The sequence below is a fragment of the Triticum urartu genome, chromosome 5A (genome assembly GCF_056163025.1).
Source record: "Triticum urartu cultivar PI428250 chromosome 5A, HENAU_Tu73, whole genome shotgun sequence".
NCBI lineage: Eukaryota > Viridiplantae > Streptophyta > Magnoliopsida > Poales > Poaceae > Triticum > Triticum urartu.
This window is the reverse complement of record NC_141877.1, coordinates 683,347,474-683,419,562: the sequence shown is the minus strand read 5'-3', so window position 1 is coordinate 683,419,562 and position 72,089 is coordinate 683,347,474. Positions and strand designations below refer to the sequence as shown.

The 72,089-nt window shown below is 43.8% G+C and overlaps 3 protein-coding genes across 3 annotated transcripts; all 3 read left to right on the top strand.

The window, feature by feature from the left end:
* The first annotated feature begins 24,078 nt into the window (after positions 1–24,078).
* LOC125506560 (cytochrome P450 98A1-like) lies at positions 24,079–28,739 on the top strand. Its single transcript, XM_048671350.2, has 3 exons — positions 24,079–24,639; positions 26,464–26,858; positions 27,918–28,739. Exons 1-3 carry the CDS (start codon positions 24,150–24,152, stop codon positions 28,560–28,562), a joined length of 1,530 nt encoding a protein of 509 aa, XP_048527307.2. The 5' UTR covers positions 24,079–24,149; the 3' UTR covers positions 28,563–28,739.
* A 17,665-nt stretch (positions 28,740–46,404) lies between these two features.
* Positions 46,405–47,903, top strand: LOC125506559 (heavy metal-associated isoprenylated plant protein 39). The gene is made up of 3 exons (XM_048671349.2): positions 46,405–46,564; positions 46,727–46,805; positions 47,457–47,903. The coding sequence occupies exons 1-3, from the start codon at positions 46,556–46,558 to the stop codon at positions 47,693–47,695; spliced, it is 327 nt and encodes a 108-aa protein (XP_048527306.1). The 5' UTR covers positions 46,405–46,555; the 3' UTR covers positions 47,696–47,903.
* A 2,607-nt stretch (positions 47,904–50,510) lies between these two features.
* On the top strand, positions 50,511–54,209 carry LOC125511668 (beta-amylase). Its single transcript, XM_048677092.2, has 7 exons — positions 50,511–50,655; positions 50,870–51,268; positions 51,545–51,709; positions 52,504–52,767; positions 52,985–53,194; positions 53,276–53,515; positions 53,624–54,209. Exons 1-7 carry the CDS (start codon positions 50,602–50,604, stop codon positions 53,867–53,869), a joined length of 1,578 nt encoding a protein of 525 aa, XP_048533049.2. The 5' UTR covers positions 50,511–50,601; the 3' UTR covers positions 53,870–54,209.
* Positions 54,210–72,089: the final 17,880 nt, after the last annotated feature.

The following is a 72,089-nucleotide window of genomic DNA, read 5'->3' as shown; positions in this document are numbered from 1 at the left end:
TGAGACTTTAGGTTCTGGAACTTTTTCTCTGCCATGTTTATTATTCCCTTTATATTCGACGAGAAGCCAGACGGTACCTTAATACTGAGCAGGCATTCAAAAAAGATTTCATGGCGTAGCTGGCATGACCCTGATGTATGCCGTCTTTTCCGTGCATACGTTGCTGGTCCTCCCGTGCCTCGGGTGTATCTTTTGTCTTCCCATACATGCCCAAGAAGCCAAGCAGGGTCACGCAAAGATTCTTCGTCACGTGCATCATGTCGGTTGCGGAGCGGACCTCTAGGTCTTTCCAATAGGGCAGGTCCCAAAATATAGATTTCTTCTTCCACATGGGTGCGCGTCCGTCAGCGTCATTCGGAACAGGTTGTTCGCCAGGACCCTTTCCAAAGACTACCTTCAAATCCTTGACCATATCATCTACATCAGCACCAGTACGGTGGCGAGGCTTCGTCCGGTGATCTGCCTCACCTTTGAAATGCTTGCCTTTCTTTCTTACGGCATGCCTGCTCAGAAGAAATCGACGATGTCCCAGGTACACATTCTTCTTACAATTAGCCAAATATATACTGTTGGTATCGTCCAAACAGTGCGTGCATGCGTGGTATCCCTTGTTTGTCTGTCCTGAAAGGTTACTGAGACTAGGCCAATCATTGATGGTCACGAACAGCAACGCCTTTAGGTCAAATTCTTCCCCCATGTGCTCATCCCACGCACGTACACCTATTCCATTCCACAACTGTAAGAGTTCTTCAACTAATGGCCTTAGGTACACATCAATATCGTTGCCGGGTTGCTTAGGGCCTTGGATGAGCACTGGCATCATAATGAACTTCCGCTTCATGCACAACCAAGGAGGAAGGTTATACAAACATAGAGTCATAGGCCAGGTGCTATGGTTGCTGCTCTGCTCCCAGATACGTCTCCATCGTATCTACTTTTCCAAACACTTTTGCCCTTGTTTTGGACTCTAACTTGTATGATTTGAATGGAACTAACCCGGACTAACGCTGTTTTCAGCAGAATTGCCATGATGTTGTTTTATGTGTAGAAAACAAAAGTTCTCAGAATGACCTGAAACTCCATGGAATATCTTACAATAAATAATAAAAAATCCTCGCCAAATATGAAGACCAGGGGGCCCACACCCTTGCCACAAGGGTGGAGGGCGCCCCCCCTCCTAGGGCGCGCCCCCTACCTCGTGGGCCCCTGGATACCTCCCGACTCCAACTCCAACTCTATATATCTGCTTTTGGGGAGAAAAAAATAGGAGAGAAGAAATCATCGCGTTTTACAAATATGGAGCCGCCGCCAAGCCCTAAAACCTCTTGGGAGGGCTGATCTGGAGTCCGTTCGGGGCTCCGAAGAGGGGAATCCGTCGCCATCGTCATCGTCAACCATCCTCCATCACCAATTTCATGATGCTCACCGCCGTGCGTGAGTAATTCCATCGTAGGCTTGCTGGACGGTGATGGGTTGGATGAGATTTATCATGTAATCGAGTTAGTTTTGTTAGGGTTTGATCCCTAGTATCCACTATGTTCTGAGATTGATGTTGCTATGACTTTGCTATGCTTAATGCTTGTCACTAGGGCCCGAGTGCCATGATTTCAAATCTGAACCTATTATGTTTTCATCAATATATGAGAGTTGTTGATCCTATCTTGCAAGTCTATAGTCACCTATTATGTGTTATGATCCGTTAACCCCGAAGTGACAATAATCGAGATACTTATCGATGATGACCGTAGTTTGAGGATTTCATGTATTCACTATGTGCTAATGCTTTGTTCCGGTTCTCTATTAAAAGGAGGCCTTAATATCCCTTAGTTTCCATTAGGACCCCGCTGCCACGGGAGGGTAGGACAAAAGATGTCATGCAAGTTCTTTTCCATAAGCACGTATGACTATATTCGGAATACATGCCTACATTACATTGATGAATTGGAGCTAGTTCTGTGTCACCCTATGTTATGACTGTTACATGATGAACCCCATCTGGCATAATTATCCATCACTGATCCGATGCCTATGAGCTTTCCATATACTGGTTTACGCTTATTTACTTTCCCGTTGCTATTGTTACAATTACTACATAATACCAAAAAAATTACTTTGCTTTCATTACTCTTTTGTTACCGTTACCACCACTATCGTATTACTTTTCTACTAAACACTCTGCTGCAGATACTAAGTTTCCAGGTGTGGTTGAATTGACAACTCAGCTGCTAATACTTGAGAATATTCTTTGGCTCCCCTTGTGTCGAATCAATAAATTTGGGTTGAATACTCTACCCTCGAAAGCTGTTGTGATGCCCTATACTTGTGGGTTATCAAGACTAATTTCTGGCGCCGTTGCCGGGGAACATAGATCTATTCTTTGAGTCACTTGGGATTTATATCTGCTGGACACGATGAAGAATTTGAAAGACGCCAAGACAACAATTTATCCCTCAACTACGAGGGGAGGTAAGGAACTGCCATCTAGCTCTGCACTTGATTCACCTTCTGTGATGAGTAAGCTTGCGACACCTAAACCTGCTTCTGCTATTCGTTCTGATATGTCGCATGTTATTGATGATGCTACTTCTGCTATACATGATACTTATGATGAAACTACTTCTATGCTTGATACTACTGTGCCACTTGGTGATTTTCTCGAGGAACGACTTGCTAGAGCTAGAGAGATTGAAAATATTGAATCTGATTATGATGATGAAAGTGATGATGAGAGAATCACTTGTTATTCCTGAGGGTTATTTATTTGATCAAGAAGCTTCTTTAGCTATTTTAGCTTGCAAAGATAGATATGAACTCAAAAGGTTATTAGCTAAATGGAACAAGCAATCTCTAAATGCTAGGATGAAACCTGACCCTTTTCATGGCTATGAATCTTGATAAGGATTATGAATTCTCTGTTGATCTTGATATAATTACTTTAGTTGAATCTGATCCTTTTCATGGCTATGAATCTGAAACTGTTGTAGCACATCTTACTAAATTAAATGATATAGCTACCCTGTTGCACTAATGATGAGAGATCTCGCTACTTTTATATCCTTAAAATATTTCCGTTCTCATTAAAGGGTGATGCTAAGATATGGTTTAATTCTCTTGATCCTGGTTGTGTGCGTAGTCCCTAGGATATGATTTACTACTTCTCTGCTAAATATTTCCCTGCTCATAAGAAACAAGCTGCTTTCAAGGAAATATACAACTTTGTGCAAATTAAAGAAGTGAGTCTCCCACAAGCTTGGGGGAGGCTTCTCAAGTTACTTAATGCTTTGCCCGATCATCCTCTTAAGAAAAATGAAATACTTGATATCTTTTATAATGGACTAACCGATGCTTCCAGAGATTACCTGGATAGTTGTGCTGGTTCTCTTTCCAGGAAAAGAACACCGAATGAAGCTGAAATCTTATTGAATAATATGTTGACAAATGAAAATAATTGGGCACCTCCCGAGCCAGCTCCTGCTCCAATTAATGATCCTATTCCTAAACCAACTCCGAAGAAGAGAGGTGTTCTATTTCTCAGTCCCGAAGATATGCAAGAGGCAAAGAAATCTATGAAAGAAAAAGGTATTAAAGCTGAAGATGTTAAGAATTTACCTCCTATTGAAGAAATAGATGGTCTTAATTTACCGCCTATTGAAGAAACATATGATCTTAATCCTTTATTTATTGAAGAACCTCCAGACCCCGATAACCCGACACAGATAGTAAAGGTAAATTCTCTCTATAGATATGGTAAAGATGAAATCCCTCCTGCTAAAATTGCTAGTCAATGCTTGGATGAGTTTGATAATTTTATGTTTAAGCAAGAAAACTTCAATGCTTATTTTGGTAGACAATTAAAACAAGATGCTGATATGATTAAATATTTAGGTGATTATATGGCTAATTAGAGGTGAACTTAAACTTGTTAGCAAACATGCTTCTATGGTTACCACTCAAGTAGAACAAGTACTTAAAGCTCAAAAGGAATTGCTCAATGAGATGAATAGTAAGAAAAATGATTATGTTGTTAAAGTGGCTACTAGAACTGGTAGAATGACTCAGGAACCTTTGTATCCTAAAGGCCACCCCAAGAGAATTGAGCAAGATTCTCAGAGAAATAATATTGATGCACCTAGTTCTTCTAAAAGGAAGAAAAAGAAAAATGATAGAACTATGCAAACTTCAAGTGAACCTATTGCTGAACCACCTGATAATCCAAATGATATCTCTATGTCTGATGCTGAAACACAATCTGGCAATGAACATGAACCTAATGAAAATGTTAATGATGATGTTCATAATAATGCTCAACCTAGTAATGATAATGCTATAGAAATTGAACCTGCTATTGATCTTGATAACCCACAATCAAAGAATCAACGTTATGATAAGAAAGACTTTTTTGCTAGGAAACATGGTAAAGAAAGAGAACCTTGGGTTCAGAAACCCATGCCTTTTCCTCCCAAACCATCCAGGAAAAAGGATGATGAGGATTTTGAGCCCTTTGCTGAAATGATTAGACCTATCTTTTTGCGTATGTGATTGACTGATATGCTTAAAATGAATCCTTATGCTAAGTACATGAAAGATATTGTTACAAATAAAAGAAAGATACCAGAAGCTGAAATTTCCACCATGCTTGCTAATTATACTTTTAAGGGTGGAATACCAAAGAAACTTGGAGATCAAGGAGTACCTACTATACCATGCTCCATTAAAAGAAACTATGTTAAAACTGATTTATGTGATCTTGGAGCCGGTGTTAGTGTTATGCCTCTCTCTTTATATCGTAGACTTGATTTGAATAAGTTGACACCTACTGAAATATCTTTGCAAATGGCTGATAAATCAACTGCTATACTTGTCGGTATTTGTGAGGATGTGCCTATTGTAGTTGCAAACATTACTATTTTAACGGACTTTGTTATTCTTGATATTCCCGAGGACGATAGTATGTCTATTATTCTTGGAAGACCTTTTCTTAATACTGCAGGGGCTGTTATTAATTGCAACAAAGGCAATGTCACTTTTCATGTTAATGGTAATGAGCATACGGTACATTTTTTGAGGAAACAACCTCAAGTTCATAGTATCAATTCTATCGGAAAAATTTCATCGATTATATTTGGAGGGTTTGAATTTCCTCTTCCTACTGTCAAGAAGAAATATGATATACTTATTATTGGGGATGTGCATATCGCCGTTGAGGTAACCTAGTGTTATTCGAAATTTCTCCGGTTTCATGTTAATCGGAATGAGTTTGTTAACAAGACTTGATCAACCTTGTTAGTGGATTCCTTTTGATGAGCATGAGATGGATGAAACTAGAAGCACAACCTTCTGTACCCTCTCTATTCTTTCTGTTATTTAGTTGAAATAAAGTAAAAAATAAATAATTTTCTGTGTGTTATCTGATTATCCATGCAATATAAAAATACCTCGAAAATAAAAGTTCTCCAAATACCCTGAAAATTAAATATGATTTTTTCTAGAATATTTGAGGATTTATGGAACAAAGAACACACCAGGGGGGCCAACCACCTTGTCACGAGGGTGGAGGGCGCGCCCACCCCCCTAGGGCACGCCCCCTGCCTCGTGGGCCCACGGTAGCCCTCCTCCACTTATTCCTGCACCCATCCTCTTCTTCTTCCTTCCACAAACACGAAAAACCAACTCAAGCACGAGTTCCGGTCCTCTTTGCTGCCATTTTCGATCTCCTTGCTCAAAGCACCTCTCACAAAACTGCTTGGGGAGATTGTTCCTTGGTATGTGACTCCTCCATTGGTCCAATTAGTTTTTGTTCTAGTGCTTTATTCATTGCAAATTTTTGCTGCTTAAGTGACCCTGTTCTTGAGCTTGCATGTCAAATTTATATGGTCAAAAGTAGTTTTGATGCATGATATAGGCCCTTGGCACTTGTAGGAGTGGTTGCTATCAATATTATTGAGTTTGGTTTACTTTTATTTTGAAGTTACTAAAAAATTTCAGAATTTTTCAGAGGAAGAAATATGCTTAGGAAAATGTTCCAAGGTGGTTCTTCAAAGAAGTAAGGACCCAGGCTTGCAATGCGTGATACTGATGAAGAGCCACCAAGAGACGCTCCAGTGCGTCCTTGTGAGTGGCCTTCTGAAAATTTTATGGATCGAGTGGGAATTAAAGAAGAATTTAACGCATATTTGCGTAATGCCGGTCTTGAGGACTTTGAGGCAGACAAATGCCCCCAGTATCATGATCTCACAAGCTCTTTTGTGAGGAGGTTTGAGTATTCATCTTCGCGTAATTCTCCTTCAGTCATGTTTGATCTTTATGACAAATCTTATACCATGGACTTAGAGGATTTCACTTTTTCTTGCAAACTTCCACAATGGGGTAGTGTTAGGGATCCCCCTAAATCTGAATTTAGAAACTTTCTTGCTAGTATAACTGTAGGGGAATCTAGAGATATAACGCAAGCTACCATAGGGAGCATTCACTTTCCTGCTATACATTATTTTGCTCTCTTCATAGGTAGGTGCATAAATGCTAAGGATGAAGCATGTCACATGTGTGTCCCTAACCTTAGCATTCTCAGGAATGTTGTGTCAGGAGACCAATCTTATCATATGGGAGCCATTGTAGCTCGTAGGTTGCATCATAATAGATATAATGGAGATTTCTTTGGATGAATTTATGCAACCCGCTTAGCTAAATTTCTTGAGATAGACGTTCGTGAAGGAGACATGGAGTTGCCTCCTGCTTATTTAGATTTTGATTCTATGGTTTCTCACCATTTTGTCGAAAGGAACGAATCGCCTCTCCAGTACCGACTAATCTTTGACAGACGTCGTGTTGTCCGTATTACTCTCCCTGCTCCTATTTTCTTTGATTATCAGGCAAGAGGAGGATATACTATTACCACAGAGGAGGCAGATGAGTACGAGAGGAGAGCAGAGGCCGCTCGTCGCCACACTGCAGCTCAGGAGGCGATAGCCGCTGCATCGCCGTACGACCCCAACTAGTATTATGGATATCAGCCAGGCCAGCCATGGCCATAGACCAACTTAGGCCAAAAGCCTAAGCTTGGGGGAGTACGTATTTCTCACCGACATTACATTTGTGTTCACACACACTCATTGCTAGATGTTGGTGCTCATACTTTTTCATTGTATCATCCATGCTAGTTTATTTCCTTTTATGCTTTCTTATTGTGTGTTTAATAAACCTTAAGAAAATACCAAAAAATTAGTTGTAGCTTTTAATCAATTTACTTTCCATGCTTGTAGTAGTAATTAAAAAGAAAACCCAAAAATATTTCCTGTTCTTCTTTTGCTTGTTGGGAGCTTTCCTGTGTAAATAGTTTTATTTCTTTTATTTTCTTTGGGGGTCAGTAGGAGGAGACCATGATTAAATTGTTGAAGTGGCTCTTATATGCTTTATTGTTGATTTAACCAAGACCCATATTGTTTTGTCTTCTCCTGTTTATTGAATGCTCGCAGATTCCAGCTTAGTCCAATGCACGTGCACTCTTATTATTATTCACATCGTTCGGTCATGCGAGTGAAAGGCAATTATGATGATATATGATGGACTGACTGAGATGAGAAAACCTGGTATGAACTCGACCTCTTTTGTTTTTGTAAATATGATGAGTTCATCGTTCTTGATTCAGCTTGTTATGAATAAACATGTTCACAATGAAAATTAGAGATCATAGTTGCTTGTGCCATGCTTGATTAGCTATGAGTTATAATGGTTTACCTTGCGTGCCAACATGCTATTGAGATGGTTATGGTGTGGTATGATGGGGTGGTATCCTCCTTTGAATGATTTAAGTGACTTGACTTGGCACATGTTCACGCATGTAGTTGAAACAAATCAACATAGCCTTCACGATATTTATGTTCATGGTGGATTATATCCTACTCATGCTTGCATCCAATGTTTATTAATTTTAATGCATGTACATGGTTGTTGTCGCTCTCTAGTTGGTCGCTTCCCAGTCTTTTGCTAGTCTTCACCTGTATTAAGCAGGAATACTGCTTGTGCATCCAAACTCCTTAAACCCCAAAGTTATTCCACATGAGTCCACTATATGCGGTATCTACCTGCCATTCCAAGTAAATTTGTATGTGCCAAACTCTAAACCTTCAGATGATCATCCTATTTTGTATGCTCGAATAGCTCATGTATCAACTAGGGTTGTCTATATCTTCCATGCTAGGCAGGTTATTCTCAAGAGGAGTGGACTCCGCTCCTCACTCATGAGAAAATGGCTGGTCACCGGGATGCCCAGTCCCATGCTTTATGCAAACTAAATCAAAAATAATTGCAAAACAAAACTCCCCCTGGGACCTGATGTATGTTGGAGGCACTTGTTGTTTCGAGCAAGCCATGGATTGATGTTTGTTGGTGGAGGGGGAGTATAAACTTTACCATTCTGTTTGGGAACTGCCTATAATGTGTGTAGCATGGAAGATATCGCCATCTCTTGGTTGTTATGTTGACAATGAAAGTATACCGCTCAAAATATTATTCACCTCTATTTCAAAACCGAGCTCTGGCACCTCTACAAATCCCTGATTCCCTTTGCGAAGGGCCTATCTATTTACTTTTATATTGAGTCATCACCCTCTTATTAAAAGCACTCGCTGGAGAGCGCAACTGTCATTTGCATTCATCACTGTTAATTTATATTGGGTGTGACTATGATTGGATCTCTTTTACCATGAATTACAATGTCTAGTCAGTCCTTGATCTTTAAAGGTGCTCTGCATTTATGTTTTGCGGTCTCAGAAAGGGCTAGCGAGATACCGTCTTGTTATATCATATTATGATTGTTTTGAGAAAGTGTTGTCATCCGAGATTTATTATTATGGCTTGCTAGTTGATTATGCTGTTGATATGGGTAATCATGAGACCTGAGAATTATTGCAAATGTGGTTAGTTATAATCTTTGCTGAAAACTTGAATGCTAGCTTGACATATTTATAACAACAAGAGCAAACAGAGTTTGTAAAAGTTTTTCTTTATTTCTTTCAGTTTGTCAACTGAATTTCTTGAGGACAAGCAAGGGTTTAAGCTTGGGGGAGTTGATATGTCTCCGTCGTATCTACTTTTCCAAACACTTTTGCCATTGTTTTGGACTCTAACTTGTATGATTTCAATGGAACTAACCCGGACTAACGCTGTTTTCAGCAGAATTGCCATGATGTTGTTTTATGTGCAGAAAACAATGAAGGAAATATGCCCTAGAGGCAATAATAAAGTTATTATTTATTTCCTTATATCATGATAAATGTTTATTATTCATGCTAGAATTGTATTAACCGGAAACATAATACATGTGTGAATACATAGACAAACAGAGTGTCACTAGTATGCCTCTACTTGACTAGCTCGTTAATCAAAGATGGTTATGTTTCCTAACCATGAACAAAGAGTTGTTATTTGATTAACGAGGTCACATCATTAGTTGAATGATCTGATTGACATGACCCATTCTATTAGCTTAGCACCCGATCGTTTAGTATGTTGCTATTGCTTTCTTCATGACTTATGCATGTTCCTATGACTATGAGATTATGCAACTCCCGTTTGCCGGAGGAACACTTTGGGTGCTACCAAACGTCACAACGTAATTGGGTGATTATAAAGGAGCATTACAGGTGTCTCCAAAGGTAGATGTTGGGTTGGCGTATTTCGAGATTAGGATTTGTCACTCCGATTGTCGGAGAGGTATCTCTGGGCCCTCTCGGTAATGCACATCACTTAAGCCTTGCAAGCATTGCAACTAATGAGTTAGTTGCGGGATGATGTATTACAGAACGAGTAAAGAGACTTGCCGGTAACGAGATTGAACTAGGTATTGGATACCGACGATCGAATCTCGGGCAAGTAACATACCGATGACAAAGGGAACAACGTATGTTGTTATGCGGTCTGACCGATAAAGATCTTCGTAGAATATGTAGGAGCCAATATGGGCATCCAGGTCCCGCTATTGGTTATTGACCGGAGACGTGTCTCGGTCATGTCTACATTGTTCTCGAACCGTAGGGTCCGCACGCTTAAGGTTTCGATGACAGTTATATTATGAGTTTTGATGTGCCGAAGGAGTTCGGAGTCCCGGATGAGATCGGGGACATGACGAGGAGTCTCGAAATGGTCGAGACATAAAGATCGATATATTGGACGACTATATTCGGACATCGGAAAGGTTCCGAGTGATTCGGGTATTTTTCGGAGTACCGGGTAGTTACGGGAGAAGTATTGGGCCTTGATGAGCTTTAGTGGGAAGAGGAGAAAGGGCCTGCTGCGCCCCCCCCCCCTCCCCTCTAGTCCGAATTGGACTAGGGAAAAGGGGGCCGGCCACCTTTCCTACTCCTCCACTTCCTTCTCCCTTCCTCCCCTCTTGGTGGACTCCTACTAGGACTTGGAGTCCTAGTAGGACTCCACATCCTGGCCGCACCTAGCCTTGGCCGGCCTCCTCCTCCTCCATCCTTTATATACAGGGGCAGGGGGCACCCCAAAGACACACAAGTTGATCCTTGAGATCGTTCCTTAGCCGTGTGCGGTGCCCCCTGCCACCATATTCCACCTCGATCATATTGTAGCGGTGCTTAGGCGAAGCCCTGCGACGGTAGAACATCAAGATCGTCACCACGCCGTCGTGCTGACGGAACTCTTCCCCGACGCTTTGTTGGATCAGAGCCCGGGGATCGTCATCGAGCTGTACGTGTGCTAAGAACTCGGAGGTGCCGGAGTAACGGTGCTTGGATCGGTCGGATCGGGAAGACGTACGACTACTTCCTCTACGTTGTGTCAACACTTCCGCAGTCGGTCTGTGTGGGTACATAGACAACACTCTCCCCTCTCGTTGCTGTGCATCACCATGATCTTGCGTGTGCGTAGGAAATTTTTTGAAATTACTACGTTCCCCAACAGTGGTATCAGAGCCTAGGTTTTATGGTTTGATGTTATATGCACGAGTAGAACACAAGTGAGTTGTGGGCGATATAATTCATACTGCCTACCAGCATGTCATACTTTGGTTCGACGGTATTGTTGGATGAAGCGACCCGGACCGACATTACGCATACGCTTACGCGAGACCGGTTTCCCCAACGTGCTTTGCACAAAGGTGACTTGCGGGTGACTGTTTCTCCAACTTTAGTTGAACCGAGTGTGACTACGCCCGGTCCTTGCGAAGGTTAAAACAGAGTCTATTTGACAAACTATCGTTGTGGTTTTGATGCGTAGGTGAGATTGGTTCTTGCTTAAGCCCGTAGCAGCCACGTAAAACTTGCAACAACAAAGTAGAGGACGTCTAACTTGTTTTTGCAGGGCATGTTGTGATGTGATATGGTCAAGACGTGATGAGATATAAGTTGTTGTATGAGATGATCATGTTTTATGGAAGTTATCGGCAACTGGCAAACGCCTTATGGTCGTCTCTCTATTGCATGAGATGCAAGCATCCAATAATTGCTTTACTTTATCGCTATGCGATAACAATAGTTGCAAGAGCAATTGTTGGCGAGACGACCACGTGACGACACATTGATATAGATCAAGATGATGGAGATCATGGTGTCATGCCGGTGACGATATAGATCATGACAGTACTTTGGAGATGGAGATCAAAGAAGCAAGATGATGATGGCCATATCATGTCACATATTTTGATTGCATATGATGTTCATCTTTTATACATCTTATTTTGCTTAGTTTGATGGTAGCATTTTAAGATGATCTCTCACTAATTATCAAGAAGTGTTCTCCCTGAGTATGCACCGTTGCGAAAGTTCTTCGTGCTGAGACACCACGTGATGATCGGGTGTGATAGGCTCTACGTTCAAATACAACGGGTGCAAAACAGTTGCACACGCAGAATACTCAGATTATACTTGACGAGCCAAGCATATACAGATATGGCCTCAGAACACGGAGACCGAAAGGTCGAGCGTGAATCATATAGTAGATATGATCAACATAGTGATGTTCACCAATGAAACTGCTCCATCTCACGTGATGATCGGACATGGTTTAGTTAATTTGGATCACGTGATCACTTAGAGGATTAGAGAGATGTCTATCTAAGTGGGAGTTCTTAAGTAATATGATTAATTGAACTTAAATTTATCATGAACTTAGTCCTGGTAGTATTTTGCAAATTATGTTGTAGATCAATAGCTCACATTGTTGCTTCCCTGTGTTTATTTTGATATGTTCCTAGAGAAAATTGTGTTGAAAGATGTTGGTAGCAATGATGCGGATTGGATCCGTGATCTGAGGTTTATCCTCATTGCTGCACAGAAGAATTATGTCCTTGATGCACCGCTAGGTGACGGACCTATTGCAGGAGCAGATGCAGACGTTATGAACGTTTGGCTAGCTCAATATGATGACTACTTGATAGTTTAGTGCACCATGCTTAATGGCTTAGAATCGGGACTTCAAAGACATTTTTGAACGTCATGGAGCATATGAGATGTTCCAGGAGTTGAAGTTAATATTTCAAGCAAATACCCGAGTTGAGAGATATGAAGTCTCCAACAAGTTCTATAGCTAAAGGATGGAGGAGAATCGCTCAACTAGTGAGCATGTGCTCAGATTGTCTGAGTACTACAATCGCTTGAATCAAGTGGGAGTTAATCTTCCAGATAAGATAGTGATTGACAGAATTCTCTAGTCACCATCACCAAGTTAGTAGAACTTCATGATGAACTATAATATGCAAGGGATAACGGAAACAACTCCCAAGCTCTTCGTGATGCTGAAATCAACGAAGGTAGAAATCAAGAAAAAACATCAAGTGTTGATGGTTGACAAGACCACTAGTTTCAAGAAAAGGGCAAAGGGAAGAAGGGGAACTTCAAGAAGAATGGCAAGCAAGTTGCTGCTCAAGTGAAGAAGCCCAAGTCTGGTCCTAAGCCTGAGACTAAGTGCTTCTACTGCAAAGGGACTGGTCACTGGAAGCGGAACCACCCCAAGTGATTGGCGGATAAGAAGGATGCCAAAGTGAACATAAGTATATTTGATATACATGTTATTGATGTGTACTTTACTAGTGTTTATAGCAAACCCTGAGTATTTGATACTAGTTCAGTTGCTAAGATTAGTAACTTGAAACGGGAGTTGCAGAATAAACAGAGACTAGTTAAGGGTGAAGTGACGATGTGTGTTGGAAGTGGTTCCAAGATTGATATGATCATCATCGCACACTCCCTATAATTTCGGGATTAGTCTTGAACCTAAATAAGTGTTATTTGGTGTTTGCGTTGAGCATGAATATGATTTGATCATGTTTATTGTAATACAGTTATTCATTTAAGTAAAAGAATAAATTGTTGTTTTGTTTACATGAATAAAACCTTATATGGTTACACACCCAATGAAAATAGTTCATTGGATCTCGATCTTAGTGATACACATATTCATAATATTGAAACCAAAAGATGTGAAGTTAATAATGATAGTGCAACTTATTTGTGGCACTGCCGTTTAGGTCATATTGGTGTAAAGCGCATGAAGAAACTCCATGCTGATGGGATTTTGGAATCACTTGATTATGAATCACTTGATGCTTGCGAACCATGCCTTATGGGCAAGATGACTAAAACGCCGTTCTCCGGAACAATGAAGCAAGCAACAGATTTGTTGGAAATCATACATACTGATGTATGTGGTCCGATGAATATTAAGGCTTACAGCAGGTATCATTATTTTCTGACCTTCACAAGATGATTTGAGTAGATATGGGGATATCTACTTGATGAAACATAAGTCTGAAACATTTGAACAGTTCAAAGAATTTCAGAGCGAAGTGGAAAATCATCGTGACAAGAAAATAAAAGTTTCTACGATATGATCGCAGAGGTAAAATATTTGAGTTACGAGTTTGGTCTTCAGTTAAAACAATGTGAAATAGTTTCACTACTCACGCCACCTGAAACACCACAGCACAATGGTGTGTCCGAACGTCATAACCGTACTTTATTGGATATAGTGCAATCTATGATGTATCTTACCGATCTACCACTATTGTTTTGGGGTTATGCATTAGAGACAGCTGCATTCACATTAAATAGGGCACCATCTAAATCCGTTGAGACGACGCCTTATGAACTGTGGTTTGGCAAGAAACCAAAGTTGTCGTTTCTTAAAAGTTTGAGGTTGCAATGCTTATGTGAAAAAGTTTCAACCTGACAAGCTCAAAACCCAAATCGGAGAAGTGCGTCTTCATAGGATACCCAAAGGAAACAATTGGGTACACCTTCTATCACAGATCCAAAGGCAAGACATTCGTTGCTGAGAATGGATACTTTCTAGAGAAGGAGATTCTCTCGAAAGAAGTGAGTGGAAGGAAAGTAGAAAACTTGATAAGGTAATTGTACCTTCTCCCTTATTGGAAAGTAGTTCATCACAAAAATCTGTTCTTGTGACTACTACACCAATTAGTGAGGAAGCTAATGATGATGATCATGTAACTTCAGATCAAGTTACTACCGAATCTCGTAGGTAAACCAGAGTGAGATCCGCACCAGCGTGGTACGGTAATCCTGTTCTGGAAGTCATGTTACTAGACCATGACGAACTTGCGAACTATGAGGAAGCGATGATGAGCCCAGATTCCGCGAAAAGGTTTGAGGCCATGAAATCTGAGATATGATCCATGTATGAGAACAAAGTTTGGACTTTGGTTGACTTGCCCGAAGATCGGCAAGCAATTGAGAATAAATGGATCTTCAAGAGGAAGACGGACGCTGATAGTAGTGTTACTATCTACAAAGCTAGAATTGTCGCAAAAAGGTTTTCGACAAGTTCAAGGTGTTGATTACGATGAGAGTTTCTCACTCGTATCTATGCTTAAGTCTGTCCGAATCATGTTAGCAATTGCCGCATTTTATGAAATCTGGCAAATGGATAAACAAAACTGCATTCCTTAATAGATTTATTAAAGAAGAGTTGTATATGATACAACCAGAAGGTTTTGTCAATCCTAAAGGTGCTAACAAAATATGCAAGCTCCAGCGATCCATCTATGGACTGGTGCAAGAATCTCGAAGTTGGAATATACGTTTTGATAAGTTGATCAAAGCATATAGTTTTATACAGACTTGCAGTGAAGCCTGTATTTACAAGAAAGTGAGTGGGAGCAATACAGCATTTCTGGTAAGTATAAGTGAATGACATATTGTTGATCGGAAATAATGTAGAATTATTCTGTAAAGCATGAAGGAGTGTTTGAAAGGAGTTTTTCAAAGAAAGACTTCGGTAAAGCTGCTTACATATTGAGCTTCAAGATCTATAGAGATAGATCAAGACGCTTGATAAGTTTTTTCAATGAGTACATACCTTGACAAGATTTTGAAGTAGTTCAAAATGGAGCAGTCAAAGAAAGAGTTCTTGCCTGTATTAGAAGGTGTGAAGTTGAGTAAGACTCAAAGCCCGACCACGGCAGAAGATAGAAAGAGAATGGAAGTCATTCCCTATGCCTTGGCCATAGGTTCTATAAAGTATGTCATGCTGTGCACCAGATCTATTGTATACCCTATGTTAAGCAAGGGAGTACAATAGTGATCTAGGAGTAGATCAATGGACAGCGGTCAAAATTATCCTTACTGGAATAAGGATATGTTTCTCGATTATGGAGGTGACAAAAAGGTTCACCGTAAAGGGTTATGTCGATGCAAGTTTTGACACTGATCTGGATGACTCTAAGTCTCGATCTAGATACATATTGAAAGTGGGAGCAATTAGCTAGAGTAGCTCCGTGCAGAGCATTGTAGACATAGAAAATTGCAAAATACATAACAGATCTGAATGTGAAAGACTGTTGACTAAGATTCTCTCACAAGAAAAAAATGATCACACCTTAGTACTCTTTGGGTGTTAATCACATAGCGATGTGAACTAGATTACCGAATCTAGTAAACCCTTTGGGTGTTGGTCACATGGCGATGTGAACTATGGGTGTTAATCACATGATGATGTGAACTATCGATGTTAATCACATGGTGATGTGATCTAGATTATTGACTCTAGTGCAAGTGGGAGACTGAAGGAAATATGCCCTAGAGGCAATAATAAAGTTATTATTTATTTCCTTATATCATGATAAATGTTTATTATTCATGCTAGAATTGTATTAACCAGAAACATAATACATGTGTGAATACATAGACAAACAGAGTGTCACTAGTATGCCTCTACTTGACTAGCTCGTTAATCAAAGATGGTTATGTTTCCTAACCATGAACAAAGAGTTGTTATTTGATTAACGAGGTCACATCATTAGTTGAATGATCTGATTGACATGACCCATTCTATTAGCTTAGCACCCGATCGTTTAGTATGTTGCTATTGCTTTCTTCATGACTTATACATGTTCCTATGACTATGAGATTATGCAACTCCCGTTTGCCGGAGGAACACTTTGGGTGCTACCAAACGTCACAACGTAACTGGCTGATTATAAAGGAGCATTACAGGTGTCTCCAAAGGTAGATGTTGGGTTGGCGTATTTCGAGATTAGGATTTGTCACTCCGATTGTCGGAGAGGTATCTCTGGGCCCTCTCGGTAATGCACATCACTTAAGCCTTGCAAGCATTGCAACTAATGAGTTAGTTGCGGGATGATGTATTACAGAACGAGTAAAGAGACTTGCCGGTAATGAGATTGAACTAGGTATTGGATACCGACGATCGAATCTCGGGCAAGTAACATACCGATGACAAAGGGAACAACGTATGTTGTTATGCGGTCTGACCGATAAAGATCTTCGTAGAATATGTAGGAGCCAATATGGGCATCCAGGTCCCGCTATTGGTTATTGACCGGAGACGTGTCTCGGTCATGTCTACATTGTTCTCGAACCGTAGGGTCCGCACGCTTAAGGTTTCGATGACAGTTATATTATGAGTTTTGATGTACCGAAGGAGTTCGGAGTCCCGGATGAGATCGGGGACATGACGAGGAGTCTCGAAATGGTCGAGACGTAAAGATCGATATATTGGCCGACTATATTCGGACATCGGAAAGGTTCCGAGTGATTCGAGTATTTTTCGGAGTACCGGGTAGTTACGGGAGAAGTATTGGGCCTTGATGGGCTTTAGTTGGAAGAGGAGAAAGGGCCTGCTGCGCCCCCCCCCCCTCCCCTTTAGTCCGAATTGGACTAGGGAAAAGGGGGCCGGCCACCTTTCCTACTCCTCCACTTCCTTCTCCCTTCCTCCCCTCTTGGTGGACTCCTACTAGGACTTGGAGTCCTAGTAGGACTCCACATCCTGGCCGCACCTAGCCTTGGCCGGCCTCCTCCTCCTCCATCCTTTATATACAGGGGCAGGGGGCACCCCAAAGACACACAAGTTGATCCTTGAGATCGTTCCTTAGCCGTGTGCGGTGCCCCCTGCCACCATATTCCACCTCGATCATATTGTAGCGGTGCTTAGGCGAAGCCCTGCGACGGTAGAACATCAAGATCGTCACCACGCCGTCTTGCTGACGGAACTCTTCCCTGACGCTTTGCTGGATCGGAGCCCGGGGATCGTCATCGAGCTGTACGTGTGCTAAGAACTCGGAGCTGCCGGAGTAACGGTGCTTGGATCGGTCGGATCGGGAAGACGTACGACTACTTCCTCTACGTTGTGTCAACGCTTCCGCAGTCGGTCTGTGTGGGTACGTAGACAACACTCTCCCCTCTCGTTGTTGTGCATCACCATGATCTTGTGTGTGCGTAGGAAATTTTTTGAAATTACTACCTTCCCCAACAAACAAAAGTTCTCGGAATGACCTGAAACTCCATGGAATATCTTATAATAAATAAATAAAATCCTCGCCAAAGATGAAGACCAGGGGGCCCACACCCTTGCCATGAGGGTGGAGGACGCCCCCTACATCGTGGGCCCCCTGGAGACCTCCCGACTCCAACTCCAACTCTATATATCTGCTTTTGGGGATAAAAAAATAGGAGAGAAGAAATCATCGCGTTTTACGATATGGAGCCGCCGCCAAGCCCTAAAACCTCTCGGGAGGGTTGATCTGGAGTCCGTTCGGGGCTCCGGAGAGGGGAATCCGTCGCCATCGTCATCATCAACCATCCTCCATCACCAATTTCATGATGCTCACCGCCGTGCGTGAATAATTCCATCGTAGGCTTGCTGGACAGTGATGGGTTGGATGAGATTTATCATGTAATCGAGTTAGTTTTGTTAGGGTTTGATCCCTAGTATCCACTATGTTCTAAGATTGATCTTGCTATGACTTTGCTATGCTTAATGCTTGTCACTAGGGCCCGAGTGCCATCATTTCAGATCTGAACCTATTATGTTTTCATTAGTATATGAGAGTTCTTGATCCTATCTTGCAAATCTATAGTCACCTATTATGTGTTATGATCCGTTAACCCCGAAGTGACAATAATCGGGATACTTACCAGTGATGACCGTAGTTTGAGGAGTTCATGTATTCACTATGTGCTAATGCTTTATTCCGATTCTCCCCGCTGCCACGGTGTAACATCCCAAATTTCCAATTTGGAATGTTATACATTAGATCATCATTGCATAGCATATTTTATTGCTTTTAGGCCTGATCCAGAAATTCTAGGCAACTCAAGGACCCACAGAGAGAGTTAGGGATTTCGTTATTTTCATATTTGAGTTTTCTCAAATTTTGAAAATAGGATCATTTGATTTTATTTATTTTATCTTCAATTATTTCTATTATAAAAATATGAGAGAGGGAATAAAATGACTTTCCCAAAATAAAGAAATATTGAGAGTTTAATAATAAAATCAAATAAGTTTTTGTTTTGGAGTTTTTCACTGTTTTATTTGAATATAGGAAAAATTGCACGTTTTCAAAAACTACATTTAGGGCCAAGAAAATGTTCATCCTGTTCTAAATATTTTATTTAGACGGTGAAAATTTGTTTTGGCAATTTTAGAATTTTATTTATTTATTTAGGATTTTTCTTAGTTCGGCGGAATTTTTAAAAAAAAAAAACCTGCGCGCCCGACTGGGCCAGGCCGGCCCGCCAGGCGCCACCGCCTCCTCGCCCATGCTGCCGCCGGACTCGGAGAGTCCGAGCCGGAGCCGCCGCCGCCGCCCGACCCCCTCCCCAAGTCAGACGCCGCCGCCCCCCTCCCTCCTTTATATACCACCCCGGGGCCCCCCCTGGAGCCCCGAGTCGCCGCCGCCGCACCCCATGCCGCCCGCGCCGCCGCAAGCCGCAGCCTGTCCCGCCGCCGCAGCCGCCGCCCCGCCGACGCCGTCGCCGCCCCGCCACCCCACGCCGCCCGGAACCCCACCGGAGCCCCGCCGGAGTCCGAGCCGAGGTAGCCGTCGCCGCCCGGTTTTCTGAGAAAAACTGATCTAGTTTTTTTAGAAAACCCTAGTTTCGTTTTTTAAATAGATCGGTTTTTCGGTTTATTTATTTAGCGAGCGTTCGCTCGTTCTTTTGTTTTAACGAAAGCGTTCATCGTTTAGTTCCAGAAAACGAATGTTCGTTCGTTATTCTGTTCGTCGTTTTTCTTTTTCTCGAATTATTCCGTGATTATTTCTGATCGCGATTTCTGATCCGATTTACGTTTTAGTGTAACTCTTCGCTCGTTTATCTGAATCAGGCGATTCAAGCGCCTGGAGTTTCGCCTCGAAACCCTCTTTCCGTTTAACCAACTCAAACAAGTTTTTGCCTCTGTAAAATTTGACCTAGATCCAGATTAGTAAACGAAGTTTGTTTCTTTCGCCGTTTGTCTTTCGTTGCTTCGTTCGATTTGATTTCTTTTGCCAACTGGAGTTCTTAAGTTGAACTTTCTGGTTAGATCTCTTATTTGAGTTTTACCTGTGCATTAGTTGAGTAGTTATTGTATGCTTGTTTGTTTGTTTGCGTTAGAGTACCCGTTGTGCGCCGCTTGGTACTTCGAATCCCTAGGTTTCACGGATCATCAGCAAGGCAAGTGACACTTTGATCATACCTCCTACTACCCAGTTTTTATTGCATTAGGTCAATCCTCAAACATTGCATGATTAGGATCTAATTAAATTGTGGGTTTTGGGAAGTAGATGAGGTAGTACCTATTACCTGTTTCTTTATCAAACCCTGGGAGTTACTTCTACGTTTGCTTATATTGCCATGCTATGCTAGTAGACGTGGATTGGGTGAGTGTATCCATGACAGATGTGAGATTGTTAATTAATGGTTTATTTAAGGTGGCAACTTAAACACACATCTGGGTGGATTGAGGCACCTGGGTATTCCAGCGGTTGCCTGTTTTTTCTTTTGGACCGCCACCCAGGCTCAAAGGGATCATGAGATTATTCATGCTAGAAACTTCCGTGTGCAGCCACAAGCTACTATGGGCTCTAGCATAGTTGATTAAGTCATGCGAACTCTTACAGTGGTAGACTAGTAGATGTAGGGGAAAGTAGGTGTAACGGTCTACCCGATCGTAAGGTGCTAGCGCTTCTGAAAAACTATGTCTCGGTCATCCGTTTCTCAAACACCATGTAGTGAGAGAACCCCATCGGAGGAGATCGAGTCTTGTGGGGAAAAGTGTGCAAACCTCTGCAGAGTGTATAAACTAATCATGGTTAGACGTGTCCCCGGTTATGGACAACTTGAGTATCTAGTACCTGGATTATCACGTGAATCTCATCATGTTACTCTAATTAATTTTGTTGGGTTTTAATGATGATGTTTAATTGGGATTGAGAGGGTGTCTACACTCTTTATGTTTAACAACTACCATGATAGTTAAATAAAACTTTATTCCTTTGCAGTAGGGAAAAATTGGCTTTACGCAAAACTGTAACCATAGAGCTTTCCACCAGCCAAATATGCATGCAGTATAGCCTTATTCCTTCATTGCTCTCTATGTGTTACTGCTCCCCAAAAGGATTAATGCCATCTGCGCTTAGACCAAACCATACGTTCCTTGCGTCATCTGCAAACTCCTTCCCGTACTTTCTTTCGATTTTTCTCCACTACGACCCGTTAGCGGGTACTCTCAACTTTCCGTCTTTCTTACGGTCTTCTCTGTGCCATCGCATCGCCTTGGCATGCTCTTTGTTTTGGAACAAACGTTTCAACCGTGGTATTATAGGAGCATACCACATCACCTTGGCAGGAATCTTCTTCCTGGGGCGCTCGCCCTCGACATCACCAGGGTCATCGCGGTTGATCTTATAGCACAATGCACCGCATACCGGGCAAGCGTTCAAATCTTCGTACTCACCGTGGTAGAGGATGCAATCATTAGGGCATGCATGTATCTTCTGCACCTCTAACCCTAGAGGGCAGACAACCTTCTTTGCTTCGTACATACTCTCGGGCAATTCGTTGTCCTTTGGAAGCATATCCTTTATCATTACCAGCAACTTTCCAAATCCCTTGTCAGATACACCATTCTCTGTCTTCCATTGCAGCAATTCCAGTGTGGTGCCCAGCTTTTTCTTGTCACCTACGCAATTCGGGTACAACAATTTTTTGTGATCCTCTAACATGCGCTGCAACTTCTTCTTCTCCAAATCACTTGCGCAGTTTCTCTTTGCATCGGCAATGGCCCGACCTAGATCATCAACGGGCTCATCCGATGCCTCTTCTTCAGCTTCTTCCCGCATTGTCGGCTCAGCTTCTTCCCGCATTACCGGCTCAGCTTCTTCCCTCATTGTTGTATCATCGTATTCAAGGAACCCATGGCCAGGATAGCTGTCGTCATCCTCTTCTTCTTCATTGTCTTCCATCATAACCCCTCTTTCTCCATGCTTGGTCCAAACATTATAGTGGGGCATGAAACCGAACTCAAACAGGTGGACGTGAATGGTTCTTGACGTAGAGTAATTGTGACCATTCTTACAGCCAGCACATGGACAATGCATAAAACCATCCGCTCGCTTGTTTGCCTCAACCGCAAGCAGAAAAGTACGCACGCCATTAATGAACTCAGGAGAGCATCGGTCATCGTACATCCATTGCCGACTCATCTTCAATACACAGCACCGAAAACATCAAATTAATACAATACATAAAGTTCATACATAAAGATCATACAACACTTAAATGCAACAAACAAATAACTCTCTAGCTAAAGAATTTAAATGCAACAACAAATGCGATCAAGATCGCAACTAAGGTAACAATTGATCCAACAACATAATGGTACCAAGCCTCACTATGAATGGCATATTTTCTAATCTTTCTAATCTTCAAGCGCATTTTCTCCATCTTAATCTTGTGATCATCGACGACATCAGCAACATGCAACTCCAATTCCATCTTCTCCCCCTCAATTCTTTTCAATTTTTCCATCAAATCCTCGTTTTCTCTTTCAACTAAATTTAACCTCTCGACAATAGGGTCGGTTGGAATTTCCGGTTCAACTACCTCCTACATACAAATATCTATGTCAACTTGATGGGCATAATTTGTCATAAACACGAAATGCAATGAATAGTTTTAAAAGAGAATATACCACATCCGAATCATAACCCGGACGAGGGCTGACGGGGACGGATATCAAAACCATGGCACTATGTATAACAAACAACGTATGGGTAAGATAATTATATGAGTAACTATATATCCAAATCCCACAAACATCATTTTTTTATATAAAACTTCATGAACAAGAGGCTCACCACAAGGTGGTGCCGGCGACAGGACGTTGCGAGCGATCGACGGTGGTTACGACGGAGATTTAGAAGGTACTAAGTAAACCACACCTACATATGCAAACTAAGTGTTATTTTTGACCTCAAATTGCATATAAATCAAATACTAGCACATATATATAATTCCTCCCAAATTACTAAACTCAAAAATCAATCACTATATAAAGCATTGCACGAGCTAATCTAGCAATGAGAGATGAAAGGAAAAAGTTGCTAACCTTTGTGATCATTTGAATGGATGGGGGCCTTCAAATCTTGGGAAAAATGTGTGATGAGCTTGAGAGGAAGAGGGAAAAGAACATAGAGGAGAGGGGAAAGGGAAAGAACAGAGCGAGCTCGGGTGGACGAAGGGTCTATGTAGGACGACCTTTAGCACCGGTTCGTGATACGACCCGGTACTAAAGGTGCTGGAGGGGCCCCGGACTGACAACATCCTGCCACCACTCACTTTAGTAACGGTTCGTGGCACGAACCGGTGCTAAAGATTCGCCACGAACCGGTACTAATGAGAGCGGCCCGGCTAGCCGTTGAAACCGGCACTAATGTACACATTAGTGTTGGCTCAGATTCAAACCGGCACTAATGTGCTTCACGTTTGACCCTTTTTCTACTAGTGGGTAAGGGTAGTGTTATTAGCTTGCATAATGTAATAGTAAAAATGATGTGATGCTTTGATAAATCAAGTTTAGTCAATTCAGGTTGCTCTTGATAAGCAAACTGATCTTATAAAAAAGCAAAATCAAATCCAGCTTAATGCTTCGATTGATTTGGTGAGATGTTGCATCAAGGCTTATCTTTCTGAGGCCATGACGAGTCAGAAGAGTCAAAATATTCAAAAAAAATTTAAGGAATTTTTTTGAGACTTGGTACATACTTTGGCAAACCAAAATAAAGCTATATGGAATGTAGTCCTGGAGTGAACCCAATGGTCAAATTTTCTGGCTCCGCCCCTGATCTTGCATGTAATTTAGAGATGACAAAAGAAATGTCTACAATGGGTCATCTCTTAGCCTTATCTTCAATAACTAGCCCTTCCTAAAAATATGGTGAGACATATTGTGCTAAGAGATCATCTCTTGTCTTCTCTCAAATAAGAGAAGACAAGCCTTTTCTTATGAGTTATCTCTCCTACACCTCATCAATTATTCTACATGCCACTCTCAAGATAGCATCATTGTACACGCCCTAGCAGGCGCTGCACAGGAAGGCGTACGTCGGTATGTCCCGCCGCTGTATAGATAGATAGATATATAGATAGATTAGAAGATAGAATAGATAAAATAGATAGAAGGTAGATAGATAGAATAGATGCATGGCCCATAAGCCACTGGTGCATCCGGTGCACCAGTTTGGTTGTTCCACAGGATAATTTTCGTTCTCTGTTGCATGTGCCCATTAGTTTCTACTCTCACATATACGCACCCTGTACATGTCCTACCACCATTTCTCCCAACCCGGAACAGAATAGAACAAAGCTAGCAGTCACTCATAGGTAGCCACCATGGACGCGGCCTCGGTGCTTCTCCCCTTCGTCCTGGCGCTGGTGGCGATCCCGATCTTGCTCGCGCTACTCGACTGGCTGCGCCTCCCGCCGGGCCCGTGCCCGTGGCCGGTGGTAGGCAACCTGCGCCAGATCAAGCCCGTGCGTTGCCGCTGCTTCCAGGAGTGGGCGGAGCGGTACGGGCCAATCTTCTCCGTGTGGTTCGGCTCCTCCCTCACCGTTGTCGTCTCCACGCCGGAGCTGGCCAAGGAGGTGCTCAAGGAGCACGACCAGCAGCTTGCCAACCGCACCCGGAACCGCTCCACCCAGCGCTTCAGCCGCAACGGCCAGGACCTCGTCTGGGCCGACTACGGCCCGCACTACATCAAGGTGCGCAAGCTGTGCAATCTTGAGCTCTTCACGCAGAAGCGACTCGAGGCGCTCCGCCCCATCCGGGAGGACGAGGTCACCGCCATGGTCGCGTCAGTCCATCGCGCCGCCATCGGCCCCGGTAAGCAAAGCAAGCAACCGAGATCGCACCTTTTTTATGTTCTTTTTCACCTCCGCACACTGACATTACTTATGCCAGGCATTATTGTTGCTGCTGCAAATAAACTGGTACGTCGAGTGGTTGACGAATTGCTTTCTCCTGTTAGACTCGTGTTGGGATGGGTTCGCCGGATTAGCAAACTGTTTAACTTTTTTTCGACGAAGGGAATATATTAATATCAAGATGATATCAATTACACCCAACCTCTGCAACAACATAATATCCAGATTAAGTCTAGACATCACGAATGCACACAGCCAAAAAATAAAAGAAGAAGAAAAAAGAAAACAAAGGCCCAGTCGAAACAAAGAGAGGCTCGCAGCAGCAAGAGCACAACCAGTGATGGCAACACCTAGACTCCGAAAAAGATTCTCCAAAAACGAACGCCTACAAGAAGGTTATAGTGCACAAACACCATCGTCGTCCGGTCCAACCATCATAGTCAGATCCTGGGTTTTCACCCTGGAGAAGGTCCAATCTCCAAACAATGCCTTCAACAAGGAAACGACTAGGAAGCCGTCATTGCCAGGTACAAGACCTAGGGTTTTCACCCCGAAAACTGAGACCGCCAAGAACGAAGTCTGCCAGTGTCGCCGCCCCACTCGCCGAGATTACTGCTGCAAGATTCCAATCGTCCGACACGCAAATTTCTTCCGATCTGCCCCATCCAGTCTTCTTCTTACATCACTGCCATTACCAAGAAGTCTCACACAGTATGAGTGCGTAGAACCTCTGGCCTTCGATCCATCTTGACATACCCACCTCCGTTAATCCCTGGCCGACGAGGTGGATAATATGATGTGGTGGCGCCGCCGCTTGTTCCTCGTCACGGTGATCTGTGCGCAGTGCCGAAGATCTCGGGCAAAGGCCACACAACGGTACCAGACAAGGAACATCAGTGGGCAGCCGCGGATGGCATCATGCCCCTCGCCTCCGTCACTATGGACGACCGCGGCTGGAGGGGCGCGCGCCTCGCCAGATTGTGACCGAACGGCGCTGTCCATGTCGGGATCGGCACCACGATCTTGGCCAGGTTGTCTTGGCAGATCAGATCAGATCAACAATGGATGTGGGAATAGAAGAATGAGCTAGGGCGAGGGAGAAAATTAAGGAAAAACTAAGGACGCCCCGCCGCCGCCGTCCGCCGTCGGACGGCCTCCTCCAGCGGCGGCGGGGGTGGGGAAGGAGGTGAGGGAGGGGCCGCCGGCGGCTGGAGGTTGGATTCCCCCGTGTCGCCTGGTTGGGCGGCTGGAGGGCATGTGCTCCCTAGAGATACGTACCTTTCTTAGTGTCAAGCTTGCATGGAAAAGAAAAAGAACCCCGCCAAAAAAGAAAAGAAAAAGAAAAGGAGCACTATTATGCGACGTTTTGGATCCGATTTCAGTACCACAAACAATACGAGCCATCTATCGAAGCGTCGTGCCAAGGCCGGATGCCAAAGCATTGTACACACTGATTCTGACAAGAAAAAGCATTCATAGTAACATTTTATAAGATTCATACCATAATTCTAATTGCAACATCCATAGCAATATGTTATAAGATTCATTCGACAAAATACAACAAGATTCGCTAAATGGAATCAGTGTACAATATACCGTTCGCTATAGCGCGTTATAGGTTCACTATAGCAGATTTTAAGGGACGCGCTATTTTGTCATAGCACACTATTTTCTCCTTGTTAATAACACAATTCTAATTGCAAAGTTCATAGCAAAATACTATAAGATTCATAGCAATATCGTATTGAGTTGAGTTGTAAATTAATTGTTCCAATGTTTTTAGGTAATGAAGGAAAGCCATTGGTTCTGAGGAGTCACCTTGCTATGGTGTCTTTCAACAATATAACACGGCTAGTTTTTGGGAAGCGGTTCATGAATGCAAATGGCGAAATTAACGAAGAAGGGCATGAGTTCAAGAGTATTGTCAACAACGGGATAAAAATAGGTGCATCTCTCTCTATTGCTGAATATGTTTGGTACTTGAGATGGCTGTTTCCACTTAATGACGAGCTTTACAAGACCCACAATGAGAGAAGGGATCACCTGACCAAGAAGATCATAGAAGAGCATGCGAAGGCCCTCGAGGAGAGTGGTAGCAAGAATCATTTCGTGGATGCACTGTTGACTCTCAGAGAACAGTATGACCTTAGTGATGACACAGTTTTCGGACTTCTATGGGTATGATGGATGCCCCTTTATATTTAATTAATATATCTTCATACAGTACATTTTGATTTTAGTGTCATAAGATGTCCCAATTTTTAATGTGGAATAAAATATCAATGCCTTGTCAGTGCTCCCATTATTTGCATAAATGTTGCATTCCCTGCCTTTTTATTGCATTGATTGATTTTTGGGAGAAAGGAAAGTTTAGCCAAATTTACTAGATATACGTTTGGTGAGATGCCACTCTCTCAAGGTTGGTGTAAGATGCTGGGATTGGAAAATGCATGTTTATTTTCTCGTTACAAATAAGGTAATGCTTTGCGAAAATACAAAGGTGAACATGGTTCCACACGCACCCATGTGAATAGTAAATACAAAGATTTTTAAAAAAAATTCTGAAATTTCGGGGTATGAAACTTAGTCGACAATTCTACTCGAGTGTGAAGTTTCGTGATCTATTGACACATATGGTATTCTTAGTGAAGAAAATACAATTAGGACCATACTATTCATCAAACAGTGTGTTTTTTAATATAGCTTCGATTTTGTCATTTTTGCCAAGATTGCCATGGATGTGATTTCTTCGTGAAACTTCATACACGAGTATACTGGTTAGCTATGTATATTATAAAAAAAAGGTTCAGATTTTTTGTTTTTTCTAGTATTTTTTGATTTTACTATTAATAAGGGGTGCGCGTGGAGCCATGTTTACCAAATCCGTGTCCAATGCTTTGTTGTTAAATACTAATTGATCACGAACTATTTCCTCCTTCACATGTTACTTGTTGGTCAAACAAATGGATTTAGCACTGATATACGTCTAGATACATTCGGCTGGGCGACAGTTAATATGAGAAGGAGGGAGTAGTATTTAGCCAAAAAAAATTGTCACACTGTGGCTCTTTATATTCGTATCTTGCAAATGCCAAACTTGTTCATACTGCTAAATCAACATCAAAGCAGTACACGATATCTGCTATGTACTGAAGTTGCACCCTGATAATCTGTTGAGGGGGCCCTCTTGTGATTTCTTTAGTGCTTACCACCCCAAGATTTGTTCCTTGTGTTCAGGACATCATCACTACTGGCATGGACACAACAGTCATATCAGTCGAGTGGACAATGGCAGAGCTGGTCAGGTATCCCAGGGTGCAGAAGAAGCTGCAAGAGGAGTTGGACAGTGTCATCGGCCGTGACCGCGTCATGTCCGAGACCGGCTTCCAAAAACTGCCCTACTTGCTAGCCGTCGTCAAGGAGTCCCTCCGGTTGCACCCGGCAACGCCGCTCATGCTGCCGCACAAGGCCAGCGCAAGCGTCAAGGTCGACGGCTACAACATCCCAAAGGGCGCCGATGTCACGGTGAATGTGTGGGCGGTCGCTCGCAACCCCGATGTGTGGAGAAACCCGCTGGAGTACAGGCCGGAGCGTTTCCTGGAGGAGAGCATTGACATCAAGGGTGGTGACTTCAGGGTGCTCCCCTTCGGCGCGGGCCGGAGGGTGTGTCCTGGCGCGCAGCTGGGAATCAACCTCGTGGCCTCCATGATCGGGCACCTTCTGCACCATTTCGAGTGGTCTCTGCCAGAAGGTACCATGCCGGAGGATGTTGACATGATGGAGTCCCCTGGAATTGTCATGTTCATGAGCACGCCGCTGCAGGCTGTCGCCAAGCCGCGCCTGGACAAGGAGTTGTACAACAGGGTCCCGGTTGAGATGTGAGCAAGGTTTTGGATTTTGAATGATGTTTTTTTCTCATGGGGGACCGAGATTCTAGGTTACCACAGTAACCATTAAATACTAGATAAATTTCAGGCAAAACTTAAATCAAATCTTGAATTCAAAATTATGTATGTACCACTTATATACATTATTATTGAACTTAATATATTCAGAAACTGTCTGCTGGCAGACTGGTTAGGTCCGCAGGACCAAGGGTCGAACCAGTGGCCTATATATAAGGTTGGACTTGATATGGAAAACCCTAGTTACCACTACAACATCGCTAGTTAGGTGTGATATATGTTTCAGTTCCTGTCGTATCTAACTACACATGGACCGTTTAACTTCTTCTTTTTTAAAGTTCCAGTATTTGTTTTACTCGGTATATGGGTTTCTCATGGGGCAGCATGATTTGCCGGGTGGTTTGTGCAAAAGAAACCTTGGATGTGAGCAGCTTGGAATGTTTGTTTAAGGAGCGGCTTGGAATGTTACACCGTTAGGCATTTGTTCCTCCTAAAAACAGGTGCTTGATTGAGCTCATGTTATTGTAAACTGGGTATTAACTTTCCTTCGAAATCGTAAAGTTACAGTTTGAGATCGTTTAAACCTCTTGATGGCTCTTGGAAAAGATGCGCCACGAGGCAACCGCCGTCTCCATGAAGACACTTTATTTTGCCGAGATGCCCCCCTTGGCTCTCGGCAAATTGTTTGCCAAGTGCCAGATGGATGGTTCTCGACGAAATTTTGATTGTCTCAGAGGTGTACGACGAGAACTCTTTGCCAAGAACAATTCTGGGAAAAGCCTTTGCCGAGTTTATTTGGCCATTCGTCGTGTCTTTCTGGCACTCAGCGTAAAGTGAATTTCCAGTAGTGTTTGTTCTACTTTGATTATGTACTTAGATGTGTATTTGCATAGAATTTTGTTTTTTACTAATGATAAAAAAAAGAGACAATGTATTTCTCCACCTATTACCTAATACCATCCATGTAAATGATGGTTCAATAGCGTATTCTCGACTCAAACTTGGCACTGCATTCACATTTTAGGTCCTCTTAGGGCATCTTCAACGTTGTATGTCAAACTGCTCGTAACCGCGCGGTCCAGACAGTTTAAACCCTGCAAGGTTGTCTCCAAATGTCCGTGGACCGGTCCAAACATCTGAATTCTCACAAAACGGAAGTAAACCGGTAGGAGGTTTGCAGGTGTCCGAACCCATGCCACGTACGCTACTAACTACCTACACCCACACAACTTGTGACAGATTAAATAACTCCGGCAGTGGGCAGATTCGACTGGATCCATATTGTGCCTTCGACCGTTACTTCTGTAACTAATTACACTTATAGTACATGAACTTGCGCGGTGGGTACAGATTCATACATAAACTTGAAAAATGATACAAATGGGTCCCTAAACTATAACTTCAGGTACATTTTGATACATTTGCTGTTAAATCTAACGGTGTGACATTAACTTGCAGCCCACTATGTTCTGTATATACGCATGCGGGTCCACCTGTCAGCTGACTAGATATGTGCTGGTAACGACGGCAGAGAGGTTGGACTTCTCGTAGAGCAAAGTTGACGAGGGTATCATACGTGCGGCCTTGACCTTCACCGGCCTGTGTATTCGGTATGTGGCCCGTTGGCAATACGATCTCACTGGTGTACAAAGCTAGCTAGCTTTAACGTGTCGAGCTGCAATATCAATCCACTAGCCTGATTGAGAAGCCACATGCTTGTACGTGAGATATTGAGTCCATTCAATTGCAAAAAGATCGACCAGGTATCCTTCTTTACATAAAACTGTAAATGACCATACTTACAACAATTTATGCGGTCAGTGGTTAGGGCATCTTCAACGGTAAGCCGTAAATTTCCTCCTGCATCTGTTCGTAGACAGGGGAGACAGTTTGTAGACAGAGAGACAGCCATCCAACGCTAGTCGGATATATTTTCACAACAACTCAAACCAGCCGGACAAAATTCGTTCAAACATGTCCGGAATTCATATAAACACGGCCGGATTTCATATAAACATATCGGATTTCATATAAACATGACGGATTTCATTACAAATACATTAAAGCGGTTCTAGGTGGGCTCTGAAGTATAATTAATATCTAATCGAAATGATCACCGGTGTTCGGTCCCCGCCTCCGGCCATCAGCACCGAGAACTGAAGCTTCGCCATCTCCAGTTCTGCCTCGGTGCTCTCCAGCTCCGCCTCCGTGACCTCCGTTTCTGAAGCCCCGGGAACTGACGTTGTCTGCCTCGACGTCGCCGCCAAGCTACTAATCGGCCGAAGATGCTCAGCCCACCAAGCTTGACGCCAACGGGAGGGGACGAGCAGTGGCCTTCCAGGGACACGAGCGGCGGCGGCCTACCGTGCACTACTCTTCCACGTTGTCGGCGGCGCCCGTGGACGTAAGTCCGTGGCGGGCATGGCCTTCTTCCGCTCCAACGTAAGCCTGTCCTAGAGAGATTTGGCCGCGGACGGATCCTTGGCGGGGAGCGGTGTGGAGAGAGATGATCGTGACTATTGCCGGGGCAACGGGCCAGCAATTCATATAGCACCGATGGGTGGCAGAGGGCCAGACGGATGGCGTCGGAGGAGTCACCTCAGCAACCGCGTGCCATTAATGCGGGCGACAGACGGACAGATGGGAGTCCGTTGTGCCATTTGAATGCACGACAGTCGCCTGCACTGGGAAGCAATGCAGGTGGCGCTCTCTCGGCCCGCGCGCTGTTTCAATGCCGGCGCCAGTGAGCGTTCGCATCCGCTTTGACCGAGCATGAATGTGGGCGTTGGTGCTCTGGAGCGGCGCTGACCAAAAACGCGTGGAAGGGGGAGGGGTTTTTAGTGGGTCAGGACGGTCAGAAACGGATTTGGGATCGGTCCGGACTCCCGCAAACCTCCCCTAATTTTATCTCCGATTTGCGGAAGAAATCACGTCTGAATCGCGCCGCGGACCGATACAGGCGCACGTTGGATGACTTCCTCGGTTCGGATCGTTGCATGAGGTTTGCGTCGGCGTTCGAAATGCCCATAGCCCTGTGCTTGAAACATCTCAAGTCCGAAGGTTGAATCCTGCGGCTACATATTTTTATTTGCTTCTCCATCTCTAGTCAACTGACAAGTGGACCCAGCATATACATATACCCACTACCATGCAGGCCTGCGAGTTAACGGCAAGCCTTGCAATTACCGTTAGATTTAACAGCAGGTGTAGCAAAATGTACCTGAAATTATAGTTCAGTGACCCATTTGCATCATTTTTCAACTTTATATATGATTATGTACCCATCACGCAAGTTTATGTACTATAGGTGTATTTAACTCTTACTTCTGTGTTAAAGACGACAAGGGCACAACAACCAGGGCTGAAGCCCAAACCACCCAATAATGTGTTCCGCCTCTCTGGAATCCCCTACGGATTTGCCTCGGGAAAAAAAAAGGAATCCCCTACCGAGTCCATCGTCGTTCTCCTCCAAATCCACGTTGCTGAGCTGCCGCAGTCCGCTCCGTGTCACTGCGCCGCCTCTGCGTGATGACCGCCACTTCGAGTCGGTACGTCGGTGCTGCGCAGCCGCCCACCCGGTTTGGTTGTGCACTGTTGCGCGCCGGCTTGCAAGAAGCGGCCACAGGAGCGAGCATTGCAGCTAGAAGCGACAGGCGCAACATTTGTTCCGACACCAGTGGTGATATCGGCACATCAACCATCACTTGCGCTTTAATTGTGCATATTTAATGTATTGTTGGTGCTTTTCGTACTGCCATACTCTACAGCTAGCCTGCAGAGATGAACCAATATTCGTATTCAGGACCTTGACAAAGATGTTATTGCTTTAAATTCAATGCTGGGCTCAATGCTTTGGCAGGGATTAAATTAGCAATTTCATACTCTACACTTCATTTCTACAACTACATCTTAAATCTATTCTTCCCTTTCTCAAAAGCTACAACCACTAGTAGAAAAAGGGGCTTTTGTCCCGGTTGGTAAGGCCCTTTAGTCCCGATTTTTGAACCGGGACTAAAGGGTCGGTACTAATGCCTCTCCCCTTTAGTCCCGGTTCATACACGAACCGGGACTAAAGGGCGAGGCCACGTGGAGCTCCACCTTTAGTCCCGGCTGATAACACCAACCGGAACTAAAAGAAATTTTATGATTTTTTTTTTGAATTTTTTTTTATTTTTAAATTTCTGAATTTTTTTAACCTCTAGTGTGTAATCACCACCCCTCATCACTGCTCAATTTATCCTCTAATCACTCATCATCATTCCAAATCATCTAACTTCCCGAACGGTCACCCATCCTCCCACTCCCCCAGCCTGAGCATGCTTAACTTCCGGGTTCTATTCTCTCTCGTTTCCAAGTCTGCAATTGTTGTTATCCTGACAATAGTAAGATGTCAATCCTATTAACCTTCATGAATTTTGCTTGAGCATTGAAGTGACACATTTCACTGTTTGAGTTTGAAACTATTATTTTAAAAAATAATTATTATTTAGTAACACTAATATTTCTTGAATAATTAGTTTAACCATTGTTTGACCACAGTTTGACCAGATTTGACCAAAATTCAAAATAACTGAAATAATTATTTAGTAACACTAATATTCTAAATAATTAGTTTGACCATTGTTTGACCACTGTTTGACAAGATTTGACTAGTAATTTTTTCGATGTTTTCCACTCTAGATCTTAAAAGCCCCGTAACTTTTTTTCTGTTAGGTTTTTTGAGGATTTTGAAAATGTTTAACGGTGTTCCCCGTTAAATTCGGATGTATCTTTTCGAGTAGATGATTTCTCATATAAAAAACTTTTTAATCCGAGTTCGTATGCAAAAGTTATGCCCATTTTACAAATTCCAGAGAGATTTTGCAAATAAAGTCGAAATTCATATGTGTAAATTTTCCTAAGAAGTAGACCACATATCACATGGGAAACTTATTTTATTTTATTTTTTTGACATTTCCATTATTTTCTTTTGTTTTTTCTAAAACTGAAAAGGCGGTCGGGGGGGTGTGTTTGAAAATGAGACCTTTAGTACCGGTTCGTGCCATGAACCGGTACTAATGCCTCAAAACCCAATAGTACCGGTCGGTGGCACCAACCGGTACTAAAGGTCTAACCTTTAGTCCCGGTTGGTGCCACCAACCGGGACTAATGGGCATCGCACCCTTTAGTCCCGGTTCGTGCCACGTACCGGGACTAAAGGGCCCAGGTGAACCGGGACTGATGCCTTAGCCGCACGAACCGGGATAAATGCTCACATTAGTCCCGGTTCTTGACTGAACCGGGACTAATGGGCTGACCCGGCCTGGACCAAAGCCCTGTTTTCTACTAGTGAACTCTTTTTGGGAAAACTATATGCACAAGTACTCACTTGTGCAAAGATTTACATTCATATTTTTTTGCTCACATTTGTAGGTGTCACTTGTTATTCATGGGTTGTATTGTGGCATCTAGTAGTTCCGAAGACAGTTTTATGCATTTCATATATATATTTTTTATGTTTTTTCATGTTTTTAGTACTGAATTCCAAGAGTTTTGCCTGAATAGACTTGCCCGATTGCATTTGTAAAGAAAAAAATTAGATCTTAAAACATCCCAAAATAAGTGACTCAACTTGAAGTTAGTACAAAGTTAAGTCACTTATTTTGCGACCGGTGAAGTATAAATTAGTAACTCGCAAATGACAATCATATATACATCCAAGCAAACACTCAGTGGGAAGAAACAGAAAAGAACATCATGGATCGGCCGGCTCGCGGCCGGCTGATCTTTTGAAAAGATCAGATAGAATGAGCGCAAACAATGATCAAACTGACATCCGTATGGACCGTATAGTCATGAACAACCATACATAAATTTCGTCACCCGTAAATGACTATCATATTTACATGCAAGCAAACACGCAATACCTGTAGACACTCATACCTCGTCCGGACCAAGAACGACGAAGCTGGCCGAAAGAGCAGACCTCTCGAACATATTATTCTCGTAGTGCAAACACGTAGCACGAAGACGACGCTGATCGACACTGGACGCCTCCGTTCATGATATACCATAACTAGCTACGAAAGCAGGGCATGCATGCATGCATATACTACCTAGCCCACGTAACCGACCGACCGACGAATTACGGCGGACCCGTAGTATTGTACGGCCCATCGCCCTGGTGACCATGACCGGGGCCAGGGCTATGACCGGGAGTCGTCTCCTTGTCCATGGGCTCGACGGCGGGGAAGCTGCTGACGCCGTCGCTTCCCTCGGAAGCCCTCTCCGGAGCCGTGGTTGCCACTCCGCCCCTCGCGCAGTGAACTACCCCCGGCATGGAGATGGAGTGCGCGACCAGGAGGAGGGCGATGGCCATGGCGGCAAAGGTCGAAGCAGACGATGATTTGTTGGCCATATTGAACTTGGCAAGACTAGTCGCTACTAGGTTATTGGTATGAGCGTGAGTCGAGTGTTGAGAGGGTGGAGGCGTTCATTTGGTGCCTTATATAGACGTCTTGTGAAGTGCTGATTACGGAAGCTTATTGATTTTTGTTAGTGACGATGCAAAAGTGTTAGCACATGCATGCAAGCACACGATGCTTCTTTTCATGAGATGATAAACATAGTCGATCAGATGTTCCATCTTATTTAACAAAGTGCTGGTCCAGCATTCTTGGCGCCAGTATTAGAAACCACCAGCAAGAAACGGTAAAAAGACGTGCCTATCCGATACATCGTGGAGACAGCACACTATACTGTCACAAAAAATGCCGCGTAGATGTGGTAATATTCTGTCCAAGGTTTCCCTCAGATCGAGCGCGTGGTGTTGTCACCTGTACCTAACCTTCTCTTTCGAACCTTGTACTCCCACTTGGACGTTGTTTATCAACAAAATTAAAGCTCATGGCCCCTTTAGAATGTGAAGCCATGCCTCCGGAATCGTTAAGGAACTTCCATATGTCACACTGTCGTGTGCCCATGAATCGCCTGACCATTAATTCTCGACCGAATGTTACATTTAGAATAACATGTCTATTTTCAGTGGCGGAGCTTGGTAGAAATTGCTGTATTTTATCTACGTGGCAGATGGATCCCAAGGTTTTACACAACTTCTCATGGTAATTTCAAGTGATCTACACCTTTTTATCATTTGTGTGTACAGCATGGCTATGCAATAGTATTGCATTATTTAACTGTTTTCTTTTGCGGGAGGATAAAAATATTGATGCGAATGGTGGCTACTTTTACTAGGGTGACAAGGATATGGTATTAGCAGCTATCTATGTTTTTGCACAAAGAACAATATTTTACCCGTGGTTTCTCTCATACCAGTGCCGGCAATTCTAACTAACCTTCTGTTCCGAATATTGAAATTGCACTTCAACAAAGTTTATCGCCATAATTAAGTATCATGGTTGCCTTAGACTGTAATCCATGATTCTGAAATCGTTAAGGGACTGCTAGACACGCCCGCGTGCCAATCTCGATTCTAGTTAAACTAGTAAGACCATAATAAGTTAGATAAAGGTGAAACTTATTTTGCAGAACAGCAAGCAACATAGGTAAACTACCACACACACAATGGCTACTGAAGACACGACTCGAGGAGCTTCAAGATTAGTGATATGACCACAAGCGTTAAACTATTAATGGGAGCAGTACCACACACTTCATAACACACACAGGGTTCATCGTCATCACCACACAGTACTTAAATTCCAGTTTACATATTCGGATGACACGCAGAGTTCATCTTCATCATCACACAATTATCCACCCAAAGGATCAGGCGCCCAAGAAGCTAGGCAGATGAAGATGCAGTCCCTTGATGTGTGTTAAGGTTGCTCTTGCTAGTTCATTCACCGAATCACTTAGTCTAGCCTATCGGAACACATGCAGAGTTCATCTTCATCACCACACATTTCTCCGCTTCACTATCGGCCACTGCAAAATATTGCGCGCGCGAGCTGCTCCAACAGACATTGCAAAAAATCGGCGCGCCAGATGCGAGGAAGAAGAGGGTGGCGGGGGAAAGAAGGGGGCGGTGGGGCGCTCGGGTGTGCAGTTGACAGCTCGGGCGCGCGCGTTTTATAAAGCACGCCGGACGCAGCGTGCCGGGCCGTTTTTTCGCGCGCGCGATTCTTTGCCGCGCGCCGGAATCTCCCGCGCATGCTGGAGCGCGTGAAACCGATTCGCACGCGCTAAAACATCTATATACTTAGCGCCGCTGTTAGAGATGCTCTAACGCCACACCGTCTACAAGGCTGCAAGGTTTGTGATTGGAAAAAATCATCGAAGCTAGTTATTGCTCTTAGACCTAGTCCAGTTATGTTACATCTCGAATTCTTGATCAAGCTCCTGCTTGACTTCGCGCATGTGCGATTCTTTGCCGCGCGCTGGAATCTCCCGCGCACGCTGGAGCGCGCGAAACCGATCCACGTGCACTAAAACACCTATATATTTAGCGCTGCTGTTAGAGATGCTCTAACGCCACACCGTCTACAAGGCCGCAAGGTTTGTGATTGAAGAAAATCATCGAAGCTAGTTTTTGCTCTTAGACCTAGTCCAGTTATGTTACATCTCGAATTCTTGATCAAGCTCCCGCTTGACGCTTGTCCATGTCGAATATTCGCAAGATCTCAACTTAGTCTAAAATTGTTCGACGTGATTTTGTACTAAAGAAAGCAGAAAATTTCAATACTTTTTGTAGGTATACACAGGAAAGAATATATATGTATGCTCGCAGACTAGTGCATGCATGCATTGACCTGATCTCTTGAGTATGTACGTGGTGCATGGCAAAAATTGCCTACGTACTACATGCAGGCATCCGACCTACTAGAGCGGCAACTCGCACGTCTAGGAGCGCAATACATACCGGAGTACGCAGCGGCCGCCACGACCGGCATGTATAACTATGTACAAAAATACATGTATACTGGCCAGCAAGCGTGTGTACATACTTGAATACCCGTACAAACAGTTCAAAATAAGATGAAAATGGATGAACATCCAGGACGGCCGAAGTCACATGTTTGGCAAATGCGCTGACCCACCTGCAGTCAGTTGAAAACTAACTAAATACATATGTATATTTTCTTTTGCAGGAGTGTGGGTCAAGAAGATCAGTCGAAGGGATAAACATACGAAGAAGACCAACATCGCTTCCAGGAAAATCGGGAGGTCACGGGCACGGAGGGCTTCACCTCGGGGCCCGCGGGGGCGGGGGGGGGGGGGGGGGGGGGGGCGAAACGCACGCATCCATCCATCACGCCGCAAGGCTACCGCATCCATTCATCACGCACATACGTTCAGAGAAAAGACCTGCTAGCACCACATCCATCCATTCGTCACCGGAGCACACAACCGGCAACCAGGCACACATCCATCAACATCTATCTATTCTACCACGCACACATCCATCCATCGCCGGGCAAACCACTTTGCAAAACACCAGAGGCAAATCACATCTTGCAGGAATTAACGCAGCCGCAACGGAGATCGGCGGCCATCCATGCAAGGGCGACAAGGACTTCGATGATATGAACACCAAGCTCATGTTGCCTGATGGTGAGATGATCGTCTAACTTTTTCTTTTGTTTCTCTTCCTGCCATCCAGCATGCGTGCACTACACCTAGAGTATGTGCCGGACATCGGAGACGACGACGCTTGTGTGATCGCGTTGTTGCCGCCGTCGAAGACAACTTCACTGGACCAGAAAAACTGCACCGACATCGTTGGGGTTTGTCTACGCCAAGCCGTTCATTTTCAGGTGTCATGTTCTTGGCTGGAGATTACTCGGGAGCAGCCGGAGCTCTCCAACGACGCAGCCCAACCGCTAGCCCCAGCGCCCTACCATCGCAGCCTTCACGGTGCTTGGTGAACACCCCACGGTGTACAGGTCGCGACACACAGATGGCGACGAACAAGGCCACAGTGAACAGGTTCATGGCAAAGGGTACACCGGCGTACATGCTTGGCATCACACTCTTGGATGAGACGGCGTGGCGGAATCGGAGCTCGCTGACGATGCAGCCCGAGACCCGCCTTTTTCATCATGGCGTACAGGTTTCGCAATACACTCTTGGAGGAGACGGCATGGCGGAACCGGAGCTCGCCGACAACGCAGCCCGAGACCCGCCTTTCCCATCACGACGTACAGGTCCTTGGTGGAACCAATATCCGCAACGACGGGTCTAAGACCGGTTCCTCCTTCATGAGGCCCGCATCCCCGACGAACAGGTCAATGGCATACAGATCCTTTACTGAACTGAAGATTGCAACGACGCTGTCCAAGACCGGTCCCTCCTTCGAGAGGCGCACCCATCATGGCGGACAGGTCCTTGGTGTACAGGTCCATGACTTCGCCGGCGCACAGGTCACTCTTTCGCGTAGTACCAGCCCAAGGCGATGCGGCCTTTGCGACACCACTTTCCACGGCCCTGTGAGGCGGCGCCTTTGCCTTGGCAGACCGTCAAATACTTGGCGTCTAGCCAAGATGAGGCGCCAACCACCCTGGCCATGTCAATATGAGCGTGTGTCAGTTTATTTTACACTGACGCCGGTCTCCCCAAACCGTTACTCCCGCAAGGCGTAGCCCCTTGAACACCCTGATGAAGCAACAGGTCATCAAGATGTCTGAGCCGACCGCGACCCATGCTACCCCAACACCAACTACTCCAACGCCGCAAAAACCGACGAGGCACGACGGCGAGGGCGGGCGTGGCCACCGCAAAGGCCACACTACTTGCGGCGCGTGTACCGACGAGGACACGGGCTCTGCCGCCGCCCACAAACACCACCATCATCATGCATAGAGAACACGAAGCGAAGACGACGAAGACGACCACGCAGCTTAATCAGAGGTATCTCGCGGAGCAACCCACGGGAGTAATTAACCGGGAGCCTTCCGAGGCCCCGGGAACCAGGAGACCACGATCGCCATAGTCAGGCTGGCCGCGCTAGTAGACCACGGAGCGCACTTTTTGTTTACGGGATCTTGTACTTTTGTTTCTCCAATGAGATTAATGAAATACTCGTTTCCCGCATCCTTTTCTTTGTGTATTACGGTACACTGGCACGCCCGCAAATTTTCTTTTCTTCTTTTCCCCGGCGCAAGAGAGAAATACGCTCCCCTTCCCTTCTCGCGGAGTCCCTAGATATTTTTCTCGTGTCAAACAAAAATTAACCATGCGCAACGCATGCAGCAGGTGAACAGGCGCCCAAGAAGCTAGATAGATGAGGAGCTAGCTAGGGTACCGTGGAAGAAATTGAAGTTGGATGGCACCGAAGCATGGACAAAACTGTGTAAGTTCACTGGAAAAGTGCCAAAGTGGGAGGTTCTCAGGGCTGGAAGGTCTTTGAAGTTCAAGGAAGCACAGGAAGGACACGACCACGTTGGGATAGCTATGTTGTGCTTCTACTTTTGGGCTGGATTACTGACCGCGCCAGAATTCCTCGAAACTCATGCTCCGTTAATGTTGTGTCATTTTGCTTGGCCCGAGGTTTGGATTGTGGCCAAAGTGCACCTTACTAAAATTTTGGTCATGACTTAAAGATTGGTCTTTATTTGGATGGTTGCCAATTTTTTGGCATGCCAATGAACTTCAACCAACTCTAGTTCATTTTTCTTGTTAATGTTGGCCAAATCATGGACAACCAAAACCTCAACTAAAAATTTGCCTAGCCAACGCCTTGGTGAGGCAACCTCGGGCACAAACCAAACACCCCCTAGGTGTGTTCGTAGCAAGCTGTGCTTCTATCCACGGGCGAGTCTATGTATCTCTTATAGCAAGACAGAGGGCTGCCTCGCCCGCATGCATGCTACAAGGAGCTAGTTGTGGGACGGCCCAATAGGGACATGGGTCCTCATGCTGACGTCAGTCGAAATGCATATAATTCAAAAATTAAATTTACTTAAAGATTTTAACTATGAATTTGAACAAATGTTAACAACGTATAAGAAATTTGTTAGACTACTTTTGTAAAAATTTGGTAACTTTCAAAAAAAAATTTGTGACATGAAAAAATGGCTGTGACATGGAAAAAATGTTTGTGACAGGAAAAACACGTTTCCGTGTTTCAAAAAAATGCATGCAATTTTTTTAATAAATGTGTATGGTATGTAAGATAATGCATGTGCCATTTTAAAGACAATGTTCCTGCATTTAAAAAGAGTGTACGAAAAACTTCTAAAAAATAAGTATGCAATGTAAGAAAAATATTTGTGTAATGTAAACAATGTTTCGTACTACTAGAAAATGATGTGATATTTTATAGAAATATTTTTGCGTTTCCAAAAAATGTTGCGTCATTTAAAAATGCTTATACAATGTAAAAAATGTTCGTATAGGTTTAAGAAATGTACTTGAGATATTAATGAAATATTCATGTCTTCCCAAAAAATGTCATCATAATTATAAAAATTGTTTATACAATGTAAAAAAGTTTCCATAGTTTAAAGAAATTTTTTATTTCCAATCAAAAAGTACAATTTGTATTTCACAAATGTTACTGTGTAATCGAAAAAGAGGTCAAACCATGTATTTTAAAAATGCACATAATGTATTTGAAAAATATCCCACATGTATCAAAAATATGATTCACGTGTGCGCTAAAATGTACAATGTGTACTAGGAAAAGGTAGATATGTGCTAAAAATTTGACAAACTGACAAAAAAAGAAAAAGAAAAACAGAGAAAATTGAAGAAACCAAAAAAAAATTAAGGAAACAAAGTATAACGAAGAAAGGAAAAAATCCAAAGAAAACCAGTGTATAAGTATAAATAATAAAATAATAATAATAATCCAAACAAAACAGGTGAAAAACAGGAAAAACTAAAGAAAAGAAAAAAACAAAAAAACAAAGAAATCTGGAGCAGAACGAACCTATAGCGACGGACCAGCAGCGAGCGACATACACTATTAGGCTGACATGATAGTCGCGCGACCGTAGGTGATTCCTAATGGGAATCGGTATGGGTGAGACATATTTGTCGAGTTCTATCCACACCCAAAAATGGTTGTGCGTCGAAATAGAGTGCATTACATACCAGGCGTACACTCCCAGCGAGCAGGCCGGTAGTGGGATTGTACAGTTGAATTGCTCCCACTCGGTTTTGTGACGCTTCTAGAAGGTTTTAGTGCGGGTTTCTTTCTTTTCTCTGCTTATTTTTTATTTCTTTGGTTTTGTTTCCTTTTTATTTTAAAACTTCATGAACATATTTTAAATTCTTGACTTTGTTTTTCAAAATTGTGAGCATCTCTAAAGTAGCAATATTCTTTAAAATTCATGAAATTTTTTATTTTTTAAGAATTATTTTGTCAAATTTGACACTTTCTCTGTCCCATAATGTAAGATATTATTACAACCAATGTAAAATATATTGATTCATAACATATTATATTATGGAATAGGGTATTTTTTCAATAAAATAGTTCTTTTTTAGAAAAGTGTGATATTTTCCAAGTTGTGAAGATAATTAACAATTCGAGGATTGAATATACGAATATTTCGAACATTTCTGATTTTTTTAAATTAGTAGATGTTATAGATTTTCGTGAAGTATTTTTTAATTTACAAACATTTTTAAATTCATCCTGAATTTTATATTATCAAGGTTCTTTTGAAATTTGATGAACAGTTTTAAAATTCATGCATTTTGATATTCTATATAAATGTGTAAAATTATTAGCGAGTTTTTCAAAAAATTGGTGATTTAAAAAAAATAGGCCAGCGAGCCTAGCGAGCCGAATGCTATTTGGGCCGCGGCCGAAGGCCATCCGCATGGGTGATTTGGCAGCAGTTGGGTGACTGTAGCGGGAGGTCCTATTTGCCGCTCTTTGCAACAGATAATGGGCCATTTTCTTAGAGCTCAAATGACCGTTTGTGGTGCTCTTGCACTAACCGAAGTGAAAATCCGTAAAATGTGATGCCTTCTTGCTAGTAATCGAAAAAAGATTTACCGTTCGTGAGCGAGTATTGCTAGCCACGGGGGCCGATGAGCTTTCATGACTAAAAAGAACATAAATACTTTAAGAACTAACATCACTTGTAGATTCGCACAATTTTTCAAATTATTTATCTTCTAAATAACTGAATATTTTTTGAAACAGAAACACTTTTCAAACTTATGAACATGTATTTCAAACACGAACAATTTTCAAACTTGTAAAAACTCAAGAATTTTTTTGAATCCGTGAACAATTTTGAAAATTCACAGAAAATGAAAAACGTGAATATTATTTTAGAAGTAGAACATTCATTCAAACTACTTAAAAAATATATAAAAACAAGAACAATTTTTTGAAATTCTAAGCATTTTTTGAAAAAGGGAACATTGTTAAAAATTCCCAAATGTTAATGTGAATTTGTGAACAACATATGAAAACAAGAACTACTTGTAAAAATTCGACCATTTTTGACATTCCCCAACTTTATTGAAAACGCAAATATTTTTTAATTCGGGATTTTTTTAAAAATGGGAACAATTTTAGAAAAATGTAAACATTTTTTGAAATTTCCGAACAGTTTTCAGAAAACGAATATGTTTTGTAATCTAGAACATATAAATTTGAATTCTTGAACATGTTTTTACACAGAGAAATAAACATCAAATATCAAAGACATAATGAAAAGAAAAATAAGTAGAAAAAGGAAAAAGGATATCAAAAGGAAAATGAAAAACTAAAAAGCTAGAATAACCAAAATTGGTCAGATACATTCTAGAAGGTTCCCAAAACTGGGTATTCTTTTCGCTACCTACAAAATGGGCCGACCCATTTTAGATCTCTAGCTCTCCTCTCTCTGCGTTTAGTCGAGACTTTGACGCAGGGAGGGTCATATAAGATTTTTCGCCTAAAGTACCCAGGAGCTCCCTCCGAAGCTACTCCGAGGTTAATTCTCATGAAAAGGAAAACTAGTCCAAGGTTGTGATTCGCGATAATCCTCTTTTGAGCCCAGGCTCAGCTGCACCCGCGTTGACGAAAAGATAAAAAAAACTAGAAAAGTAAAAAAAATACAATTTTTTGTGTGGTAGATAATTTCATGCATGAGCTCCGCTCTAATTTTCAAATCATTTGGACATCTGAGCATCTCTCGAAAAAAAGAAAAATTCGAGGTCTGTAAAAAAGTTTACAGTTCATGCACTGTTCTGACCCGATTTGTGTTTTTTGCTGAGAGCTCCTCAGAAGCCCAAATGATCTGAAATTTGGAGCGGACCTTATGCAATACATTTTCTACCATGCAAATAAAATTGGATTTTTTTGAATTTTTTTAGTGTTTTGTGATTTTTTTCTGACCCGGTATAGATGAGTCGGGGCACCGAAACGCCGCACTCTGTGATTCGTTGTTATTCTCAACAAATAGAAAATGGATTGAGATTTGTGTTTGCACACGAACACACATCATCATGTACTTCCCGCGTCGAGCACGATACGTAGGACACATCATTCGAGGAATCCCACTGGGAGCGCGATACGCGCGCAAGGCGCATCGACGAGAACTTTTGAGATCCGAACCCGCACATGTCTCGCAGAGACCCCGTCGCGGAGTGTGGCGGCTACGGGTTACCCTAAGTCGGTCTAACTTCCCATAGGGCCTCGAGGATCATTGCTCTTCAACACGAAGAACGAACGAAGAACGAGATGTAAAAACTAGGGTAAAAAGTAGTAGGTGTGTTGCCATTGTGTGTTTATGAGGCGGCGGGACATCTCATACAACAAAATGACTCTAAATCCCGTCTAAATCTTACCAAAATTAACCGAACATGAATTTTTCTTGGGCCTAAGACGACAGTTCAATTCTTTATAATCCACGGGCTGCCTATTAGCTCGGGGTAAAATGACCCCAGAATAAATGTTTGGTTTGACGAGGCAAATAAATCTTATGTTGAATGTTATTTCATCCGAGGTCTTGAGGGTCTAATCACCGACGCCATGCATCAGACATGTATTACACAACATCTAGGGCGAGGCGAATCCTTTCTTAGCTTTGAAGGTTTGCATATGACATCTGATTAAAAATGGCCCCAAAAGCAAGTTATTCGCCCTAACGAGGCGATGGAATATCATGTTAATTATTTATTTCATCTTATGCCATCTCGAGGGTCCAATTACTGACGTCATCCAACAGATATGCATTAGAGACAATGTGTGGGACTAGACGAATGTTTTCCTAGCTTTGGAGGTTGTATATGATCTCAGATGGAGGGCAGTCCCAGTGCATGTAGCTCTCGCTTGCGCAGGGTCTGGGGAAGGGTCCGACCACTATATGATCTCAGATGGAGATGACCCAAATATCAAAGTTGTTAGTGTCGATATTCAACCATCATTTTCATGTTAAAAACTTCTTCATTTGAGGTCATCTTAATTATGTGTTTTACCATGCCAAAATCTGATGTCAACAATTTGTTAGTTATGTGAGGAAGAAGGTGATCCAACAAGCTAACTCTAACTTGATTTTTAATGAATGAAGTCAATCAATGGTTTCAGTTTGCTAAACTTCACAGGGTTATCAAACAAGCTAACGAGTGTTACAAGCGACTCAACTCAGTCCATACGAGGTAGTACAAGCGCACCTCCTCCTGTAGTGCAGTAAAATTGCCGACCTAGAGAAACGTTGCCATGGCAGCCACATCTGCCACATGGGCTAATCAGGGAGAAGGTCGTGTACTTGTGTTACGCTGGTCATAGTGGGACTAACTTAGCAAGTAACATAGTGCATTTTAAGACAAATTTTTTTATATGGCATATAATTAATGAGGAGAGAGGTGTTTGGAGTAACATAATATATTACTGTAACATAGCGCAACTCAAAGCAAAATGAGTCTATAATGTAATAAATGCTATCATCTATGATACTGCTTATATGTTATTTCGCACTATGAGGCGCACTGCAACGGTTCAGGCTGCTTTTATCTTTCTAGCTAACTAAGAGAGAGAGAGAGAGAGAGAGAGAGAGAGAGAGAGAGAGAGAGCAGTTATTGTAATTGAGCAGTGAAATCAATAGAGAACTAGTTCATAACAAAATCACGCCCTTACGCTCATCCCATGTAACATAACATAGTTTAACGAGCTTTGAACAAACATACCTAAGCTAACAAGCTTTAGCAACCACTAACTCGACGAGCCGCAGCCTTAACAACCGAGGTAATCCACCTACAGCAACAAGCCTCCGATGCAATTCTATAGAATTTTCGAAGGGTTAGAATCCTTAAGAATTTTCCTTAGGTTGGTCGTTTGATTCATATGATTGAATCCTACATGAATTTTCCCTAAGGGATCATGCGTACTATATTTTATTAAAAACCTAGCATCCACTTCAAGCTGTTTTTACAATTTCTTTGTTTTTTTCCTGTGGCATCAAACACACTATGCTAATCCTATAGGAGTGAAGCGGACATGCCACTTCAATCCAGTATTTTTTTTTTCCTACTTATGCATTTTGAGAATCCTGCGAATCGAAGAGGGCCTTAGCTAGTTTTTCCAACCATGTCGTTTTCCAAGCGAACTAGAAAATCAATTGTGGCAAGATGTGATTAGTGAGACGTGAGCATTGACTCCTCTGGAAATTCATTCTCTGAAACCGACGTGTTTGTCATGCAGTAACATACCAAGACAGAATTGTAGGCCTCCGCCAGAAACAAAACAATACAAAAGATATAACCGTGCTCATGTATGTAATGCAGCTGGAAGAGTTCCTGAAGTGGAGGGTGTCCGGTCGTGTGGAAACACCTTACCTAGGCGGGCGGCTTTTGGTTTTGAGACGAAGTTGACACTTCACCCGATCACCAATCAGGTCCGAACTATATATAAGATAAGAAGAGCCTCCCCCATTGCCATCGTCATCACACACACACACACACACACACACACACACACACACACACACACACACACACTCTTCACAAGTTCTCACTGTTTCCTGTCCCTCTTGAGTTGAGTCTCTCTGCTCCATCCCGGCCGGCCTTTCCCCTCCTGACAGCCAGATGGCCCAGGTACGCCAGTTTTAGAGTGTTTTCTCCCTCGATCCGTTCAGATTATAGCATGCCGACCGATCGTGGCATCGTCTCTGTCGTCGCGTCGGTGAATCCTGCTAAGTTTCTTAGTAGAATCCTGGGGAAATGTTTGTTCACTCTTTGCTTGGTTGCCGCTCGCAGAAGGTGGTGCTGAGGATTCCCACCATGACCGACGACAAGACCAAGCAGAAAGCCGTGGAGGCCGTCGCCGACATCTACGGTAAGTGCGTGCCCCCCATGAATCCTTCCGTTGCTGGTTTGTTTGATATCGCTTGGCGGTTTGATTCTCACAAGGAAGCGGGCAGAAAAATCTGCTCTCGTGCTTCCCGGCTCCTGGCCGTTCATAGTCAGTTCGTCTTTTCATCGTGTAGTATATTTTTGGAAACACGGCCTTCTACACTTCTACCAATAAACCGTAGCTGGGCGATAATGCGATATTCGATCGCGACGTGTGATCAGACGTGGCCGGCCAAGTAAGTCAATCTGTAGGGCCATAAGCTACATGCATGCATGTACGGTAGTACGAAAATGGCTTTACTCTTGTGTTTGTTTGATGAGCCAACTTGGTAGAACTACACATGCATGGGTCCTACGTATACGTGTGAGTGAGTGGGCATGACTAGATATGTCGTCGGTCAGATCCTCGCACAAAAGATCAAATCCTCACACTATAATATGCTTGTAATCATAGTGCAGATCCAAATCAATAAATGGATTCTAAAGAAAGAGAGATTTAATCAATTAATGAACATGAATTCTATTGCTTAATCAATGAAGATAGTTTTGTTGCATCTAATCATAGTCCGGATGCAACCAATCAACCATCATGAATGAACTCATTCCTTTTCTTTCTACTCGTGCTCGGTTGCAGGTATCGACTCGATAGCCGCGGACCTCAAGGACAACAAGATGACCGTCATAGGCGCCATGGACACGGTGGCCATCGCCAAGAGGCTCAAGAAGCTCGGCAAGATCGACATCGTCTCGGTTGGCCCGGCCAAGGAGGAGAAGAAGCCGGCGCCGGCGCCGGCTGCTGAGAAGAAGGGCGAGGAGAAGAAGGAAGACAAGAAAGAGGAGAAGAAAGATGACAAGAAGGTCGACAAGAAGTGAAAGCAACCCATTGCAGAAGGAGAAACCCAACATCATCACGTAAACGGCAACAGCAACAAAAAGTCTTTGACATCTGAGGCTCTGATGGAATGCTAGATAGCTAATTATCATCTCCACTGCGAAACAAGGTCGCTTTGCGTACTGTACTGGTATAGCGCACTACAGACATCAAGTCAAATCAAATATCAGATCAGTGTGTGTGGACATGTGACTCTGGGTTTGCCTGATTGGTGATGACATGAATCCTACTCTATCAGCCAACTTCAGGCAATTTTTCAGAATTCAGACTACATTGCATGATCTCAGTTTTTTAGCTGTTTGAACCTGAGCTGGCCTGTGACAGAGACTGGCTATCTGCCACCTTCTGATGGGAAAGAGGACAAGAGTTTCAGTCGTCGCAATGGCGCAGCCAAAAAAAAGGAAGCAGTGTCAGTGTGGCCTTTCCCCTAACTCCAAGTTGCCGCAGGCCCAAGTATATCCGGCTTTGCTCACAGTCTTTGATCTGTCACCATTACTTCAAATTTTTTTGAAACTTTTAAATATGTTTTGATTTTTTCTTCCTTTTTGCAAAACGAGCTCCATGGGGCTCGGCCTTTGCAACGCCACACTCCTAAATGGCCCGACTACTAGGGCTGCCAATTAATGATATTTTTTATTTTTTCATAAACATGAAAAACAGTGTATTCAGTTTTTACACACTGAAAACTATGATCACAAATAAATTGATAATGGAAACTGTTTGCTTATTATGGAATAGTGCCGTGCATTTAAAAGTTGATGTTTATGAGTTTAAAAAGAAATGTTCACGTACTTCAAAAACTATTTACATAGCTCCAAGGAGATGTTCATGTATTCAAATCAAAATGTGCATACATATGAAATAAATCCTTATGACTTCAATAAATCACGTTTTTAAAGTAAATGTTCACATACTACCAAAATGTTCAACTGTTTGCTAAAAAAAGATGTAAACAAAAAATAAGAGTAAACTTATAAAATTAGAAACAACAAAAAATAATCCCTGATCATGGGCAGTATGATTTGATCTGTACTCTTTGCAATGAGTGTATGATAGGGTTCACTCATAAAACTTATACCTCACGTATTGCGAAATATAGCAAGCACTTGCCGATGTGCGCGTGCAAAATTTACCACAACCCAACACAACTTGTTTTGGTTTTGATTGTTTGTTGTTTGTTTAAATTTCTGTTATTTCTTTCCGTTTTGTGTTTTTTCTTATTTCTTGTATTTAATGTGTCGCATATTTACTCTTTTTTTGTTTCTTCTGTTTGACCATTTCTATTTATTTTTGGTATATCATATTTTTTTGGTGACGTATATTAACACTACATTTTATGAAAACTCATACTCTTAAAATTATATACAAACACTTTATGAAAAAGGTTAACACTTTAATAAAATAAATGAATTTCACAAAATCATGTGACTAATTTTGTATTAGTTATATATTTTTTTTCGAAAATCAGCATTTTCTGAAAATTACATGAACATTTTGAAGAGCTCTGCTTTTTGTAATGTTGCATTATTCTTTGGGAAAAGTATGTGAACATTTATTTATTTAGATAAACATCTCTAAAAAGTGTGTGAAAATGTTTTTTATGTACATTAATACTTTCTAAAAATATGTGAACACTGTTTCAGTGAGATGATAATTTTTAAATACATAGATAATTTTTGGTTACATGAATGTTGTTTAGAAAATACGTGTATATTTAATGTAGTATCCAGACAGTTTTTAGAAGTACATGAATTATTTATTTGTTTAGACGTGCATGTATGTTTTACAACAAATGATGTTTCAACTACCAATAGCGGACATAAGGCTATTGGGTTGGCCACCTTGGCGTGTGCCATTAACAGGTATTTCTCCTTTTTTTTCATAAATTGTGAAAGTATATTGATCTTGCTAATACTCATGCACTTTCAAAAATGTTTACAGAATTTCCAAAAAGCCAAAAAGTCAAAGAAATAAAATGAAAAGGACAAACAGAAAAAAAATGGGGAACCGGTGGAGAAAAAAAGAAAAGGAAAATCCGCAATAAAAATCAGTAGAATCGACTATAGCTACAGTTACTGCTCTCCTAGGTAGCCTGGCGCTATGACGCTCTCGTCTGTGTGTTTCAGCGACAATTTGTCTCAACAGGCAAAGAATAAGAAATTCCCTTAGTTTTGGGCTTTGTACGAAGCACTCCCCTAAGCCAACATCACAAAAGATATAACAAGGCCAACAATAGGTGGTGGCGTATGCACTTGAGAAAGGATGCGTGTGTGCTGATATCTCAGATTACAACAAACTCAGCACATGCGCGTGCATTACTGTCAGCCCTAGACTCCTCTAGAAGCCCATGGTTTACACACCATATGTCGGTTTGTACAAATTCCAACACTATTCCTCAATCACAACTTTATCGAGTCGAGATTGTTCCTAAAGTTCTCTAGTTTTGCTTGTTAGACAATGGCTTTGGAAACACATGTAGAACTTGTGCCGGGATGCGTGCGTGTTGATATAAGGTGCCGGTTGGCTAGATTACAGAGGAGTTTGGCTGAGACGTGAATTGGGTCCCAAGTTAGCTATATAGATAAGGATCCTTTCTCTCTCCCAATCAGATCTGCATCAGCCGCGTATGGTATAAGGCTGCAAACCGATGATTTCTACCCTTTAAGCTTGGCTGTGTATGGTGAACAAAACCAAAATCAGTTCACAAAGCGCCTTTTCTGACTGGACAAGCTTATTTCTGACATATCTGACTGGAAAAGCTAGGTTCACTGGCCTTGCTATGGGCGGATACATCTTTTTCATAGTATAAATAGACCCCTTAACTAAGCTTACTGCCATATCCAACAAACTATTTGTTGTAGAGGATCATCCACAGCCAGCAGCCACAATGGAAGCGAGCGTGCAACAAGGCAACTATGTCCAAGTCTACGTCATGCTCCCTGTAAGCACCATCCATTCAACTCAATCTCTATTCTCTAAGCACCATGCACGACAACCATTTCAAGGATCTAATTCACACATGCAATGTTGTACATATAATACCGTTATTCTTAAACACTCTAGTTCAAAGGGTGAGGTCAACAAGATTTGAGGCCTCAAAATGAGTAATTTATTTGTACTAACCTTGACTTCGTTTTCGTTGTGGAAATAAATAGCTGGACGCCGTGAGCGTGAACAACAGGTTCGAGAAGGGTGACGAGCTCAGGGAGCAACTGAAGAGGCTGGTAGAGGCCGGTGTGGATGGTGTCATGGTAGACGTCTGGTGGGGCTTGGTGGAGGGCAAGGGCCCCAGGGCGTACGACTGGTCCGCCTACAAGCAGTTGTTCCAGCTGGTGCATGAGGCTGGACTGAAGCTAAAGGCCATCATGTCATTCCACCAGTGTGGTGGCAACGTCGGTGATGTCGTCAACATCCCGATCCCGCAGTGGGTGCGGAATGTCGGTGCGAGTGATCCGGACATTTTCTACACCGACCAGCACGGGACTAGGAACATTGAGTACCTCACCCTTGGAGTTGATGACCAGCCTCTCTTCCATGGAAGATCTGCCGTCCAGGTTAATATAAACCACCACTCTAGCTCTCTCGTGCTTTTTTTTTTCATTCAAATGTGTGTTGTTTTGTGTATTTAGAGAGAAAATTTCAAGATGAATGCAAATACAAGCAAAAGGCCAAATGGTGCCAAAAATATATATATATCAAAAGAAACGAAAGATATATCAAGAGTGAAAAGAATCTAGGGCCTAATCACAGGAAGAACAAGTAGTTGTGATTTTGATAGGTACAATGTGCTGATGGTAGAAAGCTTTGATTCTTCTTTCTGGCTGTGACAGATGTATACTGATTACATGGCAAGCTTCAGGGACAACATGAAAGAGTTCTTGGATGCCGGTGTTATTGTAGACATTGAAGTCGGACTTGGCCCGGCTGGAGAGTTGAGGTACCCATCCTATCCTCAGAGCCATGGATGGTCATTCCCAGGCATCGGAGAATTCATCGTAAGTGTTTTTTTTTCAAATAAAAATATTTCCTCTTTTGTTCCGACTAATATACTTTTGCATGTAACATGTGATGACCAAAGGCGGTTTATTATTGTGCAAGTGACGATCTACATTGGAAAAGTTTTCTCAGCAAACCAACACCGAAATGAAAAGGGATTCTCATAAAAAACGCAAGGATAAAATGGCAATTTCAGATCAGAACAAGGCATGGCTAGACCTGACTTCATCAGTTCTCCTACCCCATACCCCGATCCCAATTTTCACTTTTTTATTTCTCCTAAATAAGACATCATACAAACTTGACACATATGAACTACAATATGAGAAAAAAAATAGGATTCGTTTGTGCAACATAATTAAATACTTCAAATGATAACTGTCTTGGGGAAAAGACTAATTTCATATATATAAGCTACACCCAAAAAATCCAAAATGGTTTTCTGCACATTAATTGTAGTCCCAATTTTTCATTGACCCGCAATATTTCAAGTTCATATATTGCTTTTTGGAAGAAACAAAAAGAAGTATCTATATGGTGAGATTAGTGAGCTAGTGCATACCTTGATGCAAGGCAGATGGCACAGATAGGGGGGGGGGGGGGGGGAGGTGCACCTAAATCCAAGTTTAGGAAGGCCGAGAGACAAGTATCATAAGCAAAGACAAGGCCATCTAAAAATAGATGACATGAAATAATTAAAAAAAGTAAAATAATCTATACCATCACCATTAAAGACAAAAGGACTCCATTTAACTGTTTTAACTAATAGTACAAATTAAAAAAAAATCCGCAGTGCTATGATAAGTACCTGCAAGCAGACTTCAAAGCAGCAGCAGCGATGGTTGGCCATCCTGAGTGGGAATTTCCTCGCGATGCCGGACAGTACAATGACGCTCCCCAGAGAACTCGATTCTTCGTGGACAACGGAACATATCTCACTGAGCAGGGGAGGTTTTTCCTTGCATGGTACTCCAATAACCTGATCAAGCACGGTGACAAGATCTTGGACGAAGCAAACAAGGTCTTCTTGGGACACAGAGTGCAACTGGCAATCAAAGTAAGTACCATCATCCTAAATATCTCAGTTTCTTACAATAGTACTAGATAGGATTTGAGAAACCATGATTCAGTTGAGAAGTAGTGTATGATAAACAACAACAACAACAACAACAACAACAAAAAGTACACAAATTCATTCTAACACTCTAGGCTAAATGAACTTGCATTTCTTAATCTAGAATGTAAATGAGACATGGCCAAATGTTTGGTTGCAGATCTCTGGCATTCACTGGTGGTACAAGGTTCCAAGCCATGCAGCCGAGATCACAGCTGGGTACTACAACTTACATGATAGAGATGGCTACAGACCCATAGCACGCATGCTCAAAAGGCACCGTGCTAGTCTTAACTTCACTTGCGCCGAGATGAGGGACTCGGAGCAAAGCTCACAGGCCATGAGCGCACCGGAAGAACTAGTCCAACAGGTAGGTAGCTTGTGCCTCCAGAGTTTACGCTTAGACATCTCTGATAGACACATCTAACGTACTTGTCGTCGAAATTCTCAGGTGTTGAGTGCTGGATGGAGAGAGGGCCTAAATATGGCATGCGAAAATGCACTTCCTCGATATGATCCAACTGCTTACAACACCATACTCAGGAATGCAAGGCCTCATGGCATCAACAAGAGAGGCCCTCCTGAGCACAAGCTGTTTGGATTCACCTACCTCCGGCTGTCGAATCAGTTGGTGGAGGGACAAAACTATGTCAATTTCAAGACCTTTGTTGACAGAATGCATGCCAACCTGGTTAGTGCCACAACCCCTTGTTCATGCATGTCAAAAATTAAACAGAGGAATCATTAATTTGTTGATTTGCACCGGCCTATTACAATAATGCAATTTGATTCTTTTCAGCCTCATGACCCATGTGTTGATCCAGTGGCGCCTTTGCAAAGATCAGGGCCAGAACTGACGATTGAAATGATCCTACAAGCAGCGCAGCCAAAACTGGATCCATTCCCCTTTGAAGAGCACACCGACCTGCCAGTTCAAGGCCTCGGTGGCATCGGTGGGGATGTTGAAGGCCCCAGTGGTGGCATGGGTGGGGAGGTTCAAGACCCCACTGGTAGCATGGGTGGGGAGCTCCCTGCCACCGTGTAATGAAACCTTTATGATCTACAGTACCTTTTATGTTGTGTGTGACAGAGAAACCTTTCTCTGCCTTATTAATAACAATAAATAAAGCACATCACTTGTGCGTGTTCTGGAAGAAAAATCTCAGTGCTGGAAGGGTTAATCTTCTCTTTGTGAGAATTAACCGTGCCCTAGAAATAAGCCGATGAGGATAAATAAGATGTGGTGCTACAGTACATCATGAGGATTACTCATCAATATTGGATTAGTCATCAAGAGGATGCTTTTCCAATGAGCTGTAGTACATCAGACCTTACATACCTCCATTGTGTGCATATGAGTGAATGAACAAACTATTTTGTGCTCATTTAGCGATTGTATATAGGTCCATCATTTTGGATTGCATGTTCACGATTACCACTCGCATGGCTTTGACTAATGTTACGTGGTAAACTACTAAGTGTCCAATCTACTTCGTTGGATTTTTTGACCATTTTGGATCAAGAGTTTTAGAAAAAAGTTTCATCTTCGTAATCAAGCCGTAAATTTTGTATGTAGTTTGGTCGCAGTTTACGAAGCTACTCAAGACGATCATAAACTATCTTTTCTTGGTGAACCGGTCAATCCTGCTAAAGAAATTCTATATTCATTGTTCATGGGTGGGGAATTCAACATCCTATGGTTTCAGCAACGATAAAATAATTAGTTTGACAGTTCTTTCTTATTCAGCATTGCCATTGACAATTTGGATCTACCTGAGATATTTCTGGACACCAATTTACCTGGGCTAATACCCGGCTAGAGTCGACGTTTGAAAATATGGGTCACGTGCCAATGGATGCTGGTTGGGAATTGAAATTTCTTTTCGTAACAATACATGATTTGGTACGTACCAAAGCATCGCAATACACCGCTCAGTCAAGTTCGAATGGTTTGTTGATGTAGTCAACAAGGTTTTGGATGGTCGATGATGGGTAGATCGCCTTCCCAAGGGGTTAAAAAAAAAATCCTCACTTTGCAACAGTTCCTCGCATGGAGGGAGTTCTCCCACTGAATCGAATCTCTCCCGCGACCTAGGCTAGGGTTCCATCTCCCGCGACCTAGGCTAGGGTTCCATCCCCCGCGTTCCCGTCCGCCCGCTCGCCCCCCTCCCCCCCCCCCCTCGCGCGGGCGATGGGCGGGCCCCTGCCGCTCCCTCTCCTCCGGCTCCCTCCCCGCCCCTCTCCCTCCCCGCCGCCGCCAGCTGGGTCCGCCGGGCCTTGCCCTCGCGGCGCTGGCGCGGCGGGCCGTCCCTTCCCCGCTTGCTCATGGGGGGGGGGGGGGGGCGCAGGGGCCTCCCAATGGCGGTGGTGCAGCTTGGCCGGCTGCGGTGTGGCGCGGCGGCGGGATTCCGGCGGGCTTCGAGGTCCTTGGTGCGGCGGCGCGGTCGTTGGCCGCGTGGCGGCGTGGCGGTACTGGTGGCCGGCGGCACCGCGCGGCCCAGATCTGGGCCCTTTCGGGCTCCATCTGGGCTAGGGTGGGCCGGCGACTGGGTGCGCGGCGACGTTGCTCCCTGGTTGGTGGCGAGGAGGCGGTGGTCTGCGGGAGGTGGCGGCTTCGTCGGCCGGCGAGCTGCAGCGTGACGGTAGGGGCTGTCCGGACCCTTTTGGGTCTGGCCGGGCCTCGGCGCCTGGCAGGCCTCTTGTCCGTGCGTCCGGCCGGCTCCGCGGCGGCATTGGTGGTTGTCCTCTCACGTCGGCGATATTGCAGATGCCCTTGAGGCCACTATCTCTTCTTCCGTCCTCCAGGTTGTGTTGGTGACCTCAGGGAGACGACGAAGTTGATTCGGTGTCCGTGGTGGCACATGTTGGTGGGCGGCGTGATGGGCGGTGCACTATGATTCGTCTGGGGTGGTGGTGGGGGTTTGGGTTGGGAGAAATCTTTGGCGGCTCGTCCGGCCCCAACGCGGCGATGCCTGTGGGTGCCGTCGGACCTCCCTGAAGGGCGTCGGGTACACTCTCCCCCCACTGCCCCTCCCCCCCCTCCGTACCGGGGGAAACCCTAGGACTAATCCGGGCAACAACGGCGTCGTCGTCGCCTCCTTCTTGAAGGTGTTGCTTGGTACGCGGCGCTTCATAGTGCCGGGAGCGTGGTTGTACTTCTCCGGAGGGTGCAGCGGTCGCCGGTCGTCTTCGTTTCGTTGATCTGCCATTGTTGGCATTTCTTTCTCTTTCTTTTTTCTCTGTTTTTCTTTGGGCTTGTTTGTGCTGCGGCCCCAACACCTATCGTTGGATGTATCGATGGTTGCTTTGTAATACAAAGCAAGGAGAAACCCTTTTTCGTAACAGTTCCTCACATGATAGGAATTAAACACCACGGCATATACTATAAAAAACGCCCATATCCGACCGGGTCCTTTAACTATGGCACAGCCCATTAGGACATACTTTTATAGTATGTATTTTTTATCTTCAACGTGTTAAAATATTATTATAAATAGATTTATAACAAAAAGTTTTTGTGTACTGGGAACAAGTGTAGTGTGTTTTAAAATAAATGTGCATGACGTCAAAAACGAATATTTACATAGCTCGCTAGGGATGTTTATGTATTCGTGAACAAAATGTTAATATGTATAAAAAAGGTTAATGACTTCATAAACAGTTTTATGAACTTCAAATATTTTTTCTTATATACCTTTCTTTGCAATGAATGTGGAATACGGTTGACGGGGAGTTTCGATATGACGGCCTTAAGCGGGAACTGTTGGAGCAAATGTCGAAAGCAAATCTCCATAATTATATTTAGTCTGGAAAATGGTTTTAAATTTTAAACGTATGTGTTGCAAAAAAAAAAGTTCACCTATACGAATAATGCTCATGTATCAGGAATACAATTTGGTGACGAATCATAAAAATATATTTCCATATGTGAGAAAGCATTCACTTATTTCAAGCCAGGATGGTCATGGTATGGAAATGCGACATAAAGCAATGTTCATGTATAAGAAAAATTGTCCTCATATATACTGTACAACTCCTTTTTTTATCGAGGTGTCGTGAGCTGCTATGCGTATAGGAATTTTCCGAGTTTAAGGGCTGGCCGGTTGTTCTGCTCCTAGTTTTTTTGTGGCACAGTACAATCAAAGTCCCTCACATACACGAGCATACATCTGCCCTTATGAACGCACACCATATCCCTATAAGCATCTCAAAAGACTGAGTCGGCATAACATCTTAAGATTTCACATAGTCACCACAAGCGCCTCGCAGTTGACGGATACGTTTCCTATGGGTTTACGGGCTGGCCGTTTGTTTTGCTCGAGTAATGCTACATTCACGGATGATTATGAGGGTTTTACAGGGTCATTATGACTTGGCAAATGGTTATTGAGTTAAGGGGGAGGGAGGGGCCCCACCCACCTGAACCTCCCCGTAATCATCTGTGAATGAATTAATGCTCCCCGCAAAAAAAAACATCCGTGAATGTAGCATTATTAATTCTGCTCCTCGTTTTGGGCTGAGAGTGATGGCTCGTAGGAGTTTATCGGTCCCCGGAAGAATCACTCTCCCGGCATGATGGACCCTAGTTTCTTAGCTCCGGCGGCGACCCAAAATGATGCCTCCCTTTTGATGTTGTCGAGAAGAACCGTAGGCAGAGCGGCCATGTTGCGGAATACACGGGCGTTTCACCCGTTCCAGATTGTCCATGTAGTGAGCATGGTGAGCGAGGCCATGGCCTTCTGGTTGGGGACGAAAGCATCTGTCAACCCAAGCCACCAGTCAAAGGTGGAATGCCTCAGGGGCCAAGTGGAGGTGTCAACGTGAATGAGTTGTAGCCACGCCTTGACCAAGCCCCATAGGCGAATGGTGAAACGACATTTGAAGAAGAGATGGTCAACCGACTCATTCCAACGCATGCATAAGGGGCATGAGCCACATGTTGGAAATATGCCCTAGAGGCAATAATAAAATGATTATTATATTTCCTTATTCATGATAATTGTCTATTATTCATGCTATAATTGTGTTATCCGGAAATCGTAATACATGTGTGAATACATAGACCACAACACGTCCCTAGTGAGCCTCTAGTTGACTAGCTCGTTGATCAAAAGATAGTCATGGTTTCCTGACTATGGACATTGGATGTCATTGATAACGGGATCACATCATTAGGAGAATGATGTGATGGACAAGACCCAATCCTAAGCATAGCTCAAAGATCGTGTAGTTTGTTTGCTATAGCTTTTCCGAATGTCAAGTATCACTTCCTTAGACCATGAGATTGTGCAACTCCCGGATACCGTAGAAGTGCTTTGGGTGTGCCAAACGTCACAACGTAACTGGGTGACTATAAAGGTACACTACGGGTATCTCCGAAAGTGTCTGTTGGGTTGGCACGAATCGAGACTGGGATTTGTCACTCCGTATGACGGAGAGGTATCTCTGGGTCCACTCGGTAATGCATCATCATAATGAGCTCAATGTGACCAAGTGGTTGATCACGGGATCATGAATTACGGAACGAGTAAAGTGACTTGCCAGTAACGAGATTGAACGAGGTATTGGGATACCGACGATCGAATCTCGGGCAAGTAACGTACCGATTGACAAAGGGAATTGAATACGGGATTGATTAAGTCCTCGACATCGTGGTTCATCCGATGAGATCATCAAGGAGCATGTGGGAGCCAACATGGGTATCCAGATCCCACTGTTGGTTATTGACCGGAGAGGCGTCTCGGTCATGTCTGCGTGTCTCCCGAACCCGTAGGGTCTACACACTTAAGGTTCGGTGACGCTAGGGTTGTAGAGATATTAGTATGCAGTAATCCGAAAGTTGTTCGTAGTCCCATATGAGATCCCGGACGTCACGAGGAGTTCCGGAATGGTCCGTAGGTAAAGATTTATATATAGGAAGTCCAGTTTCGGCTAGCGGGAAGGTTTCGGGGGTTACCGGTATTGTACCGGGACCACCGAAAGGGTCCCGGGGGTCCACCGGATGGGGCCACCTATCCCGGAGGGCCCCATGGGCTGAAGTGGCGTGGGAACCAGCCCCTGATGGGCTGGTGCACCCCACCCAAGGGCCCAAGGCGCCTAGGGTTAGAAACCCTAGGGGGCCGTTGCCCCCCAAGGGGGCATGCGTCCCCCTGGTTGGAAACCCTAAGGGGGCCGTTGCCCCCAGACCCCCCCCCTTTTAGATGGGATCTCCAAGGGGGCATGCGCCCCCCTAGCCCCTATATATAGTGGAAGGGAGGGAGGGCAGCCACACCTTGCTCTTGGCGCCTCCCTCTCCCTCCGTAACAGCTCTCCTCCCCGCTTGTGCTTGGCGAAGCCCTGCCGGGATCCTGCTGCGTCCACCACCACGCCGTCGTGCTGCTGGATCTTCATTAACCTCTCCTTCCCCCTTGCTGGATCAAGAAGGAGGAGACGTCTTCCCAACCGTACGTGTGTTGAACGTGGAGGTGCTGTCCGTTCGGCACTTGGTCATCGGTGATTTGGATCACGGCGAGTACGACTCCATCATCCCCGTTCACTTGAACGCTTCCGCTCACGATCTACAAGGGTATGTAGATGCACTCCGATTCCCTTGCTGCTAGAATACTCCATAGATTGATCTTGGTGATGCGTAGAATTTTTTTAATTTCTGCTACGATCCCCAACAGTGGCATCATGAGCTAGGTCTATGCGTAGTTTCTATGCACGAGTAGAACACAAAATAGTTGTGGGCGTCGATATTGCCAATTATCTTGCCGTTACTAGTCTTATCTTGATTCGGCGGTATTGTGGGATGAAGCGGCCTGGATCAACCTTACACGTACGCTTACGTGAGACCGGTTCCACCGACTGACATGCACTAGTTGCATAAGGTGGCTAGCGGGTGTCTGTCTCTCCCACTTTAGTCGGATCTGATTCGATGAATAGGGTCCTTATGAAGGGTAAATATAAATTGGCAATTCACGTTGTGGTTTTGGCGTAGGTAAGAAACGTTCTTGCTAGAAACCTATAGCAGCCACGTAAAAACTTGCAACAATAATTAGAGGACGTCTAACTTGTTTTTGCAGCAAGTGCTTTGTGATGTGATATGGCTAAAAGTTGTGATGAATGATATATGTGATGTATGAGATGATCATGTTCTTGTAATAGGAACCACGACTTGCATGTCGATGAGTATGACAACCGGCAGGAGCCATAGGAGTTGTCTTAATTTATTTATGACCTGCATGTCAACATAAACGTCATGTAATTACTTTACTTTATTGCTAAAGCGTTAGCCATAGTAGTAGAAGTAATAGTTGATGTGACAACTTCATGAAGACACGATGATGGAGATCATGATGATGGAGATCATGGTGTCATGCCGGTGACGACGATGATCATGGCGCCCCGAAGATGGAGATCAAAAGGAGCGAAATGATATTAGCCATATCATGTCACTATTTGATTGCATGTGATGATTATCATGTTTTACATCTTATTTGCTTAGAACGACGGTAGCTTAAATAATATGATCCCTCGAATTAATTTCAAGAAAGTGTTCCCCCTAACTGTGCACCGTTGCGAAGGTTCGTTGTTTCGAAGCACCACGTGATGATCGGGTGTGATAGATTCTAACGTTCGAATACAACGGGTGTAAGCCAGATTTACACACGCAATACACTTAGGTTGACTTGACGAGCCTAGCATGTACAGACATGGCCTCGGAACACGGAGGACCGAAAGGTCGAGCATGAGTCGTATAGAAGATACGATCAACATGGAGATGTTCACCGATGATGACTAGTCCGTCTCACGTGATGATCGGACACGGCCTAGTTGACTCGGATCATGTTTCACTTAGATGACTAGAGGGATGTTTGTCTAAGTGGGAGTTCATTGAATAATTTGATTAGATGAACTTAATTATCATGAACTTAGTCTAAAATCTTTACAATATGTCTTGTAGATCAAATGGCCCATGCTAATGTTGTCCTCAACTTCAACGCGTTCCTAGAGAAAACCAAACTGAAAGATGATGGCAGCAACTATACGGACTGGGTCCGGAACCTGAGGATCATCCCAATAGCTGCCAAGAAAGATTATGTCCTAAAAGCACCGCTAGGTGAAGCACCATTCCCAGCAAATCAAGACGTTATGAACGCTTATCAGTCACGTGCTGATGATTACTCCCTCGTTCAGTGCGGCATGCTTTACAGCTTAGAACCGGGGCTCCAAAAGCGTTTTGAGCAACACAGAGCATATGAGATGTTCGAGGAGCTGAAAATGGTTTTCCAAGCTCATGCCCGGGTCGAGAGATATGAAGTCTCCGACAAGTTCTTCAGTTGTAAGATGGAGGAAAATAGCTCTGTTAGTGAACACATACTCAAGATGTCTGGGTTGCACAACCGCTTGACTCAGCTGGGAGTTAATCTCCCGGATGACGCGGTCATTGACGGAATCCTTCAATCGCTTCCACCAAGCTACAAGAGCTTTGTGATGAACTTCAATATGCAGGGGATGGAAAAGACCATTCCCGAGGTATATTCAATGCTGAAATCAGCAGACGTGGAGATCAAAAAGGAACATCAAGTGTTGATGGTGAATAAAACCACTAAGTTCAAGAAAGGCAAGGGTAAGAAGAACTTCAAGAAGGATGGCAAAGAAGTTGCCGCGCCCGGTAAATCAGTTGCCAGGAAGAAGTCAAAGAATGGACCCAAGCCTGAGACTGAGTGCTTTTATTGCAAGGGAAGTGGTCACTGGAAGCGGAACTGCCCAAAATACTTAGCGGACAAGAAGGCCGGCAACACCAAAGGTATATGTGATATACATGTAATTGATGTGTACCTTACCATTACTCGTAGTAGCTCCTGGGTATTTGATACCGGTGCGGTTGCTCATATTTGTAACTCAAAGCAGGAGCTGTGGAATAAGCGGAGACTGGCGAAGGACGAGGTGACGATGCGCGTCGGGAATGGTTCCAAGGTCGATGTGATCGCCGACGACACGCTACCTCTACATTTACCTACGGGATTAGTTTTAAACCTCAATAATTGTTATTTAGTTCCAGCTTTGAGCATGAACATTGTATCAGGATCTCGTTTAATTCGAGATGGCTACTCATTTAAATCCGAGAATAATGGTTGTTCTATTTATATGAGAGATATGTTTTATAGTCATGCCCCGCTGGTGAATGGTTTATTCTTAATGAATCTCGAGCATAATGTTACACATGTCCATAGTGTGAATACCAAAAGATGTAAAGTTGATAATGATAGTCCCACATACTTGTGACACTGCCGCCTTGGTCACATAGGTGTCAAACGCATGAAGAAGCTCCATGCAGATGGACTTTTAGAGTCTCTTGATTACGAATCATTTGACACGTGTGAACCATGCCTCATGGATAAAATGACCAAGACTCCGTTCTCCGGAACAATGGAGCGAGCAACCAACTTATTGGAAATTATACATACTGATGTGTGCGGTCCAATGAGTGTTGATGCTCGCAGTGGCTATCGTTATGTTCTCACTCTCACTGATGACTTGAGTAGATATGGGTATGTCTACTTAATGAAACATAAGTCTGAGACCTTCGAAAAGTTCAAGGAATTTCAGAGTGAGGTTGAGAATCAACGTGACAGAAAAATAAAGTTCTTACGATCAGATCGTGGGGGAGAATATTTAAGTCACGAATTTGGCACACACTTAAGGAAATGTGGAATCGTTTCACAACTCACGCCGCCTGAAACACCTCAGCGTAACGGTGTGTCCGAACATCGTAATCGCACTCTATTGGATATGGTGCGATCTATGATGTCTCTTACCGATCTACCGCTCTCATTTTGGGGCTATGCTTTAGAGACTGCCACATTCACTTCAAATAGGGCTCCATCGAAATCCGTTGAGACGACACCGTATGAATTATGGTTTGGGAAGAAACCTAAGCTGTTGTTTCTAAAAGTTTGGGGATGCGATGCTTATGTCAAGAAACTTCAACCTGAAAAGCTCGAACCCAAGTCGGAAAAATGCGTCTTCATAGGATACCCTAAGGAAACCATTGGGTATACCTTCTACCTCAGATCCGAAGGCAAGATCATCGTTGCCAAGAATGGATCCTTTCTAGAGAAGGAGTTTCTCTCGAAAGAAGTAAGTGGGAGGAAAGTAGAGCTTGATGAAGTACTGCCTCTTGAAGCAGAGAGTAGCGCAGCTCAGGAAAATGTTCCTGTGGTGCCTGCACCGATTAGAGAGGAAGTTAATGATGATGATCAAGATACTTCGGATCAAGCTCCTACTGAACTTCGTAGGTCCACAAGGACACGTTCCGCACTAGAGTGGTACGGCAACCTTGTCTTGGAAATCATGTTGTTAGGCAACGGTGAACCTTCGAACTATGAGGAAGCGATGGCGGGCCCAGATTCCGACAAATGGCCGGAAGCCATGAAATCCGAGATAGGATCCATGTATGAAAACGAAGTAAGGAGTTTGACTGACTTTCCCGAAGATTGGCGAGCCATAGAAAATAAATGGATCTTTAAGAAGAAGACATACGCGGATGGTAATGTGACCATCTATAAGGCTCGACTTGTCGCTAAGGGTTATCGACAAGTTCAAGGGGTTGACTACGATGAGACTTTCTCACCCGTAGCGAAGCTGAAGTCCGTCCGAATCATGTTAGCAATTTCCGCATTCTATGATTATGAGATATGGCAAATGGACGTCAAAACGGCTTTCCTTAACGGCTTTCTTAAGGAAGAATTGTATATGATGCAGCCGGAAGGTTTTGTCGATCCTAAGAATGCTAACAAGGTGTGCAAGCTCCAACGCTCAATCTATGAGCTGGTGCAAGCATCTCGGAGTTGGAACATTCGCTTTGATGAGATGATCAAAGCGTTTGGGTTTATGTAGACTTATGGAGAAGCCTGCGTTTACAAGAAAGTGAGTGGGAGCTCTGTAGCATTTCTCATATTGTATGTGGATGACATACTGTTGATGGGAAATGATATAGAATTCTTGGAAAACATAAAGGCCTACTTGAACAAGTGTTTTTCAATGAAGGACCTTGGAGAAGCTGCTTATATATTAGGCATCAAGATCTATAGAGATAGATCGAGACGCCTCATCGGTCTTTCACAAAGTACGTACCTTGACAAGATATTGAAGAAGTTCAATATGGATCAGTCCAAGAAGGGGTTCTTGCCTGTATTGCAAGGTGTGCGATTGAGCACGGCTCAATGCCCGACCACGGCAGAAGATATAGAAGAGATGAGTGTCATCCCCTATGCCTCGGCCATAGGGTCTATTATGTATGCCATGCTGTGTACCAGACCTGATATAAATCTTGCCGTAAGTTTGGTAGGTAGGTACCAAAGTAATCCCGGCAAGGAACACTGGACAGCGGTCAAAAACATTCTGAAGTACCTGAAAAGGACCAAGGATATGTTTCTCGTTTATGGAGGTGGCGAAGAGCTCGTCGTAAAGGGTTACGTCGACGCTAGCTTCGACACAGATCTGGATGACTCTAAGTCACAAACCGGATACGTGTATATTTTGAATGGTGGGGCAGTAAGCTGGTGCAGTTGCAAGCAAAGCATCGTGGCGGGATCTACATGTGAAGCAGAATACATGCCAGCCTCGAAGGCAGCACAAGAAGCAATCTGGGTGAAGGAGTTCATCACCGACCTAGGAGTCATACCCAATGTGTCGGGGCCGATGACTCTTTTCTGTGACAACACTGGAGCTATTGCCCTTGCCAAGGAGCCCAGGTTTCACAGGAAGACCAGGCATATCAAGCGTCGCTTCAACTCCATTCGTGAAAGTGTTCAAAATGGAGACATAGAAATTTGTAAAGTACATACGGACCTGATTGTAGCAGACCCGTTGACTAAATCTCTCCCTAGAGCAAAACATGATCAACACCAGAATTCCATGGGTGTTCGATTCATCACAATGTAACTAGATGATTGACTCTAGTGCAAGTGGGAGACTGTTGGAAATATGCCCTAGAGGCAATAATAAAATGATTATTATATTTCCTTGTTCATGATAATTGTCTATTATTCATGCTATAATTGTGTTATCCGGAAATCGTAATACATGTGTGAATACATAGACCACAACACGTCCCTAGTGAGCCTCTAGTTGACTAGCTCGTTGATCAAAAGATCGTCATGGTTTCCTGACTATGGACATTGGATGTCATTGATAATGGGATCACATCATTAGGAGAATGATGTGATGGACAAGACCCAATCCTAAGCATAGCTCAAAGATCGTGTAGTTCGTTTGCTATAGCTTTTCCGAATGTCAAGTATCATTTCCTTAGACCATGAGATTGTGCAACTCCCGGATACCGTAGGAGTGCTTTGGGTGTGCCAAACGTCACAACGTAACTGGGTGACTATAAAGGTACACTACGGATATCTCCGAAAGTGTCTGTTGGGTTGGCACGAATCGAGACTGGGATTTGTCACTCCGTATGACGGAGAGGTATCTCTGGGCCCACTCAGTAATGCATCATCATAATGAGCTCAATGTGACCAAGTGGTTGATCACGGGATCATGCATTACGGAACGAGTAAAGTGACTTGCCGGTAATGAGATTGAACGAGGTATTGGGATACCGACGATCGAGTCTCGGGCAAGTAACGTACCGATTGAAAAAGGGAATTGAATACGGGATTGATTAAGTCCTCGACATCGTGGTTCATCCGATGAGTTCATCGAGGAGCATGTGGGAGCCAACATGGGTATCCAGATCTTGCTGTTGGTTATTGACCGGAGAGGCGTCTCGGTCATGTCTGCGTGTCTCCCGAACCCGTAGGGTCTACACACTTAAGGTTCGGTGACGCTAGGGTTGTAGAGATATTAGTATGCAGTAACCTGAAAGTTGTTCGGAGTCCCGGATGAGATCCCGGACGTCACGAGGAGTTCCGGAATGGTCCGGAGGTAAAGATTTATATATAGGAAGTCCAGTTTCGGCCAGCGGGAAGGTTTCGGGGGTTACCGGTTGTTGGAAATATGCCCTAGAGGCAATAATAAAAGCATTATTATATTTCCTTGTTCATGATAATTGTCTTTATTCATGCTATAATTGTGTTATCCGGAAATCGTAATACATGTGTGAATAACAGACACCAACATGTCCCTAGTGAGCCTCTAGTTGACTGGCTCGTTGATCAACAGATAGTCATGGTTTCCTGACTATGGACATTGGATGTCATTGATAACGAGATCACATCATTAGGAGAATGATGTGATGGACAAGACCCAATCCTAAACATAGCACAAGATCGTATAGTTCGTTTGCTAGAGTTTTCCAATGTCAAAGTATCTTTTCCTTAGACCATGAGATCATGTAACTCCCGGATACCGTAGGAGTGCTTTGGGTATACCAAACGTCACAACGTAACTGGGTGACTATAAAGGTAGACTACGGGTATCTCCGAAAGTGTCTGTTGGGTTGACATGGATCAAGACTGGGATTTGTCACTCCGTATGACGGAGAGGTATCACTGGGCCCACTTGGTAATGCATCATCATAATGAGCTCAAAGTGACCAAGTGTCTGGTCACGGTATCATGCATTACGGTACGAGTAAAGTGACTTGCCGGTAACGAGATTGAACGAGGTATTGGGATACCGACGATCGAATCTCGGGCAAGTAACATATCGATTGACAAAGGGAATTGCATACGGGGTTGATTGAATCCTCGACATCGTGGTTCATCCGATGAGATCATCGTGGAGCATGTGGGAGCCAACATGGGTATCCAGATCCAGCTGTTGGTTATTGACCGGAGAGTCGTCTCGGTCATGTCTGCTTGTCTCCCGAACCCGTAGGGTCTACACACTTAAGGTTCGGTGACGCTAGGGTTGTGAAGATATGTATATGCAGTAACCCGAATGTTGTTAGGGGTCCCGGATGAGATCCCGGACGTCACGAGGAGTTCCGGAATGGTCCGGAGGTAAGGAATTGTATATGGGAAGTGCTGTTTCGGCCATCGGGACAAGTTTCGGGGTCACCGGTATTGTACCGGGACCACCGGAAGGGTCCCGGGGGTCCACCGGGTGGGGCCACCTATCCCGGGGGGGCCCCATGGGCTGAAGTGGGAGGGAAGCCAGCCCTTAGTGGGCTGGGGCGCCGCCCCCCAAGGGCCCATGCGGCTAGGGTTGGGGGAAACCCTAAAGGGGGCGCCCCCCCTTGCTTGGGGGGCAAGCCTCCCACCCTAGGCCGCCGCCCCCCTAGTAGATCCATCTACTAGGGCCGGCGCCCCCCCCCATGGCACCCCTATATATAGTGGGGGAGAGGAGGGACTTGATGAACCAGCCCCTGGCGCCTCCCTCTCTCCCCGTTACGTCTCTCTTCCTCGTAGTATAGGCGAAGCCCTGCTACTGTGACGCCCTGCATCCACCACCACGCCGTCGTGCTGCTGGATCTTCCTCAACCTCTCCTTCTCCCTTGCTGGATCAAGAAGGAGGAGACGTCTCCCGTCCCGTACGTGTGTTGAATGCGGAGGTGCCGTCCGTTCGGCGCTTGGTCATCGGTGATTTGGATCACGTCGTGTTCGACTACATCATCACCGTTCTTTTGAACGCTTCCGTGCGCGATCTACAAAGGTATGTAGATGCATCCAATGACTCGTTGCTAGATGAACTCCTAGATGATCTTGGTGAAACGAGTAGGAAAATTTTTGTTTTCTGCAACGTTCCCCAACAGTGGCATCATGAGCTAGGTCTATGCGTAGTTCTTCTTGCGCGAGTAGAACACAATTAGTTGTGGGCGTAGATTTGTCAACTTTCTTGCCGTTACTAGTCTTTTCTTGCTTCAGCGGTATTGTGGGATGAAGCGGCCCGGACCAACCTTACACGTACGCTTACGTGAGACCGGTTCCACCGACTAACATGCACTAGTTGCATAAGGTGGCTGGCGGGTGTCTGTCTCTCCCACTTTAGTTGGAGCGGATTTGATGAACAGGGTCCTTATGAAGGGTAAATGGAAGTTGACAAATCACGTTGTGGCTTTAACGTAGGTAAGAAGACGTTCTTGCTAGAACCCTAATTCAGCCACGTAAAACTTGCAACAACAATTAGAGGACGTCTAACTTGTTTTTGCAGCAAGTGGTTTGTGATATGATATGGCCAAAGTTTTGATGAATGATGAATGATCTATATGAGATGTATGAGATGTTCATGCTATTGTAATAGGAATCACGACTTGCATGTCGATGAGTATGACAACCGGCAGGAGCCATAGGAGTTGTCTTTATTCTTTTATATGACCTGCGTGTCATCGAGAAACGCCATGTAAATTACTTTACTTTATTGCTAAACGCGTTAGCCATAGTAGTAGAAGTAATAGTTGGCGAGCAACTTCATGGAGACACGATGATGGAGATCATGATGATGGAGATCATGGTGTCAAGCCGGTGACAAGATGATCATGGAGCCCCAAGATGGAGATCAAAGGAGCTATGTGATATTGGCCATATCATGTCACGTTAATTATTTGATTACATGTGATGTTTATCATGTTTTGCGTCTTGTTTACTTAGAACGACGGTAGTAAATAAGATGATCCCTCATAACAATTTCAAGAAGTGTTCTCCCCTAACTGTGCACCGTTCATAAAGTTCGTCGTTTCTAAGCACGCCGTGATGATCGGGTGTGATGGATCCTTACGTTCACATACAACGGGTGTTGACGAGCCTAGCATGTATAGACATGGCCTCGGAACACATGCAAAACACTTAGGGTTAACTTGACGAGCCTAGCATGTACAGACATGGCCTCGGAACACAGAAGACCGAAAGGTCGAGCATGAGTCGTATAGAAGATACGATCAACATGAAGATGTTCACCGACGTTGACTAGTCCGTCTCACGTGATGATCGGACACGGCCTAGTCAACTCGGATCATGCAATACTTAGATGACTAGAGGGATGTCTAATCTAAGTGGGAGTTCATTAATAATTTGATTAGATGAACTTAATTATCATGAACTTAGTCTAAAATCTTTGCAATATGTCTTGTAGATCAAATGGCCAACGTAGTCCTCAACTTCAACGCGTTCCTAGAGAAAACCAAGCTGAAAGACGATGGCAGCAACTATACGGACTGGGTCCGGAACCTGAGGATCATCCTCATAGCTGCCAAGAAAGATTATGCCCTACAAGCACCGCTAGGTGATCCACCCATCCCACAGAACCAAGACGTTATGAACGCTTGGCAGACACGTGTTGACGACTACTCCCTCGTTCAGTGCGGCATGCTTTACAGCTTAGAGCCGGGGCTCCAAAAGCGTTTTGAGAGACATGGAGCATATGAGATGTTCGAAGAGCTGAAAATGGTTTTTCAAGCTCATGCCCGGATCAAGAGATATGAAGTCTCCGACAAGTTCATCAGCTATAAGATGGAGGAAAACAGTTCTGTCAGTGAGCACATACTCACTATGTCTGGGTTACACAACCGCTTGTCTCAGCTGGGAGTTAATCTCCCGGTTGATGCGGTCATTGACAGAATCCTCCAGTCGCTTCCACCAAGCTACAAGAGCTTTGTGATGAACTTCAACATGCAGGGGATGCAAAAGACCATTCCTGAGTTGTTCTCAATGCTGAAATCAGCGGAGGTAGAAGTCAAGAAGGAACATCAAGTGTTGATGGTCAATAAAACCACTAAGTTCAAGAAAGGCAAGGGTAAAAAGAACTTCAAGAAGGACGGCAAGGAGGTTGCCGCGCCCGGCAAGCAAGCTGCCGGGAAGAAGCCAAAGAATGGACCCAAGCCTGAGACAGAGTGCTTTTATTGCAAAGGGAAGGGTCACTGGAAACGGAACTGCCCCAAGTACTTAACGGACAAGAAGGCCGGCAACACCAAAGGTATATTTGATATACATGTAATTGATGTGTACCTTACCAGTACTCGTAGTGACTCCTGGGTATTTGATACCGGTGCGGTTGCTCATATTTGTAACTCACAGCAGGAGCTGCGGAATAAACAGAGACTGGCAAAGGACGAGGTGACGATGCGCGTCGGGAATGGTTCCAAGGTCGATGTGATCGCCGTCGGCATGCTGCCTCTACATTTACCTACGGGATTAGTTTTAAACCTCAATAATTGTTATTTAGTGCCAGCTTTGAGCATGAACATTGTATCGGGATCTCGTTTAATTCGAGATGGCTACTCATTTAAATCTGAGAATAATGGTTGTTCCATTTATATGAGAGATATGTTTTATGGTCATGCTCCTATGGTGAATGGTTTATTCTTAATGAGTCTCGAACGTAATGCTACACATGTTCATAATGTGAGTACCAAAAGATGTAAGGTTGATAATGATAGTTCCACATACTTGTGGCACTGCCGCCTTGGTCACATAGGTGTCAAACGCATGAAGAAGCTCCATGCAGATGGACTTTTAGAGTCTCTTGATTATGAATCATTTGACACGTGCGAACCATGCCTCATGGGTAAGATGACCAAGACTCCGTTCTCAGGAACAATATAGCGAGCAACCGACTTATTGGAAATCATACATACTGATGTGTGCGGTCCAATGAGTGTTGAGGCTCGCGGTGGCTATCGTTACGTTCTCACCCTCACTGATGACTTGAGTAGATATGGGTATGTCTACTTAATGAAACACAAGTCTGAAACTTTTGAAAAGTTCAAGGAATTTCAGAGTGAGGTTGAGGATCAACGTGACAGGAAAATCAAGTTTCTACGATCAGATCGTGGAGGAGAATACTTGAGTCACGAATTTGGCACACACTTAAGAAAATGTGGAATAGTTTCACAACTCACACCGCCTGGAACACCTCAGCATAACGGTGTGTCCGAACGTCGTAATCGCACTCTATTGGATATGGTGCGGTCTATGATGTCTCTTACTGATTTACCGCTATCTTTTTGGGGCTATGCTTTAGAGACTGCCGCATTCACTTTAAATAGGGCTCCGTCGAAATCCGTTGAGACGACACCGTATGAATGATGGTTTGGGAAGAAACCTAAGCTGTCGTTTCTAAAAGTTTGGGGATGCGATGCTTATGTCAAGAAACTTCAACCTGAAAAGCTCGAACCCAAGTCGGAAAAATGCGTCTTCATAGGATACCCAAAAGAAACTATTGGGTACACCTTCTACCTCAGATCCGAAGGCAAGGTCTTTGTTGCCAAGAATGGGTCCTTTCTAGAGAAAGAGTTTCTCTCGAGAGAAGTAAGTGGGAGGAAAGTAGAGCTTGATGAGGTATTACCTCTTGAACCGGTAAATGGCGTAACTCAAGAAAATGTTCCTGAGGTGCCTGCACCGACTAGAGAGGAAGTTAATGATAATGATCAAGATACTTCTGATCAAGCTCCTACTGAAATTCGAAGGTCCACAAGGACACGTTCCGCTCCAGAGTGGTACGGCAACCCTGTCTTGGAAATCATGTTGTTAGACAACGGTGAACCTTCGAACTATGAAGAAGCGATGGCGGGCCCGGATTCCGACAAATGGCTAGAAGCCATGAAATCCGAGATAGGATCCATGTATGAAAATGAAGTATGGACTTTGACTGACTTGCCCGTTGAACGGCGAGCCATAGAAAATAAATGGATCTTTAAGAAGAAGACAGACGCGGATGGTAATGTGACCATCTATAAAGCTCGGCTTGTCGCTAAGGGTCATCGACAAGTTCAAGGGGTTGACTATGATGAGACTTTCTCACCGGTAGCGAAGCTGAAGTCCGTCCGAATCATGTTAGCAATTGCCGCATTCTACGATTATGAGATATGGCAAATGGACGTCAAAACGGCATTCCTTAATGGTTTCCTTAAGGAAGAATTGTATATGATGCAGCCGGAAGGTTTTGTCGATCCTAAGAATGCTGACAAGGTGTGCAAGCTCCAACGCTCGATTTATGGGCTGGTGCAAGCATCTCGAAGTTGGAACATTCGCTTTGATGAGATGATCAAAGCGTTTGGGTTTACACAGACTTATGGAGAAGCCTGCGTTTACAAGAAAGTGAGTGGGAGCTCTGTAGCATTTCTCATATTATATGTAGATGACATACTGTTGATGGGAAATGATATAGAACTCTTGGACAGCATCAAGGCCTACTTGAATAAGAGTTTTTCAATGAAGGACCTTGGAGAAGCTGCTTATATATTAGGCATCAAAATCTATAGAGATAGATCGAGACGCCTCATAGGTCTTTCACAAAGCACATACCTTGATAAGATATTGAAGAAGTTCAATATGGATCATTCTAAGAAGGGGTTCTTACCTGTGTTACAAGGTGTGAAATTGAGCTCA

What these genes read in the sequence shown, in the direction of transcription:
- LOC125506560 (XM_048671350.2), top strand. Translation starts at nt 24,150, where the DNA reads ATGGACGCGGCCTCGGTGCTTCTCCCCTTCGTCCTGGCGCTGGTGGCG. An exon ending in TCGCGCCGCCATCGGCCCCG is followed by an intron (nt 24,640 to 26,463) that starts GTAAGCAAAGCA and finishes CAATGTTTTTAG; the next exon opens with GTAATGAAGGAAAGCCATTG. An exon ending in CAGTTTTCGGACTTCTATGG is followed by an intron (nt 26,859 to 27,917) that starts GTATGATGGATG and finishes CCTTGTGTTCAG; the next exon opens with GACATCATCACTACTGGCAT.
- LOC125506559 (XM_048671349.2), top strand. An exon ending in GGCCGTCGCCGACATCTACG is followed by an intron (nt 46,806 to 47,456) that starts GTAAGTGCGTGC and finishes GCTCGGTTGCAG; the next exon opens with GTATCGACTCGATAGCCGCG.
- LOC125511668 (XM_048677092.2), top strand. Translation starts at nt 50,602, where the DNA reads ATGGAAGCGAGCGTGCAACAAGGCAACTATGTCCAAGTCTACGTCATG. An exon ending in CAGGCATCGGAGAATTCATC is followed by an intron (nt 51,710 to 52,503) that starts GTAAGTGTTTTT and finishes AAAAATCCGCAG; the next exon opens with TGCTATGATAAGTACCTGCA. An exon ending in GAGTGCAACTGGCAATCAAA is followed by an intron (nt 52,768 to 52,984) that starts GTAAGTACCATC and finishes GTTTGGTTGCAG; the next exon opens with ATCTCTGGCATTCACTGGTG.